Source organism: Sinohyriopsis cumingii, chromosome 7 (genome assembly GCF_028554795.1).
Source record: "Sinohyriopsis cumingii isolate HCF-2022 chromosome 7, ASM2855479v2, whole genome shotgun sequence".
In the NCBI taxonomy this organism is placed as follows: domain Eukaryota; kingdom Metazoa; phylum Mollusca; class Bivalvia; order Unionida; family Unionidae; genus Sinohyriopsis; species Sinohyriopsis cumingii.
The window spans coordinates 36833949-36896423 of record NC_142967.1 but is presented as its reverse complement, the minus strand read 5'-3'; the positions used below and the strand labels follow the sequence as shown (position 1 = coordinate 36896423).

Here is a 62475-nt window from a genome sequence, read left to right as displayed (position 1 = left end):
TTCTAGAATCCACCAACATATATCTTGTACATAATACAGCTATCGTAGGGCCAGTCATCGTGACTGACCATAACATTCACAAAGAATAAAACATCATCGGCATTGAAAGAAAATACTTTAAAATTTGTAAATCAAGCAAGTCTCGCGACAAGTTGATGCTCACTCAGATGGATCGGTCACGGTCAACCCTCTCCCTTCTTCAATTAGTTACAGTAACCACCTGCATATAACAACAATATGCGTGTAATGGTGCAGTTCAGTACTTCCAGTTTATATGAAATATGATCGAATAATAATTTAATATGATGAACTGATCCAACGTTGTCCAGAAGACAAAGACTAAACACAAAACAGCATGACCACGTGCAGAAAGATCATTACCACATCGTACAACTGAATATCGTCATAATCATACTGAAAAAAAAAATATGTAGAGCCAATACTAAGATAATTTTATATACAAAAAGACGAACATTGAAAAGAGATTTCAATACATCATTAAAATAAAGCATCAGAATGTAAAAGAAGTTCCAACAGAATTAAAACGGTTAATATAATATTCAAAAGAAAACATGTTATTCGATAGGAATAGTTTTGCTGTGAGAAATAGACAGTTATGTTCTTTTAACGAGCTGTAAGGGACACTTGGGTTAGAATGAAAATATGAATCACCTTTCAGATTTATGATGTGTAAACGACACGCTTCTCAGAATGAAACATGCAGATCAATAGTGTGTACAATTAATTCAATTTTCATTCAACTCCGCATCTCATTTACAAATAAATACGCTACAAAGCTGACTCGTGTTTTCATTCTAAACAGCGTCTCAAGTACAGTTATTTAATCTGCAAAGGTGATTCATAGTTTCATTCTAATCAGCGTTTTATTTAGAGATCATTAATATGCCAAGTTTCAGCGTCTCATTTATAGATCATTGATATGCCAAGCTAATGCATATTTTCATTCTAATCAGCGTCTCATGAACAGCTCATTAATCTGCAGAGGTGATTCGTGTTTTGATTCAAACTCGAGTCTCAAATACAGATAATTATTTTGACATGTTTTCATTCAAACCAGCATCTGATGTACAGTAATTGTTCTGACATGTTTTAACTCAAACCAGCATATCATGTACATTGATTATTCTGACGTGTTTTCATTCAAACCAACGTCTGATGTACAGATAATTATCTTGACATGTTTTAATTCAAACCAGCATCTCATGTACAGTAATTATTCTGACAAGTTTTCATTCAAACCAGCGTCTGATGTACAGTAATTATTCTGAAATGTTTTCATTCAAACCAGCGTCTGATGTACAATTAATTATTTTGACATGTTTTAAATCAGACCAGCATCCCATGTTATTTAATTATTCTGACATGTTTTCATTCAAACCAGCGTCTGATGTACAGTAATTATTCTGACATGTTTTCATTCAAACCATCGTCTCATGTACAGAAATCATTCTGACATGTTTTCATTCTAACTAGCATCTCATGTACATTAATTATTCTGACATGTTTTCATTCAAACCAGCATCTCATCTACAGATAATTATTCTGACATATTTTAGTCTAACTAGCATCTCATGTACAGATATTTAGTCTGACATGATGACTCAAATTTTCATTCTAACCAGCGTCTCATTTACAGATTATCAACCTGCAAAGGTCATTCATGTTTCCTTCCTAATCAGCGTATCGTTTATGGTTTAGAAAATGACTTATATGTAAATAAGACGCGCATGAAAACACGAGTCGTCATTACAGATTAATGAGTTTGGTTACAGTGAAAACATGAATCAGCTTTTTAGATTTAATGATCTTGCTCCTTTCCTTGGATTACTTCCTGGATAGAATTTATACAATGCAGTATAAATAAAGTGGTGTTACAGGACAGAAAAATGTTCTGAAAGAATTATGAAAAGTGGATTCATTATCATCATCGTCGTCGTCGTCATCATCATCATCATCATCATCATCATCATCAATAACAAAAACACCAACACTATTACTAAACAAGTCTGTGGATTGTTTTCGTGTCTTTTTATAATTATGTCATTTTTTGTGACGGATCTTTAAGGTCAATCATACGATATGCACAGACTGTAAATACTGTGGTTTGTTGGTCAAAATCAACCTTTCAAAATCCCAAGTTAAGTTTTTTTTCCTGTGAGATTGCAAACACTGATATGGTTGTGTACTGCAATTCCTGACGTCACAAGATAGGTATCTTCTGTTTTGTTCTTCAGTTATTTGTTTAGGTAAATAACGTCCCATTGAATTATAAAGAAGAAAATAGTCCCTACCATGACCTTGTGAATGTTTCTGCAAATTAGTTGTAAATTAGAAAGCTGTACTTTGATTCGGCTAGGAAGAAATTATAGTTACCCCATGTTCTAAAACTATAAATATCTTGTAATGGATCGTCTTTCAGTTGTATTGATCGATACATAGAGAGTAACAAATCTCGAACATCTTTTCTTATTAAAGAAGCCATTTTACCCACTCTAGAGCCAAACCAAAGGTGAATTTGTTATTTACATCCAACGTACCGTACGTTGCAACACGAGGAAAAGCACATTTATGTTCTCAAGGTGAGCATTGATAGCAAGAAACACAAAATAATACCTTTTCGTTACACGTAGGCCTATAAACTCCGTCGAAGTTTATAGCAGAATTTACTATCAGTCTGTATGCTTGCATGTATGTATATATACTTATCCGTCTATCTAAATGTTCGTGTGTGTATGTATGTTAAAATTAACATCGTAATGATACACAGAAAATAGTATATTCTAAATTTGTAACCTACGTACATGAAGGACTTAGTGATAATCTCATTACATTTGTGTAGCGACATAAAAAAAATCCCGAAATCTTTAATGGGGAAATAAAAACACAAGCATCATTTATAAGCACTTGGAATGGAAGAAAGATGTTCAAGAAATCAGCGAAATCTCTAAATTGATATACTCCATGCTAGACAAGGGACTGTTTACTTGCTTTGATTGAATCTGAATGTAGGAAAAGAAAACTGATAGATAAGGAATGACTTTTCAATATATCGTACAAAAAGGTACAAGATTTGGGTTATTAACACAATTATGACAGCGTCATGTTTTGTTAATTTCTAGCGTTAAAAAATGTAATAACTTTTTGTCTCGACTCATGCTAAATACAAACGTAAACACAAACCAGTATTCGTCTCTTTGGCAACAAAGGATATAGCGTTTAACTATAATCAGAAATATTTCATGAACGGACTTAATTGCCTGAAAGAGACTAGATTTTGATGGAAAATTAATCGAAGCTGTACATAACATAATCATCACCTACGTCTGGTTAATCAACATTTACATTTATCAAAAACTGACGCAAATAGAGGCTAAATTTTCAGTCCTAACAAGTAAATGTGTAATCTTCTCAATAACACATCTGTGTTAGGATACGTTTTACAGGCGTGTAATTAACAGATCGTTTATAACTTTGTCAGACCTATATAAGTGTGAACACGTTTTTCATCAAACGTTTTATGTACAAATTAATTAAAAATACGCACACAGTCCCTTTAACTAGCACACAAATGCTACTGCATATTATGGCTTGAAGATTTATATCAAAATTTCGCAAATGTTTTGAAGAGGGAAGTGGGCAGTAAAGAAGAAGGAAACTAGTTAAGAAACTAAATGGATAGGCAGAGTTAAGGTATACGGAATGTAGACTCATTTTCATTCTCTAAGCGCAATATAAAAATTAGATGATTGTAGGAAATTGCAAAAATGATCGAGCTTGTATTATCGACGAAGTACGCACTGTCATAGAAACAAGTTGAAATTGTATCCTTTCTTGATGAGTACAACGTTAAAATGACTTACCACTGTGTGGAAAATTAAAATGACCTATAAATTTCTGGAAAATTAAAATGGTCTATCGCTGTGTGGAAAATTAAAATGACCTATCGCTGTGTGGAAAATACATGCAGGGAATAAGGAAAGTTACGAGGAACAAATATGTTAACTTTAGATACATTAGACACCTTAAAGGCAACATGAAGGATTGGAATCATGCCTAATAAACGCCTGCGTGAATATATGTTTATCGTAAGACACATTGCTTCCAGTTAGGTTAGCATTATCCACATCTTTTTATGGGAATTATGGGATTGAATTTGACATGAATATGGTGCAAGATCAGTTGCCAACTAGCAGCGTTATATAAATACATCCTGTACTCTCATTTGAATATTCTTGCCCTCCCTAGATATATTCCGAATGCTCTAATCTTTAGAAATATATCGGAGTGCGCATTTGCAGAAAGTAAAGTGTTGCCTAGCAGGCAGACCAACATGTCTAAAGTTCACGCTACTGCAGTGGAAACCAATTTATTCCGGGATTAATTTTTCATCTGATCATGGTACAATGAGACCATTGGGAAATTAATTAGGGAACAACACGTGTTTAGTAATTTGTACACAAATTGCTTGTGTATTTCCTATCTCTGGATCAGCATTAAATAGACCAAAATAGAATTCACTGAGAGCATGACTGGAGTTAAATTCATTCATATCTTCCATCAACATTATTGGCAGAGTCTGAATATGTCAGCCTGTATTATCTTAATTAGAGCTTTATTGGGATTTTTTTTTCCATTAAATAATCCAAGGAACAATAGGAAAGGAATGTAGTAATCAATTTTGTCTGCTAACGGGTAACAAAAACTTGGATTGCCTAATTACCAGTAATAATTCTAGTACCTTGTCTTAGTGTCCGTCTTGCAGTGTATATTTTAATGTTCAGTAAACGTCACGAGTGACTAATAATATGTTCTACTGGCCCCAAACACTTGCACGTTCTCGTCATTTTGCAACAGACTACAGAGTCAACAATTTGCTATTATATTGAAAAACTATGTTTGTTCAGAGTAGTTGCTCAATATGTTAGACACTACGACTACAAAAGAAAAACGAAAGAGACATGTATTGTTTTATGTTGTTTGGAATTTTCATGTATGAAATTTTCTTGCGATGCTTGTTTCATTAATATATATGTACATTATTTCAGTATTCTTTCTTTCACGTTTACAAAGTCATCCAAGAGACTTTGATTTCTTAATTATATTGAACGTCTAGAAGTAGTATGCAGCAATAAAAACAATAGATTTATATCGACATAGTTCAGGTCATTGATTTTTCATAGTAAACAGAAAACATTCCTTACGAAGACTTGTTCTCTCATACTATAGTGGAGTAACAATTTAACAAACGGTATGCATGGAGTTTATGGAATTAGCATATCGATATACCTGATCAAAGCTTTTGAACACTCTCTACATTGATTATAGTACGTCATTTAAATGGTGGTTTTACTGGCTTAGTGAAAACTAATATTGTTGATTGGGATCAGAAATAAAGTGTGCTAGGTTGACGTCTTTTGAGCAAAGAGTGGTTTGCGGTATTTTTTACGGCACATAGTTATTATTTAAGGTTCTGTTTTTCCGATGCAAAGCGTCATGCCCATGCACTTGTCGGCCGGATCTGATTTGATGTCTGGAATCGAACCCAAACCCTTCTGATCACGAGTTTAACGCATTAAACACCGAGCCACCGCTGCCTTTGAACAAATAATAGACGTAAAATATTACGATAGAAGATTTGGATGAGTTCCACATTCCACTGAAGATGTTCATTGGGTATCTGCTACATCTGATTTACGTGGGATACCCACTGCAAAATGAATCCAGAAGAAATACATATCTATAATGAGATAAATTTTGTGAGAAAAATGAACTGTCAAATAGCTAATCTTTCCTTTCATAGAAATATTACGAACGTATTTTGACTAGAACACCAAATTCTTTCGGCTGCGCTGTTGAAAACGAATCCGCCTTCTTGTTTTACAATGCTAGCGTATACAAAAAATGAGCATCAATGACATTGTCGTTGACATACATGCAACGTCCGATAAAAATTAAACTGTTTCTTATTCCTACGGAGACAATGTCAGATATAAATAACAAATATGCAGATGCCTTACTTTCGATGACGATTGGTTTTGGAGCTTTGGCAGTAATTCGGCAACGTCGCAGTGATATTAATATATGAAATCGTGAAACACAGAAACTATTTCTCATTCGAGGAAGATATACATTGTAAAGACAAGTGTTTTGTCAATATATCTGCTGCTGTTCTGCAATAAGTTGCCTTCATGTACTCCGGATAAGATAGATACCTAAATATATACTACTCAGTGAAGGCGCGTTGTAACGTTCGAAAACTGAATGCTAAACTCTGTAAGTCCCTATGTGCCCTCGTTTTCCTTTTAGGAAAATTCTATGATAAATATCAAAGATTTAAAGATAAATATATACATTATGCGAGGCTTCAGCGTCCTATGAACACAGCAACGTGCGTTACATCTATAGATTTTGTTGGATGGTTTTATATACTATTGTAAACCTTGTATTATTAGTGTTATACATCAACATATGTCTGAAATGAAACATAGATGGGACGATGAACTATCTGCGCATCCTAATGAACATAGGCACATAAGTGTCAAAGGTCAAGATACAGTTCATCAATGTAGTCGTATACCATCCAGTGTGAAACTTATTTTTTTAGTGACAGTAATTTTCAATAGTACGTATTTCTTCTACCTTGAATTATCATTTGTAGATATCACAAACTTGTCTCCTGCGGAGTTTTTAATTTTTTTCTCTTTTTTTATCGCACGTATCTTGCACACACTGTTATAAATCCATTCCTATGTTTTAAAATGGACAAAAAAAACCAAACTATTTCCTATTTACAAAGATTCTGCCTCGTAAAGCAAACGAAATAAAAGCTACTCATCCATTTCCCCATATCTTTTCAAGTTAATTGTATTTCCATGGACTTTCAAGATTGTTATCCGTTACCACTATCATTTGAAAACTCTCCTTCTATCCCCAAATAAAGGGTAAAAACTGTAACTAAATGGGTATTGAAAGGTGTGTCAGTTTTACGCAGTTTAATGATTCGACTTTTCAAAAAAAAAAAAAAAATGACAGAAAACCAATGTTTATAGTTCTATAATCAGACCGGTTTACCGTCACAGTTGATACAGTGTGAACTGTTACAATTAGCTACAAGATAATAAAAAGAACGCACGACAGATACAGCTTGATTTGTTATTATCATGCTACATTTTATCTCTCCGAAAACTGGCATGGATAAATGTTATTAAGGAAAACGTACGACTTTTTACTCATACCAGGTCATAAAGGCTGAAAATTCTTTAAATGCCCTAAAATTTCTCATTTGTTGCAAAATCAACAAAATAAATAAAATAAAAAGGTCAGGGTTTGCATCTGAATATGTGTATATGTGCATGCATATACGGTTCTGTTCCAATTAGAGATATTTAAAATATATATATATATATATATATATATATATATATATATATATATATATATATATATATATATATATATATATATATATATATATATATATATATATATATATATATATATATATATATATATATATATATATATATATATATATATTTAATAGAAATCAACACATTTATGTTGAGGTTTAAGAAGCCCACGGCAGAGTTTCTGTCCATAATGGTGAAAGCCTCGGACCGTGGCTGATTCGGACCATACCTCATTCTCATTTGGACCATATGCAATATTATTAAGTTTCGTCTTAGATTTAAACGTCACAAGTACTATTGTTTCAAATGTGATATTTGTCGTTATTACCAGATACGTTGAGCAGTTCAAAAATGCATTTAAGGAAACAAAAGATAACGGATGAATAACGAAATATTGAACGACTGTTTATCTAGCAATGCCAATTTAGTAATAAAATGTCTCATGCCAATTTAGTAATAAAATATCTCATGCCAATTTAATAATAAAATATCTCATGCCAATTTAGTAACAAAATATCTCATGCCAATTTAGTAATAAACTATTTCATGCCAATTTAGTAATAAGATATCTCATGCCAATTTAGTAATAAAATATCTCATGCCAATTTAGTAATAAAATATCTCATGCCAATTTTATAATAAAATATCTCATGCCAATTTAGTAATAAAATATCTCAGAAGCAGCTCATTCACCTATGTAGAATGTTGAAATAGCTAACTTTGTATCACTGAGAAATAGTACAAGTACTAGCACTGGTTTGTGTATGTTAATGCTTTTGTTAGTTTTATGTAGAATTTATCTCTATCCTGTATTTTGTGCTATATACGAATAGTGATAAATAAGCCATACATACTAGACATTAACCTGGGTTCCTGTAAAATCTATGATTTAATTCAGTACAATGGCATACGTCAGTATTATACGTCCGTATTCTGCTAACCTTATGGACTTGGTATTAATTATGTTTTAAAAAAATAATAGCATAACGAAAATATTGATTTTATCTCTTTAGAAATATGAAACATATTTCAACAAATTTTGTTTTCTCTGAATTCATATTGTATCATTTAATCTTCTGCAAATTACTCACAATGACAAGAAATTGTGGAAAAAGTCCATGCTGAATATGTTCCGGTTGGTGAATATGCTCCGGCTGCTGAATATGTTCCGGTTTATGTTCCGGTTGGTGAATATGTTCCGGTTGCTGAATTTGTTCCGGTTGGTGAATATGTTCCGGTTGCTAATATGTTCCGGTTGCTGAATATGTTCTTTTATATATTCTGGTCTAAATAATGCTAATGCTTTTGTTTTTTACGCAGAATTTATCCTTATACTGAATCTTATGTTATACTAATTATACGAAATCAAGCCTAGAATTATTGTAAAGAAAATCATAAAGTAATTAAAATGGTGGTGTAACCTCCGTTGAAAGACGAAGTATATTTTACTATCTTTGTTTAAAGAATCGTATGTAATTATTCCTGACACTGTATTGAACTATGCCGCTATAATTAAGCCCTTGTCACCGCCGCCTCTTTAAGACTTTATTTGATCAATACGCCCTTAATTCAATTGCAAGCAATAATACAATAATAGTGAGAACGTCTGACCATTGTTACGAGTCTAGGTATTAAATTAGGTAACGGAAAGAAAGTGAAAATAACAATGTTAAGTAAACTCAGCAAGTAATTTATCTCTCTACAACAACAAAGTGTGCAAATTCAAGAGGCACTTACAGTATTGTGAATTAAGTTCCAAATAATCATAAATGTCCTATCATGAGTAAGAATGTGTAGAATGTTTCGAATGAATTCCAATAGACTTGAATGTTCCAATATAATACAATGATGCAATCCAGAATGACTTTGAATGAATGCACAACAATGCAGAGTGGTGTTTATACATCCAAAAGTGATGGAGTACTTTTGTTATTCCAATTAACATTTTAAAGAAATAATTCCTTTCGAACTATATTTGAACACAACTGTTAATTCTGATCAAAATGGATTCCCACAGACTTACCTAAAACAGAAATGAATTATTTGCTTATCAAATCACTATTTATACACATTTTCTCCACAACCTATATGTGAATTATTGCAACGGAAAATTCCAATCTAATTCTAAACAAAACTGAACATGGAATGTTCCGAACTAATTTCCAATTTACGGTATATAATACCATCATAGAACACAAAATATAAAGCTTATTTTAAACAACCCTTTGTGATCTTTGGCTACATCGAAGTGCTATTATTTTACATATCTGTTAATGTTATAAAATCTCTATTTAGAAACCAGGTTTAATGGATTTAATGTGTGCTCCAAATTAAATATTTGCGTTCATTAATATACGCTAAATTCTCAAAAGTTAGAATGAAAATACAATTAGTTTACTAGTTCGAGGTTTTCCTCGCAAGATATATTACAAACAGATTGCTAAAGGACGTTTTAATATTGTGTCACTAATCAATACCTCTTGACACAATATTTATTTGGTGAATATAACATGAAGAAAACACCATTTACATCAGAAATCAATAAAAGCCATGGGTCAGTTTATATACATGTTGTACCGACTTTGGAAAAGTTTCAAAATGTTTTTCAAACATATTAATTAACAGAACACGTTAATGTTTTCTTTATTGTAAACAATGAAGAGAGTTTTTGGCTTAAAACTAATCTAATTCCGCTATTTTGTTTTGATTTTCTCTATAAATTGACGAAGAGCTAAATTAAGAGATGTAAATCAAACTTTTACGTTCTCGCTATGCTTGCGAAAACAGTAAAAACTGCTTAAATAATTGTGTTCTGCTGTTTTATTATAACATTTCTCATGGTCCGATTCAGCCTGGCATTTGGTCCGGATCACTCCGTAATTTGGTCCGAATCAGACATGTTTGGAATCGGACAGAAATTGAAAGTCTTCGCTGCTTTGAGCACAATTCGTGTTATCCACCCCACTCCCCTTCGTTGAATTTATTTGCACACGTCCACAGGAACTTCCAAGATGCTGAAGATGATCTAATTGCAGACTTGAAGAATTTAAGCAATTGCTGTGTGTCAAATTATATTACAATGAACGTGATGAAATCAAAAGTAATTTTAATTAGTACAAAATGATAAGTAAAATGTAATGTCAATTGGTTCAAATAATACGTTAACTGGATATGTTAATTGGTTCTGATGATATATTAAAATGTAATGTTAACAGGCTAAAAAATATGTTAAAAATTAATATTAACTGGCAATTAAAAGTAATGTTAATTGGTACAACTATGTTAAAAAGCAATGTTGCTAAGCCGATTGTATCACTTATGTATATATATATATATATATATATATATATATATATATATATATATATATATATATATATATATATATATATATATATATATATATATATATATATATATGTATATAAACGTTTGATCCATTCATTTACAAAATGTATGTTCTTATATTGTATCATGTCTTGACTTGTTAGGCAGAATTAAGGCCTATAAAGCAATTATGAGCAACTTCCTTCAGGGCTCAGATAGGATAAGTGACTTTTAAATCCACAGCCTATGATGTAAATTAACGGATAAAACCAGGCCACGGGCTGGATTTTACCCAACCCTCGTCTAAAGGCAACAACTTATTCTATATGCGTCATCAGTTACCTATAATTAGGTATGCCTGTAGTTTTTGGTACAATGCCATGGAAATGAGAAATTTATAAAGTTCCAAAAGATAGCATTGCGTTTCATCCCCACCACCCGCACAGTTGTTTAAATAATTAAACTGGCTCACTATTAAAAATATGTTCACATCCCACAAAAACAAAATCAATTCATAACTTGTCTCCTGAATAATTATCCCTAGAAAAAGATCTATTTTCAAGAAAAATCTTCTGTTTTCACGAATTTGGAATTCAATACCGGCTGATTTAAACATTAAAAATAAATTTGGAAAGGTTTAAGAAATTTTACCAAGTAGGCAGGTGTGTATGTGTGTGTGTGTGTGTGTGTGTGTTTGTTTGTGTGTGTGTGTGTGTGTGTGTGAGAGAGAGAGAGATGAAATAGGAAAATTGCATTAGTTTCAGGACAGTTTCTTTGGGGATTGCTCAGGATCACAGAGAATATTCTGTACAATATGTATTACATCATATTGCCCAGGGTCGTATTAGCTGGAGAATATTCGGTACAAAGTATATCAATGTCCTAGTACCATAGATAGAGGTGCGCGGTATGACCGGTATAACGGTTACCACGGTTTTTATTTCCACTTGTATTTATCACGGTATTAGCAGCAGGGGGGGGGGGGGCGAATCCGACATTTTGTCCAATCGTTATTTTGCTTAATTATTACTTTCTGCACTCAGCGGATCCGGTGTAGTCAGCGCCTGGTAAAAAAAAAACGACGACGGTCCATCCTACACGACGGTGACGTCATTTGGTTTAATACACTTTTCTGCGCGTCGATCCCAGTTTTGTCAGCGTCCGGTAAACACAGCGACGACCGCGTCGATGTCATTTCCCCCCCTGCTGCTAAGAAGTTATTTACAATGAAAATTATTTACAACTAACCGAATATTTGGTCAAGTCCGATACGATATCGTGTCCGAGGATCATGTAAATTTATCGTTACAAATCCATGTGGGGTCGACTGAGCATAACTAAAAAAGTTTCGAAAACCATTAAAGTCCATGTCACCGCCGCACCATGTCTGCCAAATATTTCGTAGCGTGTGTGTATCAACGCCGTTGAATACAGCTAGGATATTACAGTTGTCTCTGATTACTTTTGGAATCTGAGTGTATCGTTGAGTGACATATATCACGTCGGTGTTTTTATGCCTGCCTCTGGAAAATATCCTAGCTGGGTTTTTTTGATTGTCTAACATAACATCATCGTACACGACTAGATTGTTAACGTCGCCATCAATATCATCAATGCCTGGTGCATCATTGATATCTGTAATAAACTCAATAACATTTTTTTCAGCGATCGCTGATGCATTCTCGTTAAAATCTTTCAACACCTCGTAGCATCGTTGATCATCCACGCTAGGGGCGATTAAATACAACTTATCCCACTTCATCCATCTCATTATTAAATTGAGTAACAATTGCGTCTTGCCGGATCCAGATGGTCCGATGATAATCATCCGGATCGAGTTTGGTAACGCTGCAACATGCTTAACTGGTTCTCTCGTTTTAGTCGCCGAAAAATCAATTATATTCATATCTCTATACATAAATTATGGATCTATATTGTGTGAAGTGTAGAGTGCGTACTGGCACAAATGATATGACAACCGTTACAACAAGAAATAACAGATCGGCACTCACTGGTAAGTGTGTACAATGCGGTACAAAGAAATTTAGATTTATTTCTGCTAGACCCGGGGATGCTTTAAAAAAAAGCGAGGAGGTGATATTGCAGCCAAGTTATCAAAACTCCCCGGAACCCCGTGGGCAAAGTATCCAGGAGAAAAGCACCTCCCAGGATATAGCTACTGTGGCCCCGGAACACGATTAGATATCAGACTCGATGATCAAAATCAGCCCAAACTCGGTGAGTATCCAATAAACGCTATCGATAAGGCGTGTCATGCTCATGATGTTGCTTACTACAAAAGTAGCGATCTGCAACAGCGTCATATCGCGGATGTAAAATTAATTCACGCGTTAAATGCTATTCCTGATAAATCATTCAAAGAAAAATTGGCTTCATGGTTGGTAACATCGGCTATGAAAGGTAAATTAATGATTGGAAGCGGAGCTTCTCGCGCTGGTAATTGAAAACGCTAGCGTTTATAATAACAACATGGAATCCATCTATTATTCTCCGAGAGGATACTGGAAAGGAAAGGCCGCAAATGATAAACTCGCAAGCGCTGCAAAGGTAACAAAGGCCACTGCGGCTAATTGGTTATCCAAACAGGCTATATGGCAAATCTATCTACCGGCACCTAAACAAATCAACTTCTCGCGCTTTGATGTTACCGTACCCAATGAAGTTCATCAAGCTGACATATTATTTCTGCCGCATGACAACGGTTACAAATACGCGCTAACTGTAGTTGATGTTGCGAGTCGATACAAACAAGCGGAGCCCTTGAAAACAAAGTCAGCAACTGAAGTAGCCGATGCGTTTGAGCGGATTTACCGAAGGGGTCCTCTGCGCTGGCCAAATCTATTACAAGTTGATCCTGGCAATGAATTTCGCGGCGCTGTTTTATCAACGCTGAAACATCATAACGTCGCGATACGACGGGGTCATACTGCGCTACATCGTGATCAGGCAATTGTTGAATGATTCAATCGGACTCTTGCTGAACGGTTATTTGGATATCAATACGCGAAAGAATTCATCCAGGAAAAACGATCTCGTGAATGGGTTAAAAGATTACCAGGCGTAATTGCAGCGTTAAATAACGAGATTACCCGAGCAATCAACATGAAGCCCAGCGACGCGATTAAAAAAAAGTATATACCCGGAAGATCAAAATTAAATAGCGTTTCCAAGCCGATTCTCGGCGATGTCACTGTTAGATATCTGTATGAACCAGGAGAGCTTGAAGGCGGTAAAAAAAGAGCTACTGATCCTATTTGGAGTGTTACCACACATAACATATCAACGATAACACGATCAACTGGTAGACCACCGATCTATAGACTGGATTCAACTGCCCCACAGCGGGGGTTTACACGCGAGCAACTACAAGTGATACCTGACGATACTCAATTGCCCCCACGTGGCCTTAACTAGCGCCGTTGCGTCTATTGCACTCAAGACAAGTTAACCTCACATTGTTTTTGACATGACCGAGACTGTTATCGATCCTGTCCACGGTAAATTGGCGAGCGTCTTTATCCGAATAACGCCAGCGCATTACACAATTGCAACTCGCGCAGTGATTATTCTGTTGTTGTCGTAACGCAATTATTAATTCGGCATCAATATCAAAACGCCGCTGTTTTTTTTTATCCTGTTGGCGGTAACCCGAGAGTTTTCTATCAATGACGCTAGCATCAATAATGTCATCGTTGTCACTGGCTTCGTCAATAACAATTCTTCGAAGCTGATTCATTCTCCGTACTCGGGACACTGCAAGATAGACTAGATTTGACCATTCGATGCGATTATCAACCATCCAAACAATTGTGTCCGTGATGGTTAATCCCTGCGAGGAATGTATTGTTGTTGCGTATCCTAGCGTCCACGGGGATTTATCAGCACGTAGCGCGTCCTCGACGACGCTGATATCAACGAGCACAATATCATTCAGCACAAGAATTTGTTTTTTTGTCCCTGACGCTGTCGGGCCCGGGATTTCAACTTCAATGTTCTGCCGCCGTGTGTCCGCGGGTCTATAACATAACGGCACTGGACGCGTTGGAAACTTTTCCTTATGCAACGTAAACAACTTCCGCTGAAGTGTGTCTCTGACTATCTTTCTACTCGCTACAATCAAATCGTTTGGTCTCTATGTTTCCAAGAATTCATTTAACGGCGTTTCCGGAATCACCTCGCGGATTATTTCACATTGAACTCTATCCGGCTGTAATCTGATTAATTTTTTAACCTCGCGCAGTTGTTCATCAAGTGCTCGGTAATCAGTATCGGTTTCTTCATAATAGTCCACAAAACCCTTTAACCAATCATGTGGACCCTCGCCGACAAATGGTGGTGGTTGGCCATGGTCGCCACACATGATTACCGCTGTATTCGCTCGCAGCAACCACTCAAGAAACATTTGTAAAACATCTAACGAAACAGTACATATCTCATCCCAGATGATAACCTCAGGAATAAATTTTTCCCCCATTCGATCAGGAGTCCACTCACCGCCGCTGTATCGAAAAAAGCTGTGATAAGTAACGGCGTCAACATTTCGTTGTTTTATCTCTCGCGCTAGTCTATGGGTCGGTATAAGCACGATTATACTTGCCCGCGTTCGAAATAATTCAATTGCCCGAGTCGTCTTTCCTGACCCGCCACAGCCGCTTAAATAAACTGTTTTATATTTACAAATTGGATCAGAACACGGTGGTGCATTAGACCATTCTGATAATTTATTACCGCATAAGTAATTATTTTCAACGGTGACATTTGCTGACGGGGAATAATCGCGTCGTATTTCATTTTTAATTCTCCATATACCCCAACTCTCGTCCGGACTAGTAAACTCGGTTATGTTTCCCTTATACTTTACGTCTATATAAAATGAATCAACGGCTACTCTAACCGCGGTGTCGGGAAATCTATTTATCATCGAGAATAAATTGATAGCGGCGTAACCCAACATAGACGCCCTCAAATGTGGATACGCGGGGCTGTCTCCATCGAAGTAGGTAACAACTGTACCCAACTTTGTTCCATTGGACAAGAAAGCTGTTTTGCAGTTCACGTATCTATTTTTTGCCACTGCGTCCTTGATTACGAAATCATATTCTGCGTCATCTATAATCAGCCGTGAGCAATATCGTTTGTAGTCGCAGTTTTTTCCACCTTGTGTGAACTTACCAATTATTCTTCTACCGAGATCTTTTGCCTCGCAGTTTCGTTGGTTGAATATCTTTTTGGACCATTCGATGATATATTCCTCGTCGGCATCAATGTGTTTTCTGGACTCGTCAATTATGCTATCTAGACGCTCTGGTTCTGGTAACCAGACTTCAGTCTGCGCCCGGTATGATATAATCGCGTCACTGACAATCAACGATACAAGCATGCTACAATCAATCATATACCGTAGCAGCGCTATTGGAAGCCATCTCTTTTCAGCCATGTGTCTACCGATCCAAATATAACAACAGCGATGAAGTCCTGCTGCGAATTCAAATGATACTATGCGAGCGAATCCGGTTAAATCAAAATCAGGCAGTGGTCCATTAATAGCAACACGAGTCATTTCATGTCTGGGGTGTCCAAATCGTTTGAAGTACACAGCGGCGGATCCATACCCGAGAAAACTCGCTGGATAACAGGCAACCATATCAACCGAGATCATAGCGTCGCGGTTGTATTCAGTGTTCCATAGTCCACCGTGATAATATTCCAAACAACTGGATTGTACATCCGGTAGAAATTCCTTGCGCGTTGGTCTCCACGCATTTTTCCTTGCTGCAACATGAGCCGCAACCGATGGAATCGTAAAACAATTTGTTAGCAGTTGTTCATCATGCTCTTCAAATTCCATGGCGGTTTTTTTCATCTTGTTGTGAAACGCTTCAGTGCGATATAATTCACCGTTTGGTCTTACAAACTGATCAAAGGTATCCATGTCGTTTTCAGCGCTGCGAAGTAACCACACTGATACAGGGTCATTTTTACACAAGCAGGCAATAGCATCAAATAGTTTCCTCTCCGCGAGAAAACTATCCTCTCCCAGGAATTTCCCCGGGATATACTTTACTGTTCTATCCCGTGGAAATATTGTGACCGCGGTCGTCCACGCGTGTTCGTTATGATCAATAATTTTGATTGGGGCTCCATTGATTTATACTTTGATTCGTATAATACTTCACCGGTTATTGTTGTAACGGTTATTGGAAATCTCAGCGACGTTTCTAATCTCGCTATGTCGCTGATGGTTGCTCCTCGCTCGCACACTGTCTCCCCCCATTGGTTTATTTTACTACGTCGTAAATCAGTCAATTTGTTTCCTCGACACGCATTTGTAAAATGCTCTATTACTCGTTCTGCTACACAATTTATCCCCGTTGACTGTTTCATCGGCGCTAGTTTTCCGATATCAGGTTTCTTATTTAACGGGTATATTCCATAGACAACTGCTGTTTCAGGATACGCTCGTTCATAGTATGGTCTGTCAACTCCGGTTAACAGCCCTGGCTTGGAGTCGCGGCTAACAATGACTGATTTCTTGTCGGTGAGAACCGGTTCAAATTTATCACGTATGATCCAATTACCTGATTCCACTCGGACAATGAATTTTACTCTGAAGAAATACTTTTTACCGTCAAGTTGTGATATTATCGTTGCCGCGCGGTTGTCGTTCATGGTAGCATCAACAACACCATCAATTCGAAATGTTGACCAACTATGAGATGCACCATCACGCTTGAATTCATTGATACAATCGCGTATTTTATTCAACAGGGTTCTATCGTTTATTAACGCTTTTGGTGCGTCCTTGAGGGCTCTATCGAGATTGAACTTAATATTTTTCCAGGGCTTAATTGCTGCTAATCTCTCGAACTCCTCCATATAATTAAAACAAGTATTTAAATGAAAGAATATAGTATAATGAATCACTGCAAATGGTTGATGATTGGGTCGATAACCCCGTGCAATAAATCATGTAGAGGTGAATTCTGCGGGTATCATTTACAAAGCGTTCGTAATGGTTCTCTTGGCCCCCTACCGTGCTTGGTTTGCCACGTTGGTGTAAGAGGAAAATCGCAGTTGTGTATCAATTGTGGCGGAAAGCGATACAGAGAGTTAAAACGCTATTATGATAAACGAATAAAAAACGCCGTCATTGACCCCACCGCTGACTCAGTCATCAAAACTCCTCAGGACTACATTGCAAGGTTTATAATTAAACCAAATAATGAATTAGACAAGTAGTATTATTATACAAATGAACCAAGAATTTCAGCCGCATCCTGTGCTCGTTAATTACGAGGGATCTCGCGACGGCGTTGTTAGAAATTGTAGACTGAAGAAGCCGGTTGGTACCGTAAATAATCAGGGGTATTTGATGTTTGGTGCCGGAAAGAAGAAGTATTATGTTCATAGGGTGGTATTTGAAGTATTCAACGGATTAATCGAAAATGGGCTTGTGATTGATCATATTAATAATAATAAGACTGATAATTCTCTTATAAACTTGCAAGCCATCTCGCAAAGTCAAAATACCAAAAAAGGCCAAACTGGTAAGTTTTCAAAGCAAGCAAAAAGCGTAAAGTCATTTGATACAACAACGCACGAAGAAAAAATATTTCAGTCGATGAATGAGGCAGGAAAATATTTCGATATTTGTAGAGCCTCAATACGATTTGTTGCAGAAGGAATACAGAATTCAGCGATCTCAAAAAAGACGGGCCACAGAATTCGATTTTCATATGTAACAGAAATCAGCGAGTGACAAGGTCACCGTGACGAAGTCGCCATGACGAAATACTTCATACTAGATAACACACCTCGGGATTGATACGCGGGGTTCATTTTGTAAAATAATTTTTTTTTATTTGGAAATAAGATGTTTTATAAGAATATGAATATCGAAGACATCAATAATATATTAACCGAGATTTTAAAATTAAAAAATCAAGGAATTGAATTATCTGATAAGCTTGATAACCAAAAAATATTGTCCGATTATGAAATTATTAACGAGCAATCAAAGAAAGGTCGATATACCCTGCCACGCGAGTATTCTTTTATAAAGCGATTACAATATACGATCAATGAAAACTTGTATGGCAATGACGTAAATGCATTTATTGGACTATTTACTGCCGTTGAGACAGTACGAAAAAAACTCGGACAGGCTTTTGAACGACGTCGAGAAATCTCTAATAAAATTAAAAACATTAGAAGGATTATAGACGAAAACTCCCTGGAGCCCCTGGGACATATCCCCCCCGCCACACTCGGCGGGAAATTAGAAATTACGGAGCAATTGCAATAATGGTAGGCGAATCACTTACTACTCGGCTAGCCAGAGAGCGGCTAGTAGCGCTTAAAAAGTTCATACCGTTACGAGACAGGGTCCGAAAACAACTTCAAACGCGGCAACAACTACAAACTGATTTTGCTGTTGGAAGCGAACAGCTCTTTGCTCCGGTAACTAAAGCGACCAAAGATGTTACGGCGGCAACTGTGCCCGTCCTCGGTGCGCTTGAAAAGATAGCGGCTCAGACCGAGCAAACAAAAAAGTCTCTGGAAACACTCCCTGCGAAAATAGCGGTTGCTACAACACGGAGGCCGCCACCACTCGCTATAACGGACCCACAAGAACCTTATGTTACAATCGGCGACGAAGAAGAACTAGGCGCCACCGCAAGAGAACCAGAAGAAGAAATACCGGAAGAAATACCGGAAGAAATACCGGAAGAAATAGAGAAAGAGGGGAATATACCCCGTAATGTGCTTAAAAAGAGCACAATAGATAAAATTAGAAATCTCGGCTACGAAGAATTAGTTGATTTTACTGTTACAAATTTTGCTAAGGACACACGAGATGAGCATATCAATAGCGGCTACGAGAAAAATATAAGGTCGTTAAAGGACTGGACAAGAATAGTGTATTTGGCAAATAAATATAAAAATGAATTACCACCGCGTGATAATAATTATATAATATTTCACAATAAAGTAAAAAGTGAAAGACCAAAGCACGGAAAAGGATACTCTGTTGGTAAAGACGTTACTTGTCCTGGTAATGTTCTCAGTGATATATCACGGCTAGAAATACTAATCGGAGGAAAACGAGCCGGAAATAACTCTCCGGAAATAATCAATGAGGCCGCTGATATTTGCAGGCGGTTATTTGCCGGTGGTATCATGGACATTAATGTATATCGAACGCTCATAGACGAGTTAGTGGATGATTAAAAAAATTATAAAATTGTCGTTTTTTGTCAGTTTTTGGTCGTTTTTTGTCAGTTTTTGTTCGTTTTTGGTCGTTTTTTGGTCGTTTTTGGTCGTTTTTTTTGTCGTTTTTGGTTAGTTTTTACGGGTGAAAACCCCAGGAAATCATTTAGAGAAAATCGATATTTTTTTACCAAAAACCGGCAAAAACCGACCAAAAACGACCAAAAACTGACAAAAAATGACAAAAATTGACAAAAATTGACAAAAAACGCGGATTTTTACCGCCGATGAAAACCCCAGGAAATCATTTAGAGAAAATCGATGTTTTTGACAAAATTTATGATTCGGTGGTGGGAAGGGGGGGTGATCAACCACTAATTGGTGATCAACCACTAATTGGAAAACACTGGTGTTTTTTATAATAAAGATGATTATACACTACAACCATGATAAACCAGTCAGCGTCTACGTGGTAAACTCACGATTGCCCGTATACCGCGCGTGGTACGGAGACGGTCTCGGTAGCACCATTGCGGGGTTATTTACAAGAATGGCTCCAAAAGTGGCGCCGTTAGCCAAACAATTAGGAATGAAGGCTATTGATGTTATTCGTGATAAGGGAATCAGCGCTATTGGAGATGTCGCCGGAAGGGCGTTTTCTGCAGCAAAGGACAAACTAATGTCGTTGGTAAAATCCAAGGGATTTTCACGAAAAAGAAAACAGAAACCACCGGTGATGCCATCAACGACAGTGATGCCTGCAAATGTCAGTAAAGTAATAAATAACGCCGTGGAAGAAAAACTAGCGTCGTTGGTAAACAATAATCAAGATGACATCGCAAACATAATAGCGGGAAGTGGTTTAAAACCACGACAAAATTCGAAGAATTTAAAACGACGACGATGATTTAGATGCATCAGCGTATTATTAAATAAAGTGTTTAAACGAACAGCTGACCCGGCGTTTGATATGGACGCACCAGTGCACAAGGATGATTCTGTCCGTAATTATCAATTTTATTCCTATCATGCAGTACAACCCAACATACGATCGCGAATTGAACTTCAAGTCCATGATACCAGTAAATACTTTTTGCCGTGTGAAGCGTTTATTGAAATCGAAGGAGAACTTGTAACAGAGGCCGATACTCCTGCTGTACCAGCACCGTATCCAGATGATACCAAAGTTGGCTTAGTCAATAACGGTGTAATGGCGCTATTTGAGAGCGCAAAATATCTCATTGACGGGCGAGAAATTGAATCAATAGAACGTGATGTTGATGTTGCTACAACAATAATCGGGCTAGCAAGGTATTCCGACGATTATACAAGATCAGCGGGTCCATCTATGATGTTTGCAAAGGATACTAGAGACACTGCTGGAAACTCGCAATTTGTGGTAAGACGACCAAGAAATAATGCTAATAACGCTGATGCTGATGTTGAGAATATGATTATAAACAGCGATCCTAATTTTAACATCGGAGCTGCAACACGCATATCAATGTTAACAGGGCCGCGTAGATCTTTCTCATGCGCGATTCCACTGCATCATATATTTGGATTTTGTAGGAACGTGCGAAAAGTTATCTACGGAGCAAAGCATACCGTGGTGCTTGTGCGAAAAGGTGATGATAGAAATGCAATTTGGAGAATTTCAGCGGATCTTGCGAATCCAAATAATGACCCTGGTAAAGTCGTTTTAACTAAAATATTATTGTGGATGCCAGTAATGACTCCATCCATTACCACAGAGGCACGATTGCTATCCTTTATGGAGCAGGGAGGAAAATCATTACTAAGTTGGCTAACAACAACAACAGATACTAAGCAATCAAATATCAATGGTATATTTACATGGAACCTGGCATCACAACAAGGCATTTCGGCTCCGCGTCATATATTTGTTGCGTTGCAGGATATGACGAGAGTTGATAATCAACTATCCAGCCATATGATATTTGATCGATTAGGCGTTACTGACGTCTCGCTGAGAATAAACGGCCAGCAGGAACCATCTGAGGATATACAACTTAATTACGGTCAAAACCATATTGCACGCGTGTACCATCGGTTGCTGTCGTATATGAGTCGTGATCAAAACGTCGACACTGGTTTGCAAATATCACAACATGATTTCAAAGAACTATATCCGATCTATTACTTTTCGCTGGAACATCTTGATTTAACAAGACAATCCGTCGTTGATATACACTTCCGAGCTAATGTAACTCGCGGCGTTATTGCCAATTATAGAGCGGTTGCTGTCATTCTCAGCGATAAATCAATGCTGTTGGAAGGCGTTGGTGGACGAATGAGAATCGTTGATGCACCAGTGGAAAACATGTAATTGAAAACATAAACGCGTTTACAATAAAAATGTCGTATAATATTGTCGGTGTAGAGTTGACCGATGGTCAAGTCAAGAAATTACGATCAAAGTCGGCTAAACAATGTGGAACCACAATAACGTTAAAGCCGTCACAGATGGCAGGTGGTAATCATAAGATATCGTTGACGGCGCGTCAAATAAAACATTTCAATGATGCGATGAAGAATAAAAAGGGTGTTCAAATAGATTTTTCGGCCGCAGCGATTAAAAACATGGAAAAGACCGGCGGGATATTTCCGTTGTTAGCTGAGATTCCAGCGTTGATTGCCGCGGCGGCCCCAGCAGTGGCGAAGGCGGCTGCGTTGGGGGCCGTTGGTACCGCGGCGGGAATGGCATTGAAGAAGGCAACCGGGAAAGGCTATAAAAAAAAACGACCCGTAGCCGGAAAGGGTCTAAGACTACCGGGAACCCCGTATTCATGGTACTCGGGGAAGGGTCTAAGATTACCGGGAACCGTTTAATGACTCCTATGTCTAATTTTGATTTAATAGATGCCGCAAACGCGTTAGCGATAAAAAACTTCAGAGGTGTTTTTATGAGGGATCAATTACCAACGAAACCAAGGAATATTGAAACCGGTATAATTAACCTCGATAAATCCTCCGGAGCGGGGACTCATTGGGTTGCATACGCAATTGATCCGCGTGCGATCGTCTATTTTGATTCATACAGGTTAGCCCCGCCAAACGAGTTCATGCGGTATATCCGGGCGTGTTCAGCCCCGGTTTTTTATTCCACGCTGCCAACACAGCAATTAAGTGACCCACCGATATGCGGCCGTGAGGTATTGAACGTACTCGCGGCGATTTCATCATCGCGGAAACCACCTCATGTGGTTGTAAACGAATACACTAGTGGGGTCGTAGAGGCCCGGCGGGTTAATTAAAAACTGTTTTTTTTACAATAATAATGATTGATATCTGGGGACGACCGGTTTCGGCGCTGAAAAAATCCACGGAAACGCTCGCCACCGATGACATAAAAAAACTAATCGAGGATGAAATCGCTGATACGTTAAATTTAACCAGTGTTGACCCGGGCGAACTAGTTGTATTTCAAGACCGCCAGGGTAAATTGAAATCCAGTAATGTGTCGCTGAATGACGTTTTAATACGACAGCGTGATGCCGCCGAGAACAATATCGCGTTGTATACCGATGACGGACGACTTAAATCAGGTGAATCCATCTTGACGATAAATGGAAAAATAAGTACACTTGGCAACAACTATATATCCGTGTCGGATTCGTTAAAAAATTTGTATGATAAATTTAACGCGCAAGCAAATCAGTTCGAGGGGATACAAAAGTCTGTCACCGATATACAACTCACTACTGCTAGTTTTTTTGGAACCCCGACGGTAACCGAACCGAATCTTGTGGGGATAAAAAGTACTATTTCGGAGTTTACAACGCTGTCGGGCCAATTTTACACGTTGCGAAAAAATTTTAACAGGGCTGATAACACCATTGATAAATTCTTTGGTAAAAAAAATACCAGACCGGATGAAATTACAATAACTATAAATGATATCACTGCGTATGGACAGGAAATAGAAACAATCAAAACTAATGTTGCAACGAACAAAGGGAGTGTAGACGCGCATAAACGGGAAATAGAAATAATCGGCGCTAATGTTGAAGCGAACAAAAGGAGTGTAGACGCGCATGGACGGAGAATAGAAATAATCGGCGCTAATGTTGCAACGATCATAAATAATGTAGACTCGCATGGACAGGAAATAGAAACAATCAAAATTAACGTTGAATCGATCAAAGGAAATGTATACACATATGGACAGGAAACAGAAAAAATCAAAACTGATGTTGAAACGATCAAAGACAGACTACCGAAGGTGACAAAAATAAAAATCCCTCATGGGAACACCATCAACACAGTATACACGATTCGGTATGAATCATTCGATTGGACTCCTACACAGAATATAATAAATATCACCGCAACTGTTAAGGGCATTTATCGATTGACACTGGTTTCAATGATGCAGTTTAATATATTATCGTCGAGTTCATCCGGGGTTAACAATACAATATCAACAATTATAGACAAGGACGCAACTGAACCGTTTACAATTAAAGCCGTTGATAGAAATTTAACCGGGGCAAACATTACATGGTATGTGGAATTTGTAGCGGATCTAAGTAATTAAAAACACTAGCTCTTTTAAAATAAAAATGACCACCAAGGTAATTGAATCAGAGGTATCACCGACGTCACATCAATATCGATTCAATACCGTAAAAGAATTCTCCGCGAATTTGAAAACGCTTTCCGAACAATACCGTGTAAAAATAAAAAGATACTGTCGAAAAATAACCACCATCGACGCGGTCGTGTACTCGGTGTCGGGTATAGTAGCCGGTACCGGTGTTATTTTATCCACGGTGACCATGATGGCCCCGATCGCTGTTCCAATCGCTATCTCCGCGGCGACAACAATTGCTGGAGTCGCCAATGCAATCACTAGAAAGATATCATCGTGTTCTCAGAAAAAACTCAACGAGTATACAGTAAAACATCAAATAATATCCGACGCGTACTCGAAATTATCCGGGTTGATCTCGTTGGCGATAGATAATTCGTTTATATCCGATGCTGAATTCTCCACGATGGTCCAGTTGCATGACTCCGCGATGTCAAAAATCGAGGATTTTCAACTGGAAGCTGGAAACCACGTCGCTGAAACCACTTCAATGGGCTTAAAACATTCTCCTGAAACAACTTCAATGGGCTTAAAACATTCTCCTGAAAACAAGCAGGTTGTTAATATTCGGTGTTGAAATTAAACAATAGAAACGACGAATAATAATAATGTCGCTGAACCCCGAAGGGTTGCAATTACTTCAACGGATCGCGGAGAACACCACTCCGGTACAAACAAATATGATATCGATAACATCAACGAAGCCAGAATTCAGTGTAAACTTCCCTTCTCCGATTCCAGTGAAGGAAATAGCGCTGGCAAAATTGCGAATATATCACAGTTGGCCTAATATCCGAGCGGAAGCATTTAACGGACAACAACCTAATAACTCGCTGGTTTTTGCATGGACAAATAAACCCGATGGGACCCCAGACTGGAATGAGGTTACAATACCAACTGGGTCATACCAAGTAGAACAAATCAATAAAGAATTTCAACGCAGGATAAAATCGATCACAGGAAAAGAATCAAAAATCGCTATTACGGTTCATGAACCGACGTTATCGTCGACGATTGAAATAAGCACACCGGGGTATATGGTTGATATTTATAACAGTTCAATAAGAACCATACTAGGTTGGCCCGAGAATCCACCTAATGAAATCCCCGCGGACTTGCACACAAATGCGCAATCGTATCATGAAATTAATCCCAGTTATCAAGATGAATTGTCCATTATGAAAAACACGTTATTACCCAGTTGGTTTATATTTCAAAACAGGAATGTCATGCAGTGGTATTTTCGGTATGACAAAACCCCTGAATCGATCGTCATATTAACAGTTATTTTAGATGATATCGATAGTTTTTTTATCGAGATTAATCGTAATTACCAATTGCAACTAGAACAACTACGGAAAACAAAAGCACGAAAACACGTTGAGGTGTTAAATCAACTTATATCAGACATGGAATATATCAATGAACGAATCGTTAAAATAATATCCGCTAACAGCGATGGTAATAAACAAAAATTCCTAACCGAGTATAATATCACAGAAGCCGATTTACCCGATTTCAAGTTTCCAGGATACAACGCGCCAGAACTAAGAAAGTCTCTTAATGATTTTCTCGGTCCATCAATTATCCTCAGACACGATAACGGAGATGGTGGTAGGCATATCGCTCCATACAACGTAAATATCGCATCGGTGATAGCAATCAATCTAGTGTGTGATGTTATCGAAGGGAGTTACCAGGTAGATACCAAGCAATCAAATCAAGCTCAACAGGGGTATATCCTTTATTCATTTTCACCAACAGCCCCTCCCGGATTTTTAATCGTTGAGAGCCCAATTAATCCGGTCTATATGCGATGCCATAATCGGTTTTTAACGAGAATTAATTTTAGACTTACCGATCAGTCAAATAACCTAATTGATCTACAAGAGGAGGAGTTAGTGATCACTCTGTTTGTAAAATCATTGTAAATAACTTCTTAGCAGCGGGGGGGGGGGGGGGAAATGACATCGACGCGGTCGTCGCTGTGTTTACCGGACGCTGACGACGCTGGGATCGGCGCGCAGAAGGTATTAAAAAAGCAAAATAACGATTGGACGAACCCCCGACGTCGTCGTCGTTTTTTTTTTTACCGGGCGCTGACGACACCGGATCCGCTGAGTGCAGAAAGTAATAATTAAGCAAAATAACGATTGGACAAAATGTCGGATTCGCCCCCCCCCCCCCGCTGCTGTATTTTTTTTTCACAATACCGGTGCTTCGGTAGTTTCCGTCACTAAGGAAACTATGGAAAGTCCAGAGTAATATTGTTACCAAAATGATAATTCATTTTTCAGGACAAAATAATTCAAACAAAACGTTATTATTTTCGTTGCAAAATAACTGTATTTGTCACAAATTAATGTAGAAAATTAGAAATATAATTATATTTATGAACCTTCAATTATGGTTGATAATTATCAATCTTGCCAACAGGGCAGCCGAATGGGATGTCGTGGATGATGTTCGGGGCAAATCTAACATGAAAAAATTTGGCTTAAAATAGAAAATACTTTCATATTGTTTCGTTATTTCATTGCTTATGGTAATGTTCTATGTACGTATTTTTCTTTATAATCCCATAAATCATCGGAGGACTTTCAGAACAGCAGTTGTTTCTGGTTGAATTTTGCATATTTTATCTACACCACTAAGTATTTTGTTGTTTGTTGAGTCAGTCTGTTTTATGTTTATTGCCTCTCTTCGATAAACATCTTGTCCCGGGTATTAGCATTCCACATAGTTTCCCTGACCATTATATCAATGGTGTAACTGGTAAATTGTAGGCTCCAGACTCAGTGTCAACACTATTTAATTTTATCAACAAGCTTTGTGATGTCAGTACAAAGCTATTTTTTAATATGGAATCAACAAAAAGAGACTTAACAGATACTGTTTATGTCGCTATGGTGGCAAATGTGATGCAGTTTTACTGGTGAAGTGTGCCTTGAAACCATGAATTGAATGGCCTAAGGTGGCGTAGTTAAAATAGTTCCCTGTATTAGGGGATAGTTGTATAGTTTCTACGGCATGAACTGCTGACGGTTGTTGTTGTTGTAGGGTTTAACGCCACTTCTCAGCACAAGATAGGCTATACATGGTGGCCAGTATTAATGGTGGAGGAAGAACCCGAAAAAAACCCGGAAAGAACCACCGACCCACCTACTGGCATGCTTTCTCACATAACCACATTAGCCGAATCCGAGACTCGAACCGACGCAGACAGAGGTGAGATGGCAGTGATCCGTAGCGGCGAGCGCTTTAGACCACTCGGCCACTCGGGGCCTCCTCAAGTGCTGACGGTACGGAAACCTGATGAAGAGAAACCATGCAGATGTGCGGTTGATAAATAATTGGCAAGTTGAGAGATCCGTAGTCTTGCATTGATTAGAGTAAAATTTATGTATAGAATGGACACGTCATGCTTTCTAATTTACAACTGAAGTTGCATAGAAGTTTTTGGAAATTTGCGGTATGTATGTATGTATGTACGCACGCACGCACGCACGCACGCACGCACGTATGTATGTATGTATGTATGTATGTATGTATGTATGTATGTATGTATGTATGTATGTATGTATGTAACATTGTGTCATTTGGAATAAAATCAGAACAAGATATTTTTTTAGCAATCCGAGAGCCGGAAATGTATTAATATAAAATCACAGCACATGCCCCTGCTCCAGATAATGAAACTGATGGTGGTTCCTAAAATATATTCGGCATAAGTTGTACGTATCGCGGTATGTTCAAATAAGTGTATGATACCCAGCTCTACCCTGAAACATATGTATTGAAGTACATTTTGTGCAACGTTTATTGCGTCTAAAATTGTCTACTGTCGAAAGATATTCTGTACAAATTTTATTACGTCATAATTTTCCCAGGATCGTATTGGCTGGAAGATATTCCTTACAAGGTGTATTACGTTATGTTGCCCTGGATCGTATTGCCCACTGAATTATGTACAAAGTGTATCACGTAATATTGCTCTGGATCGTATTGACTGTTAGATTCTATACAAGGTGTGTATAACGTTCTACATTACTCTTGATCGTATTGACTATTAGATTTTGTGCAAAGTTTGTCACATGCTATTGCCCTGCATAATATTGGCTGGAGTACATGTATATTCTGTACACAGTGTATCGTCTCCTATTGCCCTGGATCGTATTGGCTACTGGAGATGCTACAGAACGTGTATGCCTCACAGTCGGGGATGAATACCTCTTCATTTAAAGGTCCGGACCATCTAGGTTGGTTAATAAACATCACCATTAAACCTCGACCTCTACACCCTTCCACGTGTAATCTGACATCACCTCTTTGAGCCCATTTTCAACCAGGCCACCAGCTTACACGAGCCTCACGGGTATCCAGATGTAACGGGTGGGAGATAAAGAGTAAATGTCGCGTTCGGGAATCGAACCCGGTTCGTCATTCTCTTAGTTGATCACACATGGCACTAATCACAACGGTATGTGCCAACTAGGCTAGTTAGTAAGTTGTCTCACATTCACAGACCGCTACAGTATTGGCTAGAAAATATGTTATCCAATTTGTGATGTTTTCCTCTGAGTCGTGTTGCTTATTACTCCTTCTTCCTCGTCTTGTTATTCTCAGGACGCGAACGTGCTGAACGACAGTTTTGTTCTCTTAGGTGGTTTATCTTGCTTTAGTTTCAGCATTGTGATTCTATCTTAAAATGGGGCTAATAGGGCACCTCGTTCATATTCACTTCCATCCATTCCCAAAATAACCTGTATTGTGCTTTGAGCATCGATTCTTGGATCAGCAAGAAGTGACAGAGTTACTTCATTTTTTAAATTTTTCTTTTACATAGTGTTTGATCTGTTTGACGAGAGATGTGAATGGTACCTTGCAGTAGGTTTCTACAAAGCAAATGACATTGAAATCGTACATACTCGATTTTGTAAATAGATCATTGGTATTAACCAATACACTCCAAACGTTTTCATCCATAACGAGTTAGTTAGAATGCCAGTGCAAGTAGTAAGATATGAAGAGTTCTTAAGTGCTGGTTAAAATTATTAAAGATGACTGATGATAAATCCCCAAAAGAAAGCTATAACCTTCAACTGATAATGGGCGAGCACTTTGATTGTTGGGTAGATAAAGTGAAAATCTTCCGTTTTTATACGGAATGGGAGAAGTTTGGATTAATCGGGTGATGAGGAACTCTTTTTCTTTATGTTTAAACCAAGTTGTAAAGATATGTGTCAACAAGAACTAAATGAAGAGTTAAATTCAATGAATAGATTACGATTCTGTCATATGATCAGAAACGATATGCGTTATCAATACTATATGGATTATTTGAATTCTTCATACAGTGTTAGCCTAGTGTGCGTGTTCAAAAACGGGAACCCTTCCCATAATGGCAAATATCGGTAGGTATGAAAATATTCCCTACGTTCAAAGACTGTACCCTTTATGAGCAGATATAGAAGATGAGTTTTACTTTGCTGTTAAATGTCCCAAATACGATAACCGGAGAAATGCAAATCAAATCTAACTTTATCCAGAGAATCAATAATAATATACCACTATTTATCAGACAAAATCAACAAAACAGAGTCAGTGTGCTAATCATAGAATTGTTATGTTTTGTGGTTTTGCCATATTTTTAATACATGCATTAAAATTGGGACGATCGCCTATGCTACAAATTATTATTATTATTATTATTATTATTATTATTATTATTATTATTAATAGTAGTAGTAGTAGTAGTAGTAGTAGTATTTTGTTACGCACTAAAACATCTTTTTGTACCGCATTATGTTTGGATATGTATCATGGGCCAGTGGCCTGTATTTCAAATATACACTACTACCTATTATTATTACTGACGTTGTTGTTATTATTATTATTATTATTATTATTATTATTGACATTATTATTATTATTATTATTGACGTTATTGTTATTATTATTATTAATATAATAAACGTTATTATCATTATTATTATTATTATTATTATTATTAAACCTATACCTTTTTATTTAAAACCTTTTCATAATTATGCCGAAACCGCACGACATGTCAATGGAATTTGGTGAGCGTATTTATATACATACATAGATGACCTGATGAGATTACATTGTCAGAACAAGGAAGCAGTTTTGTCTGTGCATTTTTGGAACTTTGGGAACATTGTCCTTTTTATTGAAAACCTCGTATAGCATGATGAGGAGAAAATGCTTGACATAGATAAATGAAATTTATGGCTATTAGAATATGTAGGTGGGCTTAATAGATTTTAAGGATACTGATGTTATATCTGCGGTTTCTTTTTTAACTTATGCCTTTTTTATGCACTGTTTGGACTTGTACATCTTTTAAGTGAAACCATTAGTTGCTTGACCGATGCTGATGGTATTTGGTGGACCTGTTTTTACGGATAGGATATGTAGATAATTTTGTTGTAGATTGTGTCTTTAAATTAATTTTTGATGTTATTTTTGTTACATGTTGTTATATTTTATTTTTTATTTTGGACCCGTTCTGTCTGGGACTGGGATGGAGGTTACAACAAAGCGATGTGTTCAGATAGACCTTGTGAACTGAATGTTTCTGAAAGCTTTAAAGTTCAAATTATACGGTGTAAATAATTCAGGAGAAGACTGCAAGTAAGAGGGAAGAGTCAAGAACTTTATGAAAACATAATTAATTAACAATTACATTTCTGCAGGCATTAATATTCGTATATTTACAATTATATCACATGACAATATTAATGAAAATGCACATGAAAATGTTGAATGCTTAGATGAAAAAGTTGGTAATACATGTGAAAACACAAATAAACAAAACAAGCAAAGAAGAAGAAGAATGTTTATTTTAAAAAAGAAACAAAGAAACAAACAAAAGATCAGGAGCTATCACGTTGTTTGGAGAAGACATAAACCTGTTTAGTCTGCTTTCTAAGTTTGTTTTTACTTTGGGTGTGTTATTATTAATACTACTACTACTACTACTACTACTACTACTACTACTACTAATGATGATGATGATGAATTAAGTTCCTTTGCTTCATTTTTTTTTTTTTTTTTTTGCTCCCAAGTTTTAAACGACGGATCTGGTAATTAATACTTTATTTAGGTATTAGACTTACACTTTCCCCATAATTCCACACCCAACATGTCAGCGTCCGTTACCACATGGTAAATGTGATTGAGAGACTGTATTTATTTCTATATATATGTACAGGAAGTAGTAAAGATTTTGCCTATTTATCATAATCACGTGAAAATTTGCACATTTTGACAGGAGGCTAAATGTTACATTAAGGAAAACTTGACAACAATTCTGAATAATTCCTGTGCAACGTGATGCCGCAAATTTTGCGGTCCAGTATTTCCATAGTCCTACAACGTAAGACACATCACCCGAAATTTTTGTTCTTGGGGGTGATGGTGATGGCACTGAAAAAAAAAACATGTGCTATGTCTTACATTGTAGGACTAATATTTCCTAAGCTGATTCGTGCATAATTGTAGGATGTTAGATAGGAGTTTTCTACTATATAGAAGATCAGCTACTTTGATTATGCTGAGTTGAACTTTGAATCATGAAACTCAATCAAGATTGGCCAGAAGGTACACAGCATACTGTATGTAGTCCCATGAAGACAACATCCACTATTCCAAATTTATATTATAGACTGTTACTTTAATGCATTGGTATTGTCATTGAAACTTAATATGAGAAAACTATATATTATTGGAGTTTGTAATGTTTGGAATTCCTTTATGATTGGGAGCACTCTCAGTGAAACAGAGATAGGATCTTCTCAACACTTCCACATCAGCATCAGATGTGTGGAATTGTTTCAATTTATAACTCATTATCTGTCAATCTGTACAGATTGGGGAGTGATGGACCGTTGTTTTTGTATGGTGGAGAAACCATAATGCAGAGAAGAAACCACATGTAGTGATATCAGAAAAAAGGTGGTGGCTTATTTAAGACATTTTACCTGAATTCCATTTGCAGAGCAGGAACACAGGGCATTAATCTACAGCCTTATGTAGAATAAATGGACTGAGTCTAAATCCAAGTATATGGACCTGGACTAAGTCCGTATATGTTGCTGGGAATTTTTTAAAATGTTGACGATCATTAAATTTTTTCCCTCATGATTTTGTAATATATTCTTGAAAAAACTGAGTCTATATTCTAAGTAGAATTTTTTCCAAAGGGTTAAATGCATCAGGATTAAAATGTTGCTAGTGTTTTAGAATGTTGTTTTATATATAACATTAAAAAATATAATGGATGGCTGGCTGGCTACATGTAGCCAGCTTGGATAGATTAATAGGTACATGTAGTCCTATAATGTAAGACACCTCCCCTGACATTTGTATTTTTGGGTTGCTGTCTTAATGCCTAAATAACTATGTAGCATGTTTTGAGGTCGACTAACATGAGATTGGAAAGTGAAATTTTCCTGAACATCTCACAAACTTGGTAGCCCATATTGATGCTTTTGTACAAATTAAAATCATATTCCTTTAGTCTGACCTTACTTTGAGGTATTTTTTTCGTAACAAATTCAGAATCTTATACAAGCAAAAGGACATCTTTTTGACATACACTTCAGTTGACTGGAATGCAACTGAAGCATGATTGTGATAATTTTAATGCCTGACATTTTCTCCGGGATATCAATAATAGTGTCAGGAATTTTCTTTCTTCTACTTGTACATCATAACAATAAACCCTTGTTGTTCCAACCATTCTGCAGTGTATCTTATCGCAGCCTTAAGCCAGTTAGGTTGTGCCTATTATAGTGATGGGAATCGGTCAGAATTTTTATAATTGATAATCGGTTCCATTAACCAACTGATAATTGATTATAATTGGTTACTAAGACCAAATTTTAAGTTTTGTTTGGTTGATGTTATATGTATGCACAAGAGCTCAAAATCTGAAATAAATTTACTGAAGTAATGTCTTTTAATGGCATGTATACTTTATCCTGGTAACAATATTGCATTTATTTCAATTGTATTATTTTTGTTCCACAACTTTATTAAATGAAAGCAGTATTTCATGGCTCATCAGTCTTATGTAACTATAATACTGTTGTAGTTACCCCAAATCCTTCCATTCATTTATGATATGTCTATAATTTAAAGTATTGAAGGACATGGTTTTCTTTTTTGTCATTATTTCCAACTGAAACAAATCTTCAAAAATTTGTTTAAATTTATTAACTCAACAATTGAAGAGCTTAATCATGTAATCATCACTACATGTTCCTAATTATGAAAGTTTGCACCTATGGAATATGGTATGGTTTTATATTTATAAGTTGTGAAGGAAATAAATAATTCAGATCGACTTCAATGGATTGGAAGCCTTATTTAGATTATCATGTACACAGGAGGATTTTTTACCAACCTTTGCAACTAAAAAGTATTAGCATCCCTTTACACACAGTCGATTATAGAGTTTCACAATCGATTATCTTATTAGTTTGCTCAACAAACTGATGATCGATTATAATTGATAATTGGAACAACACTAGCATATTAATAGATTCACAATGTCCTATAAAGGAAACAATGCCAACTCACACATTGTTTCCTGTCACATCACCATTTAACCTGTCATTCAGGCATGGTCATTGATGAGGCTTTCACTTAGTCCAAGGTGTTAGTTATCTGTTCGAGCATATCTTGGTAAATTGTCTCTCAAAAATGAGTTTAGTTTGAGCTAGACTATCAACTACCACTATCACTCAGCAGAATGACTGAAAGTTTCTTGCTAAAGAACATGTACTCAGGGCCTCAGATGAATATATATAATTCACAACCCTTACTGGCTGCTGGAAGAGTTCACTTTAATTTCTACTGGCCTGGCTTAATACTGTACTGTACATACATGTATTCCTAACATATACACCATACTCACCACCCTCAAAGTGACTTGGGGATTCCTAATGTGTACACCATGCTCAGAACCCTGATGATGACCTGGGGGTTCCTAATATGTGTATCATGCTCAAAACCCTGACAGTGCCCTTGGGGATTCCTAATGTTTGTACCATGCTAGAAACCATGACAGTGTCCTGGTGGATTCCTAATGTGTGTACCATGCTCAAAACCCTGACAGTATCCTGGGGGATTCCTAATATGTGTACCATGGCCAAAACACTGACTGTCACCCAGGGGATTTCTAATGTATGCACTGTGCTCAAAACCGTTACAGGGACCCAGGGGGATTTCTAACAAATGTACCATAATTACAAATTTAACACATGCACCATAATGACAACTCTGGATTGTTGACACATGTACCATACTCACAGTCCTGACAGTTACCCAAGGGATTCCTAACACACACATGATACTCACCACCCTTACAGTGGCCCAGAGGATTACTAACTCATCACTGTGATTGTTATCCAGGGGATTCCTAACATGTAATTTATTCACCACCAAGCAGTGATGTAGAGATTTCTTAAATATGCATCATACTCAATCCCATGGCAGTGATGGGGTGTCTTAATGTAAAATCCATCATATGTACATCAAGCTATGTTTTATGTAGAACCTGTCTTGAAAGACCAATCCTTCTGCCAAAAAAATGTGGTATTAAAACAGGTGGGCTTTTATTACAGGTCATAACATTATATAATTAATCTCACTGCTCAAAGAGAAATTTTTTTAGACACAGGCCCAGGCTGGTGACTTGAATAAACTCACAAGCTTTGACTGAAATAACACAAGCCCAGACTCCAATTTCCTCATGCCCAAAATTTCCCCCTTTTTAATATTTCAGATTTCCTCCTTTTTAAAGCAGAAATCATTTTCATATAGGACAGTGGTGATATGATTTAGATTGCCTTGTGCTATGGCAGATGTGTCAACATGTTCAGAATACATTTTCATGTTTCATTAGCATGATCAAAGGTTTTTCAGGCAAATTAGATTTTTTTTGACAAGCCTGTCAGGCACCTCAGTTAGAAATAGGATGGGCCCAATCTAAAATTAGAGGGGCCCTGGGCCTCAGGCTCTCAGATTTTGTTATCACTGAATCTGTATTTTGAGAACCTGGTCTTACAGCACTGGTCTTTCAAGACAGGTTTTATTGTATAAATTTTGGCTGGAAAATATTTCAAATGCCATTGTAATTGCATTTTTGAAAATATATTTGACCTTGAACCCCCTTAAAAAGGACCCCATGGAATCTAGCCAAAGATGACACTTGTCTTGCAAATCATTGCAACAGATGCAGCTTGTTAACAAAGTTTAGGAAGGGATGTGGCAACAGATAGATGGAGGATATCATAATGTCTTCATTTTGTGTCGAAAATAGTTGTAATGTAATAAACATGAAACCTGTTAGTGTACCCATATGTGTCTGGAAAAGTGCAAGTTTAATAAACCTGAAACCTTTTCACATCTGCATTTTGTGGCCAAACAAAGCATGGGTATAGTAAATTTGTCATCCTCCAACCTTGTAGTAAAATAAATCCCAAGACAAATACATGCATTAGTCAGTGTTTCCTATAACCTTTCTCACCCCATTTAAGATATTTGATATATTTGTTGAAGTGTGACATAAATATCGGATGTCTTATTATGTTTCAGGCTTGTGTTAGTGAGGACTGATGCTTAGACGAGCAATCCAAGGTTTATCCCGACTTGTCAGACTTCCAAAAATGGCATCTGTTGTACAGACAATGGAAGAACAGGTTTGGGAGTTTTTCCCCTTGCATTAGAAAATAAGATACATGCATCACAGATTACGGAGAGAAAAAAATCCATGTTCTCACTGTGGACCTTAATCTTGTCTCATCACTGATCGGATGTAGTGGTCATTGGGGATTGTCCATGTTGTGGCTTAATCCTGTGCCATCACTGATGTAGTGGTCATTGGGGATTGTCCATGTTGTGGCTTAATTCTGTCCCATCACTGATCAGATGTAGTGGTCATTGGGGATTGACCATGCTGTGGCTTAATTCTGTCCCATCACTGATCAGATCTAGTGGTCATTGGGGATTGTCCATGTTGTGGCTTAATTCTGTCCCATCACTGATTGGATGTAGTGATCATTTCAAATTGTCCATGCTGTTGACCTTAATTCTGTCCCATCACTGATCGGATGTAGTGGTCATTGGAGATTGTCCACGCTGTGGCTAAAAGTGGACAGATTAAGTTTTAATGCCCCAGTTAGAAAGTGACAGAAATATAATTATGTAATAATGGATGTCCTCTACATCATGTGGAACTTACCTGTCAGCTCAGCTACAGTGCACAATGCTCTTTTGACTAAGTTGAACACAATGTTGTTTAGTATTCAAAGAATTTCCCACTGAAATGCATTCAGGTATGTGTGTATTGTGAGAGATGAAAAATACATTTCCGAACAAAGAATCCTGAGACTATTGAGGTGAATCACAAAATATACAAAGTTTATTGATAGTAAATTTATTTAGATTCTGCTTTTAAACAAACAAAAGGAAAAAGAAATCACTTGAAGGTATTAGTGGCTTTCTTTCCACTATTAAAATAAAAAATGCAAGAAATGCTTTGATTTATTTTTTCATTCCCCAAGTCACTTTTAAATTCTTTATTTAACATGTTCACACTCAAATAAAATGTACACAGCACTATTCAAAATACAACCTCTTTTTAATACTTGTGACCCAAATATACATGTCCATGCAACACATTTTCTCGGGAACTAGAACTAGCTCTGATGAGAGGAACTCGTACTGGGTATCATCATACACCCCCCTGGTACATACAAGTTCAAATCAAAATGGAGCTGACAATGCAGTCATAATCAGACTCACTTCATGGTCTGGCCAAATAAAAAATATATACTGTATGTCGCTCTGGTTACATTGAGAGAAAAAATTGTAGAAACTTCTTTTTTATTGTTTATGTTTTGTGTCTTGTTTCATTGAGGTGGATTTAAGTGAAGCATAAAATAAACTTCATTCGCATCCAGAATTTGACATCAATTAGTGCTACATCCCTTTTCTCCCAAATTGTTTTTATTCATTTTTCAAATTTGTTCTTTCTTTTCCACCAAAAATTAAGGGTCAGCAGGAATAATAGGGTTGGTTGGTTAATCAGAACTACAGATACTTTATTATTTGGCCTCAGAGTAAATGCTGTGCTCAACTGTGAACATCCCAGACCCAGATGTGTCAGTGCATAGAGTGTCATTATGTAGGGGCGTCAGATTATAAAGCAAATCAATCAGTTTAGACTAGGCAACTTCCAACAGGTGGGAGTCAGATAAAGTGTCTTTTAAGGCCACACACAGTGAGTTGGATCCAACAGCGGGCCATATTTTTGCCCATCCCTGGTTTTTACCCAGGTTTGCATGCACATTATGTGAGTGATAGCTGATATGTGTCAACATTGATGGTTGTTATAATATGAAATACCATAACATAGCAAAAATTGGTGAGGTTAGACTATATAAAGGCAGTTAACCATACAAGTACATTTTAAAATTTGGAGGTTGAAAATATTTTACACACAGTTAATATAGCATATAGATCGGATTTTCATGCATGAATCAATATGTATCTGAAACTGACATGATTGTTTACTCAGACGCTGGAGAAACAAGCTTCAGAAAAGCGGGTTCTTGAAAAGGAGGATGGAGAGGAGGAGGTTGTCAAGAAACAGAAGTTAGAGGTACTGATTTTATTTCTAATAACTCTCAATTCACTGGCAAAAGAATACAAGAAAGCTGCATATAATAAAACAGCACCTTAATACAAGGGTACCCTGCTATAATGCACTTTGTTGTAGCACAGATTTGGTTTATAACATGGTTACATAATGGTTGCCAAATTGTTTTCATAGCAGTTCCATATTCCCTGACACTACTGTAGCCAAACTGACAAACAGACAATTAATTTAGTCAAGTGCCATAAGCCTATATCTTACAGATTGTAACTAATGTTCTTAACATTAATGAGCGTTAAACATTCTTTATTTTTATACTTGTGATACGATATTTATGATTATTGATATTTAATTCACAATACTTTGAGACTTTTGAGTTTTCATTTTGTATTCTAAGGAAATACAATGTTTGTTGATTTTACTTTTAAAAAATTCCACTTTTTTGTGTTATATATTTTAAGACCTAGAGTTGTAATACTATACTGCAGTTCCATGACCATCATAAGTAATGGGCAATACAGGCAACCACCCTGGGTGCCAAGCAGGGGGTGGGGGCATTTTGTTTAGCATGTTACTAATTCTGCATTTTACTTCAGTGCACAGCTTTTTAATTAAAAATATTAATGTTTAGTTTATCATTGTCATGACTATTAATCCAGTTAAAAATTAAACAGTTTGTGGTGTTTTTTTCTGAGAGTGGAGGGCCCGTTTCATCCAGTGTATAGTTGTGATGGACCTGTGGCTGTTCAGTACATGAACATATTATCAGATGTCTGATTTCTGTGTCATTTGGTTGTTTTTGTGCAATAGTGTATTGTTTTTTTTAATAAAATTTTTTAAAATCAGACTAGAATCTGCAGTGAAACTACATTATCGTAATATTTTTGTTATTAATTCCTCACCCCACTCAACTGTGCCTACAGGGATGGAGCAGAATTTTTCTAAGACTGTTTTACACACCTAAAGACTTTTCTGTATGCTTACCAAAGCTTCTGCTTAAATGCTATGATAAGCTGCAATATATCATACATAGATAGACAGGATCATAGGATTCTGGTGTCATTGACTAAACAGCCTGAAGACTTTAGACAAAAAGAAGAAGTAATTAAAAATTGAGACCTGTTTGCTTTCCCTCTTAGTGTATTTTGGTTTTGAAGATTGAGAGCAAACATTTGTATGGGCTAGAATAAAGAAATGGAAAACAAATTTCTGATAAAAAAGTATAAAGTGAACAAACTCTGTAGTTTTCTCAACAGATTTTACTATTTATTAGAGACAAATATTGGTCAGTCCTGAATCAGCACTTGCCATTTTGAGTCAGGCAAGTGAAATTTGCAAGTATATTGTTAATTCATTATTTCCATGCACATTGTTATTGTCCGATTTTGGGTTTAGTTTGGAATCAGGTCTGTTGTATCATATTATGTGGTAGAGGCTTGAGGCTTAGCTTTTAAACCCTGCACATTTTCAGATTATAAAACATGTTTAGTGAGACCGTTCATAACACACATTACTGCGATTCATGTATGGTCAGTAGTAGTTCCAATATTAACATTTATGGATTAATTTTGTGAATGCACGGTCAGATCATCTATTCTCATATTTCATGGCTACAGGGTCGAGTGGACAGGAAGAAGAAAGTAGCCCTCCTTTTTGGTTATTGTGGGAAAGGTTACCATGGGCTGCAAATGTGAGTATGTAACTTGCTGCACACATTCATTAAAGTATATAGTAAATTGCACTTTAATGACAGGTGTACACACAGATTCTTATGGTATTCACAAGTACTCTTGAGGACCTATGTGTACGTACAAATTCTTACAATATACACAAGTACTCTTGAGGGCTTAGGTGTACATACAAATTATTACAATATACACAAGCACTTTTAAGTCCAGTGTTTACGTACAAATTCTTACAATATACACAAGTACTCTTGTGGGCCTATGTGTACAAGTACATACAAATACATACTCTTGTGGGCCTATGTGTACAAGTACATACAAATTCTTACAATATACACAAGCACTCTTGATGGCCTATGTTTACATACAAATTCTTACAATATACACAAGTACTCATGAGGGCCTATGTTTACATACAAATTCTTACAATATACACAAGTACTCTTGAGGGCCTGTGTGTACATACAAATTCTTACAACATACACAAGTACTCTTGAAGGCCTATGTGTACATACAAATTCTTACAATATACACAAGTACTCTTGAAGGCCTATGTGTACATACAAATTCTACCAACATATACAAGTACTCTTGAAGGCCTATGTGTACATACAAATTCTTACAATATACACAAGTACTTGAGGGCCTATGTTTACATACAAATTCTTACAATATACACAAGCACTCTTGAGGGCCTAGGTGTACATACAAATTCTTACAATATACACAAGTACTCTTGAGGGCCTATGTGTACATACAAATTCTTATAATATACACAAGTACTCTTGAGGGCCATTGTTTACGTACAAATTCTTACAATATACACAAGTACTCTTGATGGCCTATGTTTACATACAAATTCTTACAATATACACAAGTACTCTTGATGGCCTATGTGTACAAGTACATACAAATACATACTCTTGTGGGCCTATGTGTACAAGTACATACAGATTCTTACAATATACACAAGCACTCTTGAGGGCCTATGTGTACATACAAATTCTTACAATATACACAAGTATTCTTGATGGCCTAGGTGTACATATAAACTCTTACAACATATACAGGCATTTCCATGTGGTTTGTATAGTAATTGTTAGCTCTGTGGGTTATAGAATGGGAAGGTTTCCGGGATAGTCTGTTGTTTGTCGTGTGACATGTCACTGATATTCCATCAAGTTATTAGGACAAGTTTACTATCACTACTACTCCTAAGCTACATGGGGAATTGCCTTGAACTTGATCTAGTTAATCCTAAATGCCCTGACATGCACTCCCACAGTGGCCATCTTAAAAACTTCTTGTGTAGTCTAATTGATCCTAAATGAAAATGGTATCGCTTGCACATCCAATATGGCTGCCACAGTGGCCATATTAAGAATCTTAATGTTACTCCTCCATCGTATCAAATGGGGTCTTCACTGAAAGACTTATAATGACATCATGTTGGTTATAAATGAAAATGGTATTGATCTGATGTCAAAATTGCTGCCACAGAAAACGTCTTGTGCAGTCTAGTTGATCCTAAATGAAAATTGAATCGCTTGCACATCTCATATTGTTGCCACAAAAGCCAGGGATTGTCCTGGGCTTCGCCAATGTCGCAAATTGCGATTTTTTTTCCTTATTGGCGACAAAAATATCCCATCTGGCGATTTTTTTGGCGACAGACTTTTTGGTTATTTAATTTGTACATACAATCATGGATTTGGACTGGATAAATTAAAAGGGAGAATGAATGGAAGCCACAAACTTGACTAAGCAATGCATTGGAATCAATCTGTTACACAAACGATCCTTTGTTCGTATTGACAACCCCATCTTTACAGTGCATTGTTACATCATAATCTGCTTATGCTGACATCTGGGCTGAGTACTGTATGCTGTGTTACAGTCAATCATGCTACCGAACTATACCTACAACTGACCGACTTCTGAAGACGCGAATAGAACAGATACAATTAATTGAATGGCAAATCCATCTGTTATTTCTTTTTTTTTTCTTTTTTTTTTACATATACCAATACAATAGTTTTGTTGAACCTTCATAGAAAACTGCTAACCTTTGAAGTACCGACTACTGCGTATAACTACAGAACAAATGGAAAAAATCTCAATCACAATTATATCTGTCGCCAGTGCAGCATTTTACTCATTGATCTTTTCCTTTTGCCGTCAATCCTGTGTTACAGCTGCAGAGACTTAAACTCCGCAACAAAAAATAGCAAAAAAAAAACAGTTTTGCATAATTAATAATAATTATTTATTTCTCAAAATACAGAAGTGAAAGAATACCTAAATTGGGTGTGAATTTATGCTTATATATACGGTCCAATATCGCCAGGTGTTGACTCATGTAAGTTTCATTCGTGGGAATGGAGATCCTATTCTGTTTGTCGAGAAAATTTATACAGCATTCAGTGATCATTCTTGGGATTTAGGAAGCAATTCACTACAAGCTTTGTGAAGTTAGCCATAAGGGGGGGCTGCTGAGAGACTACTGGTGTCACCTGTCAGCACTGTAGACAGTGAATGTGGATTCAGTAAGATGAACCTCATAAAAACTGAAATCAGAAATAAACTCTGCATCTCATCTCTCGAAAATTTAATGAGAATCAGCATGTACAGATGTGAAAAATTAGACTTTGAAACTGCATTCAACAAGTGGGCAGCCCTAAAATCGCGACGGATCTTCATGTAACACTTTGTAACATTTTGTTAATGCTTGTTGTAATTAGAGTATTAACTAACCCATCTTTTGTAATTTTCATTGCCTGTTACATTAATAGACTAAATTAACACTTGAAAAAATGTACACTACTTGTTCTGGTGACACTTTTTGAAAATTGGCGACAAAATATTGAGGTTGGCGATTTTTTTGGCGACAGCTTTTTAAAAGCCAGGACCATCCCTGAAAGCCATTCTTGAAAGTCCTGTTATTGCTACTCCTCCTTAGTGGATGTTTTATAAATATGGGGGTTGTACTGAAAGGTTTCTTATGATGTATAATTGGTCCTAAATGAAAATGGTTCTGCTCAGACATCTAGTATGACTGTATTTTGGTCATCTTGAAAATCTTGTTATCACTACTTTTCTTGAATGGTTATGTCTGCATGAGATTTTCACAGGAAGACTTCTTTTGATGTCTAGTTGATTTTAATTGAAGAACGTACCATTCTGACTGCCAGTACGGTTGCAATGTCCATTTTGAAAGTCTTTTTATTTGCTATTTCTCCAAGATGGCTGGTCATATCAACATTGTGATTTTGCCAAAAGATTTCTTATGATGTCTAGTTGGTTCTGAAAGGAAGTAATGCCCATTTGGTATCAAATATAGCCACCATGACAAAAAAAATTGTTATTGTTACTCCTCAGAGATAGAAAGCCATATCACCATGTTTTTTTCACATGAAGACGTGTCAAAATGTCTTGTTGGTCCCAAATAATAAAGGTGCCTATCATACGTCCAGTACGACCACCATGGTGGACATCTTGAAAATCTTGTTATGTCTATGAAAAGTCATTTTGATGCTTGGTTTCAATCAGTATAGTTTGTTCAGTATCTAGTTTGTCTGAAATGAAAATGATGCAAACTGACCAACATGGTGGTCATCTTGAAAATATTTTTATCTCTGCTCCTCCTAAACAGTCATATCAACATGGGGTTTTCACATGTGGTTTTTTTTATATACCTATTTGGTTCTAAAAATGAAAATGGTTCCAATTATATATGCCATGCCAGCCATCATGGAAATCTTGACACGATTCTCCTTGATAGTCGTATTAACATGGGTCCTGAACCATAAGACACCTATTGTTGTCTGCTTGGTTGTAAATGACATTGGTGGTAGTCTATCATAATGGTCACCACAGCAGTTAATTTGAAAAATATTATAATCAGTGAAAATATCAAAAATACTTTCAATACTTAGAAAGAAAGGTACTCTTGATTTTTTGAAGTCATAAAAATCCTCTTGAGAGTAAAATATTTAAAAAAAAACAAAATTATTTATTTGACGATTCATGTGTGTTTCAATTTTTGATGCACTCTTTTTTGACTTCTTTAGAAAATTTAGAGATAATTAATTAAAAATAATTGGAAGATTCTTTTCTTCTAACTTCTTAAGTTCAGTCTCAGTTTGAATGTGAGATGAGAAAATATACCAGTACACCCAAACAAATATTGCAAGAAAGAAAGACATTGAAATACTTGCAAAGTTGTACATTATTTCCACTACTCTGCTGGTAAATCTTTTTCTTTTCAGCAACAAGGATATGCCAACCATAGAGCGTGACATTCTCCAAGCTTTGGTGAAAGCTGAGTGCATTCCTCAAGAGCATGCTGATGACATGTCAAAGGTATTTAAACTATTTTTATACCACTGCCTCTTTAGGGGTGGGGGGATATAGTACTCCTCATACACATTTGTCTGTCCTTCCTTCCATCCATCAGACAATCTTGTTGTCTCAAATAGTCCTGCAGTTTGTTTTTTTTATAGTTGTCATAAAACTTGGTAAATATTATATTCATCACCTTTAGATGCTAAAGTTGGCATATAACTTTGTTGCTGCAAGTCTTGTTAGAGTTATTGCCCTTTTGTCATCCATGTGAATGTAGTACATGACAGAATCTTCTGTACAGAACTAGTCTTTCAGATTTAATTGGATCACCATGACAACTTGAGAGATATCATGATGACCATCAGAAAGATGTATATTGTCAGGAAATCACTGCATTTGAGACAATTAACCATAAAAGCTTATAAGATGATGATGGTCATTTGTCTTGTTGCACACATTTGTAATCACTACTCTCCTGAGCTGTTTTGAGGATTGCCATGAAACTTGACAGACACATTAATCCTAGTTGGTCCTAAATATACTCAGATATTCTCTATAGCCATTCTGAAAATGGTTATCATTATTCCTTCACTGTATCAGCATTGGTGTTTTCACTGAAAGACTTTTTACATTGGTTCTAAAAGAACATGGCCATGATTGTAACCATGTTGAAAATCTTGTTATTGCAAGTCCTTCTAAATGGAAACTCGTACTGAGATGGAGTTTTCACCAAAATACTTTTATAACGTGGTGCTGATTTGACCACTAATACAGCTTTGACAGTTGTCATCTTGAAAATCCTCCTAGATGCCTGGTCATATCACTATGGAGTTTTCCCCAAAAGACTTCTTGTGATACCTAGTGGAACATAAATGAAGATAATGCTGGCTTGACATCCATTATGGCTGCAATTGCTGCTCTCTTGAAAATCAGCAGTCATATCAATATGGGGTTTTCACCAGAAGACATCTCGATGGTTCTAAACTAAAATGGTACCAATCTTACCTCTAATGTGGTCATTATGGTGACCATTTTGAAAATCTAGATATTGCTTCTCCTTCTAGATGACTAGTGGTAGCGACATATGGTCTTCACCAAAAGACTTTTTATAATGTTGGTCCAAAATGAAGATGGTGGTGATCTGATATCCAATGTGGCCACCACAGTAGCCAGCCTGAAAATCTTGTTAACATTACTTTGGAAGGAAGTTTTTTTTCTCCATTAATATGGGCTGACAAACTGCGTTAAAACCTGCTGAAACTAAATGAATTCTAAATGAAAATGATGATGATCTTACATCCAATATGACTGTGGCAGTGGTTACTTTGGAACACTTATTATTGCACAGAAATATCATAGATGGTTCCAGCACTGAGCAGTTGAAAATAAGAACTGGTCTCATCTTGACTTCCTGGAAATTCTCATTGCTTGTTGGAGTGTCAATCCCATTGAGAGATGTCTGTTAATAGAGGTATTGCCCTTTTTGACTTGGAGTCAGATGTAGAGTATGACACAATGTTGTGAGCACAACACAGTTATGAGACAAACACCTTGAAAATTTGCATATGTTATGGTTATCATTTGAAGATGTGAATATCAACAAATCATATCGATTTTGCAAATTTTGAATGAGCTTTCACACTTTATGTCCTACAGCAGAATGTAATAGTATCTTGGGGACACAACTTAATGGGGATTATTTTATGGACAGCTGTGAAAATCTGTACATATTATCGTCCTTCTCTAAAAATGCACATATTGCCAAATCGTTGTGCTCATATGATTTTTTTTAGAGTTATTGCCCTTTTTGTCTTGTGGCTGGATGCAGTGTGTGACAGATTTTTGTAAATGCAGCTGCTCTTGCAGTTTTTAGTTGATTGCTGTGAAGCTTAGTGAAAGCCTGTTCTCAGAAGATATCCATGTTGACCAGTCATTTTACTCACATGTCTGTGCATGTTGACCAGTAATTTTACTCTTGTGCCTTTGCCTGCAGACCAGTAGCTTTACACACATCTAGATTTTGACCAATGATTTTACTTGCTTGCCTATCATTAGAAGATCTACATGTTGACCAGTCCTTTTATTCACATGTCTATGCATGTTGACCAGTAATTATACTCACATGTCTGTGCTTGTTGATAATTCATTTTATTTACTTGCTTATCATCAAAAGATATGCATGTTGACTATTCATTTTACTTACACTATTTTCAGAATAGTTGTTTGCTTTTATCTCTATAGACTCATGGAGTGGAGTTGTGATGTATAGATATAGAATCTGGGGCAGGTGGGGAATGTATTTGTGCAAGCATATTGCTCACCAATCATCAGGTTGGAAAAAATGATAAAAAAGATGCCATTATTCCTAAAATCATGGGACACTGTCATCTATCTAGTTAAAACTGTTCTGCTGGTTTTCAATAACATTTAAAGAAAGGGGATCTTCTCTATCAGCTCAAGGAAAGGACAGATAACAACATTGGTAGGAAAGAGAATCTTCTGTATAATGGTTTCAATGTTTTAAGCAAGTAGCAACAAATTTCAGCCAGTAAAATTAGATTTTGTGGATAGCAATATTTTTATTTTGCAAGCTGATATTTTTGCCAGTATTTAAATTTTGAGGAATTGGGGAAGAGTATCCAAAGATGGGTTATTGCCTGAAAAGGGGATCCTATTGTATCCAAAGATGGGTTATTGCCTGAGAAGGGGATCCTATTGTATCCAAAGATGGGTTATTGCCTGAGAAGGGGATTGTATTGTATCCAAAAATGGGCTATTGCCTGAGAAGGGGATTCTTTTGTATCCAAAGTTAGGTTATTGCCTGAGAAGGGGATTCTATTGTATCCAAAGACGGTTTATTGCCTGAGATGGGGATTCTATTGTATCCAAAGATGGGTTATTGCCTGAGAAGGGGATTGTATTGTATCCAAAACTGGGCTATTGCCTGAGATGGGGATTCTGTTGTATCCAAAGATAGGTTATTGCCTGAGAAGGGGATTCTATTGTATCCAAAGATGGTTTATTGCCTGAGATGGGGATTCTATTGTATCCAAAGATGGGTTGTTGCCTGAGATGGGGATCCAAATGTTTTCACAGATTTGTTATTGTCTGCTTTTTCAGTAGGTGGTCTCTAATGAATACAGGAGCATTTTTTAATAGGAAATATTTTTTATACAGATGTCATTCCAGCGAGCCTCAAGGACAGATAAAGGGGTGTCAGCAGCTGGTCAGGTCATCTCACTCAAGATAAGTTTCTAATTATCAGTTCTTGCAAATCTGTTGAACAAAATTCTTGTCAATAAGTATTTTCAGCACATTAGTTTATAGTTTATCTTGCATAACAATTTTACAACAGTAAAGATAATGTGACCAGGGCCTTAAATGGCTGAGTGATCAGAAGTGCTTGCCTTTACTGCTCACTGTCAACTCATCTCTGTCCACATGTGATTGAGTCTCAGGTTCTGCCATGTGGGTATGTGACAAAGCTTGCACATAGTTTTCCATGGCTTTCTGGTTTTTACTGGGATTTTCTCATGTTCTTCCTGCACCAATTATACTGGCAACCATGTAAAGCATTATGTATGCTGGAAAATGGCATTAAACCCACAGCAGCTACAGTGACAACAACATTAAAGTGACCTGCTGATTGACAGTTACATTCAATAATAAAGCATTTTGCATACATTGTGCATGCTCAGTATTGATAAAATAATTGTCAGTACCAATATTGATGTATTTAAATGCACCGTTGTTTTGGTAATCCACGCTGATAGTGACAGGGTGTGTGTGTGATTTGGATTTTTAAGGTAGTTTTTAAAAAAAATTCATATCACTAGTGTCTGTAGTGTGGCAGTTTATACTGATGTCTAGCATTGGGGCATCATGCTGTAGACATGTAGCATCATGTCCCACCCAGTCCCATTATCTTGACACCAGGCCACCCAGCCCTAACACTAACCTCTTAATGCTGAGCACCTAGCAAGGCAACTGCTAGTACCATTTTTATAAGTCATTGGTATGACTTGGCTGGGGTTTGAACCCATGACCTCCTGCATCTGAGGCAGATGCTCTGCCACTTAGGCCACTGCAGCAGTCAAATAGTGGCATGTCTAATTTGATTGTTTAGATATCTGCCAAGTAGTAAATCTTTTCAATAGAGACATATGTTTGTAATTCTTTTCAGTTGAAGTCTGCCTTCATAAATGCATACCCTGCAAAGTAGGGCTGTTGTACACATGTAAACATCATTCCTTATTTGTCACATCTACATGTACAAAAGAAATCAATATTCTGTTTAAACAAAATTTGACCTATGATGTGAAAAATGTTTGGAGTGCTGATAACATCAAAATGGCTGACAAAAACAAATGCAGATTGAAGTTTTAAAGTATTTTACAGCGATTGGAAGAGAAAATTTTAATGCATTTTTTGTGCAGTGATTTAAGTTTACATTGGTGGTAGTACTGGCATGATGACAAAAGAGTTAGCTAACTCAGGTTACTGACACAAGTTTTTAAGACATTAAAGACTTAAAGGAAACTAAAAATTATAGCAAGAACACTAGTTTAGAACACTGTTCCAGAAAATGAAACTCACAGAAACAAATCAAGAACTAATATGTAATGAGTTATATTTGTGCTAGATTGTGGGCATTTGGCATGGAAAATTAAATAAATGCACAGTAGTTGCCCTTAAATTGCATCCTTTTTGCAGACATGGAAAATCTTCAAGGGAAGTAATAGGTAAATTACAACAAAGGGGAATAATTTGTAACACTGGCCTCAAAAAAATTTAATAGAAAAGAATCTGAAAATAATATGCAACACATTATATTTGTACTGATTGTGGACATCACTCTTAAAACATGAAATAAAAAGCAATGAAACATGTAGTTGTAAAAATGGCTTTAGAATAGTTTTTAAATTTTTTATATACTTTTGATTGTCCAGAACAGTTTTGTTTTAGGCAGTAAAGAATTTGTATTTCTATTTTATCATGAATGTATAATCTTGAAAAGCAGATGAGCTTTTAGATCCAATTAACACTATTAACGAACACTGTTTATTCATTGTAAATTGTCAGTTACTTTGGCCATGTACAGTGCTTTGTCTATCAACAGCAAATCTCTCATGAAAATGTCCCATCCCCTCAACAGTTTTCTAGAAATTTGGCATGTATCAAGTGCCGTAGGTTTTTTGTCAATGAATTTGTATGTTATGTTGCTTAAATAGAAAATTATTAAGGGCAATAAGACATCTATTAAATTGGCATCAATAATTTACAGAATTTATAAGTGCTAACTTCTGATATTTTAGGTATAATGAGCTTTGTCAAGACTGTTTCCATGTTTGATGCAAGTTAATACAGCAAAGATTTTTATTTACTGGCATTTCCATATATCCCTTGTTTAATGTATCTTTAATGTATCTTTGCCTTCTCGTTACACATGTTGCTGCACCATGAAAACGTGATACAGAAGATAAATGACAACCTGCCCAAGTCCATCAAAGTGTTTGGTAAGGACCATTTCATGACCTATTTTCCACTCTGTTGACACATGGATACTTGTAACAGATGCTGAATTTTGTTTATAATGCACCAAGGTGTATCCAGTTTTGCCTGTTTATAATGTATCGGGGTGTATCCAGTTTTGCTGTGTATAATGTATCGGGGTGTACCTAGTTATGACAGGGCATAATGTACCGGGGTGTACCCAGTTATGCCAGGACATAATGCACAAGCAGATCAGGGTCTATACTGTTTAGTTTTAAAGGAGTATAGTAGACCCTCAACTGCCTTCCCATTATATGCAAGTAGACCTTGGTTACAATGTAAATACGTTCATGCTATACACAGGTAACAATTGATTTGGAGAACTTTGGTGGCTAAGGTGTTGGACTCCTGACCAGAATGATATGAGACTAGTTCATTTCCCAAAATTGTTTACACACATCAATTATGCACTAAAATAAAGGAATTAAATAAGAGTATAACCAGTGAGAAAAATGGTGGAATTTCTTTTTTTTTTAAATCTAACCCAATAGAGCACCATCTAAATGCCAGTCCATGCAGACTGGTTACCAGTTAGTATAGATATACCATTTTCATTTGCTAAAGAAACCATTCTAAGATGCTGCTGTAGATATGTCGTAATGTTATTTGTGATGTCATGATGTGATAATTTTTGTGTGTGTTATTTCTGATATGAAAATTACATTCCCATTATAAATTTCTAATTACATTTGAATTGTTAAGTGTTATATGTTTACAAATTCATGACTTTTATTATAAAATATTTTTTGCGTGTTTTCTTGACACAACCAGATCTCAGTGTTATTTTCCTGGCATATAATGCTGTGGATGTGTTCATGTTGCCACATTTGTTCAAAATGTATGTGTATCCGTTCAGTCATGCCTTCTGGTCACAGCAGAAACCCCAGAGTTATTCCAAATGTATGTGTATCCCTTCAGTCATGTCTTCTGGTCACAGCAGAAAACCCAGAGTTATTCCAAATGGGATACTTTGTAGTGGAGTTGATTTGTTTGGATCAGCTCTAATTTTCTATCAAAACTGTCTTGTATGTTGATTATTTCTTGCCTGCAAATGTTATTGAGACAGAGGAGTCATTTGTTAACATTATTAGTGTCATTGACTTCATACTAGATACATATATTTGTCTTGCCATGGTGTGTGATGCTTTACTCATGATAATGCATTCTGTAAAATTTGTTTACACATGCAGTAAGTGGAACCTGTCGTTAATTTGATCATGTGTTGAAATGTTATTTACCAAACTGCATTTAGGTGGAGCTGTTTGACTTTGAAATAAACAAAAGAAACTATCCATTTTGGTGGGCAATATTTTGACTGAAATAAAAAAAAACAGAACTATACAAAAATGCGTTAAGCTGTCGAGCTATTGGACTGAAATAAACAAAAGAACTGTACCAAACTACATTATGGTTGAGAGCTATTTGACTGAAATAAATACTATATGAAACTATAATAAGAAGGGGAGATATTTGTGAAATAAACAAAAGAACTATACCAAAGTGCATGAAGGTGGGGTGCTATTTGACTGAAATAAGCAATAAAACCTTACAAAAGCAACAGACTATTTGTTATACTTGAATAGGACATAAAAACAATAGCTCATGGGATTTTTATTTGCAGGTGGATTAATTATGTGGTAAACATGGAAACATTAAGGCAGGACTGATTACAACATTGGCATGTCTTTTGTGTTATGGTTGACATTTTAACAACTATTAGTTATCATCCTTTCAAAGTATGGGGACAATACTTTTTTTGTCAGGTGATTTGTATGCTTTTTAGTGAATGTGGAATGGGCATATATCATTACCATTTTCTGTTTGCCCATGCATCTGTCTGTCTGGTTAAATTATGCCACATGGCGTGTATGAAGGGGCATTCTTCATCCTTGGACACATTTTCCATTTGATAAATACAATTTTTTCTACAGTTTTGTGATGATGCATTTACAGGACATAAAAGAACTACCAAGGGATTTAACAGCAAAAATCACTGCTCTTCTCGGACTTACCTTTATCTGACTCCAAGCTATGCTTTTGCACCAGTTGAGAAGGTAAGTTATCATACAGTGAAGCCTATCTATGCAGGTAAGTTAGACCTGGGCAAGGTTTACAGTGAAGCCTATCTGTGCAGGTAAGTTAGACATGGGCAAGGTCTACAGTGAAGCCTATCTATGCAGGTAAGTTAGACCTGGGCAAGGTTTACAGTGAAGCCTATCTATGCAGGTAAGTTAGACCAGGGCAAGGTCTACAGTGATGCCTGTCTATACAGGTAAGTTAGACCAGGACAAGGTCTACAGTGAAGCCTATCTATGCAGGTAAGTTAGACATGGGCAAGGTCTACAGTGAAGCCTATCTATGCAGGTAAGTTAGACCAGGACAAGGTCTACAGTGAAGCCTATTTATGCAGGTAAGTTAGACCTGGGCAAGGTCTACAGTGAAGCCTATCTATGCAGGTAATTTCAACATGGGCAAGGTCTACAGTGATGCCTATCTATACAGGTAAGTTAGACCTGGGCAAGGTCTACAGTGAAGCCTATCTATGCAGGTAAGTTAGACCTGGGCAAGGTCTACAGTGAAGCCTATCTATGCAGGTAAGTTAGACCAGGGCAAGGTCTACAGTAAAGACTATCTATGCAGGTAAGTTAGACCTGGGCAAGGTCTACAGTGAAGCCAGTCTATGAAGAATAATTAAGGACGGATAAATACTGGTATAGATTTAAAGTTCTTAATATGGAGGTATCCAACAGGCTAATTTCTTTCAATGGCTTTAACTTTTTTGTAGTGAAATAATTCCTAATACCAGCCCCTCTTTAACTGTAGACTGGTCACATATTTTGGTTCGCTGTGGCTTTTCTAATACTTGTATGAAACCTTTTCAACCTGGCCACCTTGATAAATCAGCCTCATGTTTAGTGTAGATATTTTTTTGGTGTAAGGGAGTTTTACTGCATTAGAACAAAAGTTTCTTTGATGAATACATTTTTTCCTCTTTAAGTTGCATTACCTTTTTAATTGGACATAGCTTTGGGCAAGATCTGTACAGATAATCTGAAAGCATGAGAAAAGGAATATCATCAAAAGTTGGTTTCCATTTGCATATCTACATTTGTGCACAAGTTTTTGAAATCTTCACTTTTTTTATAAAGCAACTTATTTGACGTCAGACCCTTATTACTCATTTTCATGCATTGAAGATAAGCATTTGTAGACAACAAAAGTCCTGTCAAGAGCTGTTTGCATTCACAAACCAAACATAATACTTGAAAGAGAGTTGCTTTGTATCATTTGCATTTTCATGATTTAGTCTTCACAAGATGGTTTAGTGTAACCAGATTGTGTAGTGTATCCTTAGTCTTCACCAGATAGGTTAGTGTAACCAGATTGTGTATTGTAACCAGATTGTGTGTAGTGTATCCTTAGTCTTCACTAGATAGGTTAGTGTAATCAGATTGTGTAGTGTATCCTTAGTCTTCACCAGATGGTTTAGTGTAACCAGATTGTGTAGTGTAACCAGATTATGTATTGTATCCTTAGTCTTCACCAGATGGTTTAGTGTAACCAGATTGTGTAGTGTATCCTTAGTCTCCACCAGATGGTTTAGTGTAACCAGATTGTGTATTGTAACCTGATTGTGTAGTGTATCCTTAGTCTTCACGAGATGGTTTAGTGTAACCAGATTATGTAGTGTAACCAGATTGTGTAGTGTATCCTTAGTCTTCACCAGATGGTTTAGTGTAACCAGCTTGTGTATTGTAACCTGATTGTGTAGTGTATCCTTAGTCTTCACCAGATGGTTTAGTGTAACCAGATTGTGTAGTGTATCCTTAGTCTTCACCAGATGGTTTAGTGTAACCAGATTGTGTAGTGTATCCTTAGTCTTCACCAGATGGTTTAGTGTAACCAGATTGTGTATTGTAACCTGATTGTGTAGTGTATCCTTAGTCTTCACCAGATGGTTTAGTGTAACCAGATTGTGTACTGTAACCTGATTGTGTAGTGTATCTTTAGTCTTCACCAGATGGTTTAGTGTAACCAGATTGTGTATTGTAACCTGATTGTGTAGTGTATCCTTAGTCTTCACCAGATGGTTTAGTGTAACCAGATTGTGTAGTGTATCCTTAGTCTTCACCAGATGGTTTAGTGTAACCAGATTGTGTATTGTAACCTGATTGTGTAGTGTATCTTTAGTCTTCACCAGATGGTTTAGTGTAACCAGATTGTGTATTGTAACCTGATTGTGTAGTGTATCTTTAGTCTTCACCAGATGGTTTAGTGTAACCAGATTGTGTAGTGTATCCTTAGTCTCCACCAGATGGTTTAGTGTAACCAGATTGTGTATTGTAACCTGATTGTGTAGTGTATCCTTAGTCTTCACCAGATGGTTTAGTGTAACCAGATTGTGTATTGTAACCTGATTGTGTAGTGTATCCTTAGTCTTCACCAGATAGTTTAGTGAACCAGATTGTGTATTGTAACCTGATTGTGTAGTGTATCCTTAGTCTTCACCAGATGGTTTAGTGTAACCAGATTGTGTAGTGTATCCTTAGTCTTCACCAGATGATTTAGTGTAACCAGATTGTGTAGTGTATCCTTAGTCTTCACCAGACGGTTTAGTGTAACCAGATTGTGTAGTGTATCCTTAGTCTTCACCAGATGGTTTAGTGTAACCAGATTGTGTATTGTAACCTGATTGTGTAGTGTATCCTTAGTCTTCACCAGATGGTTTAGTGTAACCAGATTGTGTACTGTAACCTGATTGTGTAGTGTATCTTTAGTCTTCACCAGATGGTTTAGTGTAACCAGATTGTGTATTGTAACCTGATTGTGTAGTGTATCCTTAGTCTTCACCAGATGGTTTAGTGTAACCAGATTGTGTATTGTAACCTGATTGTGTAGTGTATCCTTAGTCTTCACCAGATAGTTTAGTGTAACCAGATTGTGTATTGTAACCTGATTGTGTAGTGTATCCTTAGTCTTCACGAGATGGTTTAGTGTAACCAGATTGTGTAGTGTATCCTTAGTCTTCACCAGATGATTTAGTGTAACCAGATTGTGTAGTGTATCCTTAGTCTTCACCAGACGGTTTAGTGTAACCAGATTGTGTAGTGTATCCTTAGTCTTCACCAGATGGTTTAGTGTAACCAGATTGTGTAGTGTATCCTTAGTCTTCACCAGATGGTTTAGTGTAACCAGATTGTGTATTATAACCAGATTGTGTAGTGTATCCATAGTCTTCACCAGATGGTTTAGTGTAACCAGATTGTGTAGTGTATCCTTAGTCTTCACCAGATGGTTTAGTGTAACCAGATTGTGTATTGTAACCTGATTGTGTAGTGTATCCTTAGTCTTCACCAGATGGTTTAGTGTAACCAGATTGTGTATTATAACCAGATTGTGTAGTTTATCCTTAGTCTTCACCAGATGGTTTAGTGTAAACAGATTGTGTAGTTTATCCTTAGTCTTCACCAGATGGTTTAGTGTAACCAGATTGTGTAGTGTATCCTTAGTCTTCACCAGACAGTTTAGTGTAACCAGATTGTGTAGTGTATCCTTAGTCTTCACCTGATGGTTTAGTGTAACCAGATTGTGTATTATAACCAGATTGTGTAGTGTATCCTTAGTCTTCACCAGATGGTTTAGTGTAACCAGATTGTGTAGTGTATCCTTAGTCTTCACCAGATGGTTTAGTGTAACCAGATTGTGTATTGTAACCAGATTGTGTGTAGTGTAGCCTTAGTCTTCACCAGATAGGTTAGTGTAACCAGATTGTGTAGTGTATCCTTAGTCTTCACCAGATGGTTTAGTGTAACCAGATTGTGCAGTGTAACCAGATTGTGTAGTGTATCCTTAGCCTTCACCAGATGGTTTAGTGTAACCAGATTATGTATTGTAACCTTATGTAATTTTACATTAATTTATCTATTTATTTACATCTATTTTTGAAGTAATATTGGAATCTTGTTTATTTTCGTAATTTTCAAGCAAATATTACACATATTAAATGGATGTTCTGTTCAGGGAAATATTACACATATTAAATGGCTGTTCTGTTCAGAGAAATATTACACATATTAAATGGCTGTTCTGTTCAGGGAAATATTACACATATTAAATGGCTGTTCTGTTGAGGGAAATATTACACATATTAAATGGCTGTTCTGTTCAGGGAAATATTAAACGTATTAAATGGCTGTTCTGTTGAGGGAAATATTACACATATTAAATGGCTGTTCTGTTGAGGGAAATATTACACATATTAAATGGCTGTTCTGTTGAGGGAAATATTACACATATTAAATGGCTGTTCTGTTGAGGGAAATATTACACATATTAAATGGCTACATTTTATTTAGGGTAATATTACACCTACACATTCAGGGACATTTTTACACACACACATTAAATGACTGAATTTGGTTATTAGAGTAAGAGTATGATTTTCTGTAAACTTTTAATTTTTTTCTCATCATTGTAAGTCATTTACTTTCCTCTCATGGGATTATTTTCCTCATTTGCAGTTCCTAACGGATGAGTACAGGACTACACGTAAGTATAGATAGATTTCCTCCATTTTGAGTGCACATGCTTGATAGACAAATTCACTGCAAACCATTCCTATTACAGTTTTATTAATCTGTCCAAGCGTCTGCCTCAGATACAAGAGGTCCCAGGTTCAAACCCCAACCGAGTCATAGTAATGATTTTTAAAAATGGTACTAACAGCTGCCTTGCTAGATGCTCAGCATTAAGAGGTTAGTGTTAGGACTGGTCGGCTTGGTGTCAGAATAATGTGACTGGGTGGGACATGATGCCTCAGTGCTAGACATCACCGTAAACTGCCAAACTGCAGACATTGTAGTGATATGACTGAAAAATTGTTAAAGCTACGTTTAAAATCCAAATCACACACACAATCTGTCTGTTGGATAAACTGATGATGTATTTATATGCATCCTAAACACATCTATCTTTGAATTTTTAAGCACAGACCAGCATTTTTAAAATTGGCTGGTAGTATACAAAAATGAAATTTGTTGGTCATGCTTGTATGCAGATGTAACTGACCTGATTAGATTTTCATGCCATTATACAGGGCCAGAAAATTATGTTGGCCCAGTGTCTGGGACTGGTCTATTTTGGTCACAGACCTGTCATAGATCATCAGCACCAGCCTGTTGGACTGTAATACTTCCTAACTGTTCCTATAAATTGAATGCAACATGGTATTAACTCTTTAAAGCATCCTATAAAAAGTCATGTTAGTGCATTGATGCAAGCAGAAGTCATTTGTCTGATATTATAGGACTGGTTTTATAACATCACTAAAAACTGGCAAATTTCCAAACAATATGTAGCACACCAGTCTATGCTTGAGCTTTGCCAATCAGATATTGGCTTTCCTCAACCTCGCCCACAACAAAACATTTAATCTGTGGGGTTACCAATTGTTTAATTTATCAGCAGGTCAAAATCAAGCACAGGGAATTTATCCTCAACAGCCAATGCAGTACCTGTTGCACTACTGGATGGCAAATGTTTCAGGTCCAAAAGCATACTGACTGTGATAAAAACAGAGGTCTGCATATCTGTTTTCTTTCTATGAGAAAATGTGTTAATCACTTGATATTATACATTTTTGGAAGTAAAACATTTTGCTGCAAAGGTTTTTGATTTTAGTTATATAATAATAAAGAAAAAAGTGAATGCAGAGCAGATTTGTGAAAATCAAGAATCATGGTATGTTGAAATATATCATTTTCTGACATTTATGGTAACTGAATAAATAAATAAATAAATACTGAATATAAATAAATGTATGCATTGATTAATAAAGTAAGATTTCCGAAGTTTTAGTTTGCATTTTGTTCAATTTTCCATTGTTTTGCTTATGTTCTATGCACTGTAGTAAATATTTGCATCTCAGATATAGTTGCTGAACTAGTGTTTAGTTTATACAGACCTTGGTAGTGTATTTTTCTACTCATCCTAGACCAGTACTTGGGTTATGCAAACTTTGACAGTGCAGGATTCTACTGTGTCAGTCCTGACAAGTGCTTGGCTTATATGGATCTGTACAGTGAAGGATTCTACAGTTCCTAGATGAATGAGTCAGAAACCAAAGTTTCCCACCCTGCATTAAAGCAGTTTTTCAGGTTTTTGTAAGTTTTTGAACTTAGACTGTTTTGGTCTGCAGTAGAAGCATACTTGTTTTCCAAACATAATTCTAATACCACTTTTTGATTTTCATTGGGGTTTGTGTGTTTTACAAACAAATCTACTTTGCCATTATGTCCCAGGAATTCTATCAACTAACCTTTTTTTTTTTCTTTAGCCGAGATCCTCAACAGAGTGAATGAGATTTTGAAGCTGTTCAAAGGCACACATAATTTCCACAACTTCACTTCTGGCGTGTAAGTCTATACATTTCTCCTTTTTCTATTAACATACATTATTATTATCATCATGAAAGCTTAAAAATTTATATAATGGTCCATAATTCCATACCATCACACTGGTCCATAATTTCCATACCTGCACACTGGTCCATAATTTCCATACCACACACTGGTCCATAGTTTCTATACCCTCACTCTGATCCATAATTTCCATGCTATACACTGGTCCATAATTTCCATACCCTCACACTGGTCCATAATTTCCATACCTGCACACTGGTCCATAATTTCCATGCTATACACTGGTCGATAATTTCCATACCCTCACACTGGTCCATAATTTCCATACCTGCACACTGGTACATAATTTCCATACTATACACTGGTCCATAGTTTCTATACCACACACCCACTGGTCCATGGTTTCTATACCATCACTCTGATCCATAATTTCCATACCTGCATAATGTTCTATAATTTCCATACCTGCAGAATGTTCTATAATTTCCATACCCTCACACTGGTCCATAGTTTCCATACTGCACACTGGTCCATAATTTCTGTACGACAAACTGGTCCATAATTTCCATACCACACGCTGGTCCATAATTTCCATACCACATGCTGTTCCATAATTTCCATACCTGCATACTGGTCCATAATTTCCATACCACACGCTGGTCCATAATTTCCATACCACATGCTGTTCCATAATTTCCATACCTGCATACTGGTCCATAATTTCCATGCCTGCAGAATGTTCCTTAATTTCTATACCCTCACACTGGTCCATAATTTCCATACCCTCACACTGGTCCATAATTTCCATACCCTCACACTGGTCCATAATTTCCATACCCTCACACTGGTCCATAATTTCCATACCTGCATACTGGTCCATAATTTCCATACTGCACACTGGTCCATATTTACCATACCCTCACCCTGGTCCAGTAGTGATTTACTTGCTTAGTTTCATGTTATAAACTTCATTGTATGGAGATTTTTACATCTTTGACTCGTCCATGTAGAATATGTACTTAGCAGCAAACAGTATTGGCTGTCATCATTTGGTATGTACTGCACCAGTAGGTCTGGGTCTGTGCTGTTGACTTTGAATCATATATAGAAGAAACAGTATAAACCACTATTAGTACACCAACAGATCAATGTAGGACTCCATCCTTGATTATTATCATTATGATGGGGGGGGTAGGATATCCGCTACACCCCCTCATTGTCACTGTTGGTGTTGATATCTTGCACTGTTTGACTGTTGGACCCCAATAATTATAACCATTTACTGATAGTCTTAATTTCATTTGTAAGTAGCACTTGTAGGTTGACCACGATAAACTCAGAAAAAAACAACATTAAACTCTTAAATGAATCAAGGTTTAATCAATCTGCCCTAATGAACTGAGTCTGGACACACTTGACTTCACAGTGTGTTGATAATATAAATCAAGGTTTACACAGTCTGTCCTCATAAACTGAGTCTGGACACACTAGGCTTGACAGGTTAGTTCATATAATGTCAGTCTGCACTTAGATAATTCTACCATTACTAAAAGTTGATGAACCATTAAATGACTTCTTGACATCAAAAACTGCTCAACAGAGATTGACCAAATTTGACAGAAAGCAACCTGGCATGAAGATCTTTTTCATTTTTTCAACTGATGCTAGTCCTCCTTATCAGATGGCATCATTACTAACAATATGAAAACATATAAACAACTTTTCAAAAATCATTCAACAGAATTTGATTAAATTTGACAGAAAACTTACTGGCTTGAAGATCTTTTAAGTTTGTTCAAATGATGCTGATCCACTGTCAGATATGTCCACCAATACTATAATTAAGAAAACATTTAAAAGAATTCTTATCAAAAACTGCTCAGCAGAATTTGAGTACATTTGACAGAAACCAGCCTGGCATGAAGGTCATGCAAATATGTTTAAATTATACCAATCAACCATCACAGCTGTCGCAAAAAATACAAAACCCTTGAAACAACTTCTCCAAAACTGCCGAACAGAATTTGTTCAAATTTGACAGAAAATGTCCAGGCTTGAAAGTCTTTCAAATAAAATGATGCCAACGCAATGTTAAATATGGCCACCATTACTAAAAAAAAAAACATGACTTTTTCTGTTTAAAAAAACAACAGTTTTAAATCAGAAAGCATTCTGGAATGAGGTCTTTCAGACTGGTTAAAATGATGCTGATTTGCCTTCGAATATGACCATCATTACTAAAGATAGAGAAATTAAGATGAGATTTGTTAAAATGATGCCAATCTATCATCTGATCTGGCCACTAGAAATAGACAAAACATTAAACGACTATCAGAAACTGCTCAACAAAAATTGACCAAATTTGATGATGCTATCAAATTTATACAGATGATGCCAATTTGTTGAAAAATATGACTGCCATAACTTAAAATGGAAAGCCCTTAAATTACATATAAAAAAATATTTGACTAAATTTTGGCAGCAGTAGAAAAAAACTGTAACAATTTCATGTAGAATACCAATTATCTAACTTTGATCTTCTTTGACAGAAAGTGTCCTAGCTTGAACACCTTTTAGATTTACGAAAATGTTACATTTCTACCATCATTTCTGGCTGCCTTTAATCAGAGATGATAAACAGGGACACATCAAGACACCCAACCTGGGATGGTATTGATCTCCCTGCTGTAGATCCATGGAGTCCCATGCTGCATCAACTGAACTATTGTGGCTTCCCAAATATGAATGAAGATATAACTTAAGAAACCTAGAAAAGGTTGTTTTCACAACATATGCTATCAATAGTATATGAAGAAATTTCAGCAAAATGCTTAGGGCTGTTCCTGTAAAATGTACTTGGTACTTAGGGAAGGCACTTCTAATGTGGGGTAGTCAGCCATAGATGCAATTTAGAACTTTGTATCATTTTCACATGAACTCTCTGAGTAGCCAGAGTATCCTGGCATATATTTTTTTAAAAGTGCCTCATCTGAGTACTACGTATGTTTAATTGGAACAGTCCTTACTGCTGATCCAGATTTCTTGTTAGAATAAAGTGAGGGAAGTTGCCTATGATAAAGAGCTTAGAATAACAGGTTTGGCAGAGTTCTTCCTCTTACAGAAGAAAGTTTTTAAAAAAATAATATGTTAATTTTAGGATGCAAGATGCCAAAAAAGATCATTTAAAAAAATAATGAAAGGGATTATAAACACTGATTTTGAATTTAAACTGAAGAAAAATATAAATTGCAATCTAACAAGTAACACTCCAAGTTGATAATAATTTGGTAGTATAATTATGTTTAAAAAACTAGTTTGTAAAATACCAGTGGTTGATGTACTTGACTGCTGTACAGGGTACCAGATTTGATTCCCAGATCATGCTAGGCCAGCAGGTGTACTGTATCCTTAGGCAAGACACTTTCACTATTATTGTCCACCAGCAAGATACCTTAACACAGGCTTAGTCCAGTCAAGACAGAAACATTATGTGTGTGTCTGATTTAACACAGGCTTAGCCCAGTCAAGACAGAAACATTGTTATGTGTGTGTCTGATTTAACTCAGGTTTAGTCCAGTCAAGATAGAAACATTGTTATCTGTGTCTGATTTAACATATGCTTTACCCAGTCAAGATAGAAACATTGTTATGTGTGTCTGATTTAACATATGCTTTACCCAGTCAAGATAGAAACATTGTTTTATGTGTCTGATATGAAGCAGGTTTAGCCCAGTCAAGACAGAAGCATTGTTATGTGTGTGTCTGATTTAACACAGGCTTAGCCCAGTCAGGACAGAAGTATTGTTGTATGTGTCTGATTTAACACAGGCTTAGCCCAGTCAGTCAGAAACATTGTTATGTGTGTCTGATATGAAGCAGGCTTAGCCCAGTCAAGACAGAAGCATTGTTATGTGTGTGTCTGATTTAACATATGCTTTACCCAGTCAAGACAGAAACATTGTTAAGTGTGTTTGATTTAACATATGCTTTGCCCAGTCAAGACAGAAGCATTGTTATGTGTGTGTCTAATTTAACACAGGCTTAGCCCAGTCAGGACAGAAGCATTGTTATGTGTGTCTGATTTAACATATGCTTTGCACAGTAAGTCAGAAAAAATCTTTTGTGTGTCTGATATGAAGCAGGCTTAGCCCAGTCAAGACAGAAACATTGTTATGTGTAG

At 36.4% G+C, this 62475-nt stretch overlaps 1 protein-coding gene across 1 annotated transcript; it reads left to right on the top strand.

The window, feature by feature from the left end:
- The first annotated feature begins 31753 nt into the window (after nucleotides 1-31753).
- Nucleotides 31754-58313, top strand: LOC149795024 (pseudouridylate synthase 1 homolog). The gene is made up of 10 exons (XM_089964025.1): nucleotides 31754-31794; nucleotides 36232-36335; nucleotides 38216-38299; nucleotides 39910-39983; nucleotides 44247-44340; nucleotides 47500-47570; nucleotides 49771-49838; nucleotides 51829-51929; nucleotides 56397-56424; nucleotides 58211-58313. The coding sequence occupies exons 2-10, from the start codon at nucleotides 36252-36254 to the stop codon at nucleotides 58291-58293; spliced, it is 687 nt and encodes a 228-aa protein (XP_089820151.1). The 5' UTR covers nucleotides 31754-31794; nucleotides 36232-36251; the 3' UTR covers nucleotides 58294-58313.
- Nucleotides 58314-62475: the final 4162 nt, after the last annotated feature.

What these genes read in the sequence shown, in the direction of transcription:
- LOC149795024 (XM_089964025.1), top strand. Translation starts at nt 36,252, where the DNA reads ATGCTTAGACGAGCAATCCAAGGTTTATCCCGACTTGTCAGACTTCCA. An exon ending in GGTTACCATGGGCTGCAAAT is followed by an intron (nt 39,984 to 44,246) that starts GTGAGTATGTAA and finishes TTTTCTTTTCAG; the next exon opens with CAACAAGGATATGCCAACCA. An exon ending in GGATGAGTACAGGACTACAC is followed by an intron (nt 56,425 to 58,210) that starts GTAAGTATAGAT and finishes TTTTTTCTTTAG; the next exon opens with CCGAGATCCTCAACAGAGTG.